General features: G+C 39.6%; 5 protein-coding genes across 6 annotated transcripts; 2 read left to right on the top strand and 3 right to left on the bottom strand.

The window, feature by feature from the left end:
* Nucleotides 1-8,803: 8,803 nt before the first annotated feature.
* On the bottom strand, nucleotides 8,804-13,687 carry elovl8a (ELOVL fatty acid elongase 8a). Its single transcript, XM_053329726.1, has 8 exons — nucleotides 13,676-13,687; nucleotides 13,420-13,477; nucleotides 13,124-13,311; nucleotides 12,755-12,835; nucleotides 12,401-12,457; nucleotides 12,109-12,223; nucleotides 11,789-11,916; nucleotides 8,804-8,974 (listed from the first exon to the last, which is right to left on the bottom strand). The coding sequence occupies exons 1-8, from the start codon at nucleotides 13,685-13,687 to the stop codon at nucleotides 8,804-8,806; spliced, it is 810 nt and encodes a 269-aa protein (XP_053185701.1).
* Nucleotides 13,688-16,026: 2,339 nt separating this feature from the next.
* Nucleotides 16,027-19,984, bottom strand: selenop2 (selenoprotein P2). Its single transcript, XM_053329425.1, has 5 exons — nucleotides 19,943-19,984; nucleotides 18,888-19,142; nucleotides 17,939-18,151; nucleotides 17,405-17,513; nucleotides 16,027-17,165 (listed from the first exon to the last, which is right to left on the bottom strand). The coding sequence occupies exons 2-5, from the start codon at nucleotides 19,112-19,114 to the stop codon at nucleotides 16,815-16,817; spliced, it is 900 nt and encodes a 299-aa protein (XP_053185400.1). The 5' UTR covers nucleotides 19,115-19,142; nucleotides 19,943-19,984; the 3' UTR covers nucleotides 16,027-16,814.
* Nucleotides 19,985-21,940: 1,956 nt separating this feature from the next.
* On the bottom strand, nucleotides 21,941-27,175 carry si:ch73-382f3.1 (uncharacterized protein LOC100151273 homolog). 2 transcript variants are annotated; one of them, XM_053329427.1, is made up of 4 exons: nucleotides 26,732-27,175; nucleotides 25,731-25,890; nucleotides 23,612-23,784; nucleotides 21,941-23,357 (listed from the first exon to the last, which is right to left on the bottom strand). In XM_053329427.1, exons 1-4 carry the CDS (start codon nucleotides 26,879-26,881, stop codon nucleotides 22,974-22,976), a joined length of 867 nt encoding a protein of 288 aa, XP_053185402.1. In that variant the 5' UTR covers nucleotides 26,882-27,175; the 3' UTR covers nucleotides 21,941-22,973. The 2 variants fall into 2 exon arrangements, with proteins under 2 accessions (XP_053185402.1, XP_053185401.1); XM_053329426.1 differs by having other exon boundaries at nucleotides 23,612-23,787; nucleotides 26,732-27,174.
* A 159-nt stretch (nucleotides 27,176-27,334) lies between these two features.
* Nucleotides 27,335-32,750, top strand: toe1 (target of EGR1, exonuclease). The gene is made up of 8 exons (XM_053329424.1): nucleotides 27,335-27,769; nucleotides 28,533-28,573; nucleotides 28,711-28,807; nucleotides 28,947-29,105; nucleotides 29,780-29,893; nucleotides 30,683-30,831; nucleotides 31,026-31,188; nucleotides 31,364-32,750. Exons 1-8 carry the CDS (start codon nucleotides 27,656-27,658, stop codon nucleotides 32,063-32,065), a joined length of 1,539 nt encoding a protein of 512 aa, XP_053185399.1. The 5' UTR covers nucleotides 27,335-27,655; the 3' UTR covers nucleotides 32,066-32,750.
* Nucleotides 32,751-39,713: 6,963 nt separating this feature from the next.
* On the top strand, nucleotides 39,714-43,003 carry tmem53 (transmembrane protein 53). Its single transcript, XM_053329428.1, has 3 exons — nucleotides 39,714-39,950; nucleotides 40,143-40,246; nucleotides 41,510-43,003. Exons 1-3 carry the CDS (start codon nucleotides 39,896-39,898, stop codon nucleotides 42,209-42,211), a joined length of 861 nt encoding a protein of 286 aa, XP_053185403.1. The 5' UTR covers nucleotides 39,714-39,895; the 3' UTR covers nucleotides 42,212-43,003.
* The last annotated feature ends 24,001 nt before the right edge of the window (nucleotides 43,004-67,004 follow it).

Here is a 67,004-nt window from a genome sequence, read left to right as displayed (position 1 = left end):
AGTGCTTTATGCCAAATTGGAGAAATAGTGAGAAATATGAGACATGCCAGGAATACCACTAGCATGCAAGACAGCCCACCAATCGTTTATGGTAATAATGCCAGTCTATCACAACTAATTTGACCATGACTATTGATGGCTGGAAATGCTGCACATAGCACCTTTAACTTTGAGATGCCTGACAGGCAGAGCTGCCTTAGTAATTCAGGCAATGAGCCAATATAACCATTAAACACGGAGACAGAAATAGGCCACAGTAGCCGCCATCGGTAAGCATTCTGTTGTCGTTATCTGTACTGTTTCTCAATCCATCCTGACAGCCTTACCATCCTTTGGGGAAGGAAGCGGCAGTCACTGGTGATTATAAAGCCCCCACCCACCCCCACCTCCACCCCTCATCCAGGGAGCCAAATTATGCCTGCATTAATATTTCATATTACACAGGACTTGCAGAGAAACCACATGTGTACTCAGCCCTTTGTCTTCATGTCAAATGAAATATGCTCGGCAATCATCAGAGGGTGAACCGAGGTGGTGAGAGGAGGGAAAGGGGCGGAGGGAGATTGAGAGGAAAGGATGGTTGGAAGGAGGCGAGGGCAGATGAAGAGGACAAGAAAAGTAAGTAAAACCAGTCAAGAAGCGGAGAGTTGGGGGGGAAAGAAAAGACAAAGTGAGGAGATAGAGGACATAGAGGATGTATGAGAAACAAGAGGAGGGATGAGTAGGAACTAAAGTACAGGTGAGAGGAAAGGAGAGGAGTGAAGAGGAAGCTGAGGATAGCAGGGACATAAAAGATGAGGAGAATAGATGAAAGGCAAGTAGAGAGAAAGAGATGGGAGGAGTAGAAATACCTTGGTGCTTTAAATGATGTAGAGAGCTAAAGGCGTACACTGGGCTGAGCAGAGGACAAAGAGCTTTGTTAATACATATGAATGTTCAACTGAGAGCGAGGCAGTGAATGGGATTGGTCAGTTTTTTTAGTTGGCCTTTGATTAACAGCTGGGGTGACATTATGTTTTCAAGAAACAATGGACAATTACAGCAAGACAGAAATATGGTAAAATGTGCAAAACATAATATATGTAGCTACTGTGTTAGCAATTGTACTCTCTCACAAAACTCTAATTCTAATTGTCTATAGTATTTTAGTGCATAGATTGGAAGTAGGATGATCCATGAATTACATGTGTTTTGTTCAGTGTTAAAAAAGTGTGCAAAATCCAGGAAACTTCAAAATGAGAAGACTTTTAGGATGCTAATGGTCACCAAAACAAACAGTCTGTGAGCTAACTGTACATTAGCTACAATCTTTCCTTTTCTATGTCTACAATTGTAGACAGATCTGTGCTAATATTAGCGCTCTGAAGATACTGCAGGGGACTTTTGAGGCTAGCAAGGCTAGCTGTTTCCTCCTGCTGCCAGTGTTTGTGCTTGGGCTACACATGTTTTGTTGTTTAGCTAAGCTAAATGTATTGTTACAGAACATGTTGACTTAATTATGATCTGACAATAAATCAGTAAATTTCCCACGATGTAGATGAAAATGAATATTTTCTTAAAAGGAAAACTCCACTGATTTTCTTACAGGTCTTGTGGCACACTTCTGCTTATGTGAAAAAAAGTTGTAGAAAGTCTTTTGTGGCTCCAGGGGGAGCTGATATCTTACAAACTGCCTCAGGTAATGTGATTGAGTCAGTGTCAGTTGGAGCTGAAGACTACAAGTTTGAACATGAAAAAAATATGGTAGAGTGGCGTTTGATGGTTAGGAGACCTCTGTAGCCTGCTCTTCATCTCTGCTTGAGGCAGCTGGTGGCTACAATGAGCAAATCATAGGAGCCAGGTTTGGACAAGGAGGAAGAGAGCATGCAATATGGCTCTGCTGCAAATATATTTCAGTCCTTTAAAAAAAACTGTCCTGTAAATTGTTGGAGTACTCTTTTTATTCAGGTTTCATTTCTCCATTACTCTCCCTGTGTGTCTGCTGAACATGGAGGTCTATTTCTGGCTGACATGCTCTTTGTCTCTCCTCTTCCTCTCTTGCCATTGTCCCTTGTCTGACTGTCCCTTCCAGTCTGTCCCAGAAATGGTGACCTCGAGGTCTCACTGAAGACTGAGAACAAGCCTTTCGGAGAACAAAGCTGATACTTCAGAGATGAGTGAAAAAAGGGTACAACAGTTGTCATACTGACCTTAAATTGGCCTTCACAAGCTCCTCAAAGCTCACGCTGCAAAATGTATTTCTTGCTGGAGGTGGGAAATTAGATTGTATTAAAGAATCCTTTGGAAATGTAGCTGCAGTGGCACACATAGTAAAACATTGTCTATTATCAATGCAATCTTTATGACAGAACTTTCTTTATCATATTAATCTGTAACTATAGAAAACCTTAAAACCTCATTAAAAATGCTAATTAAAATATGTGTATCTCAAAGGTTTATCTGTAGGCCTATCGCCTGTCTCATAGCTCTTCATAATACACACTAGATTCATTATTGATTATGTAATATTAAATATAAGTTTAGAGGCCTTAGAGGTAAGATAAACCACTTTTTGAAATTTAGTTATTTTTTGTTAAATTTATGGAACTGATTATGCATGACACCCACGATCCAATACAGAGAATTAAATAAGAGTATATCATGTACTTTCAGTTAAATATGAATAGATGTGATTAGAGAAAACAGTTTAGGCACAGTGATTGGTTGAAGGTTCTGTGTGTGAAATGTGTGCGTGTGAAGTGTTTTGTAATATTGGGTTTGTGGTGTAGTCATTTTAATTTAGAAGGCTGTTATTTCACCTGCTGTAATTGTAGGAGATGCATAAAAATACAGTATTTTCGTTGATGCAAAAAAACATCTTCAGTTTTATTTGCTGGCTAATTGTGTGAATGCAAAAAAATCTTGTAACAGTGGCAACCAAAATTGCCAGTGTTAAACATGTTCATAGCAAACCACTTACAACTCTTTTCAACTGGGAGTGAAGATTGAGAAAAGATGTGTGTGATGTCAAATGTGCCTTTTTCTTCAATTAACATATTTTGTCTTAAAACTAAAATAAGCACTTTCTCAGTGATCAACTTTGATTCATCACTGTCTTTGTGCATATAATATCATTTAGTAAACACCCAGGAATTTAGGTATGTCACATTTTCCAAAATCTGATTTGAACAAATGAGACTAACATGATTTGTTTGAACTGATTCAAACACAACCCACATGGCTGAAAACTAAACTGTGATGCTGCAACTACTGTAATAGCCAATGTTACTATGGTAGTTATATTTTATAGTCATCTGGTCACGTCCCTCAACTGCAACTTTGAGTGACTAGACAATATTACTGCAAAGTAGTTACATTTTATAGAGTCATTCAGTTACCTGTGCCAATGGGTGAAGGTGAAGATTGCGGTGTAAAGATAACTGATTTTACAGTCTGTCATATAAATCAGTTTACTTTTAATTTCTTGGTCACTTTTAAGTGAATTCAGCAACTATGGCCTTTTGTGATTCTGACAGGTGTCTGTTCCATAGCAACAGCAGCCACAGCTCTTGGGTATTGTTGTATTTTTAGCTGTCCACCATGCCTTTGAATTGGTATTGAATTCAAAATGCTTCTTTACATTACTTCTAAAATGTTGTGTTTATCTGTTCAGCATGGCTCACTAGTTTACCTCATTGTGCATTTATGAAGCAAGTTTACTGATAGGCCAGCAAGCACCTTCTCATCCCAGGTTGTCAAATATCGAAGCTTTGTCACACCACTCTAGAGTCTGATGCAAATGCACAAGGCACCCTTTGGCATCTGTATACTGATGCACTGGGCCTAATGGCCATGTGGAAACCAAATTGGAGGTATGTGGCTGTCCAAACAGAGCCTACATGTACACCCTCTGATGATGAGGTTTACATCATGTGGACCCTAGTAGACCCTTGCATACTTGCAAATGTGGAAAATATAATTTCAGTTTAAAGGGTCCCTTGTACATTGGTATCAAACACCAAGGGGCATGACAAAGTATTTGGCACCCTCGGAATGAGAATAGACTGGGTCAACAATAAATGATTACAGATGGATTTTATTTCCCATATTCGAATGAGGAAAAGCAGCGGTGAATTTCAAACACAAAACTGACAGCCCCACCAGAAACCTGGAGTAAATAGGGCAAATTTGCAGGATCAGGTATATGCAAAGATGAATCAAATCAAACAACACCCCACTGGCCAGAGCCCGTCTTGAACAAATCACTTTATGCCTGAGATTGTCTGTCCAACAACAAACAATAAAAGCCATAAATCAAGCTTATCTGCCTGTCAAGATAAATGGCACATCCCCCGTATAACTTTGATAACACAGATACAGGTGGTGTTGGGTTCATCCCATTGTCCATAAATAGGGACGGTGTCACCAACAGATGGGGTTTCTCTTGATGAAAACAAAGACGCACACACACACACACACACACACACACACACACACACACACACATACACACACACATCCTGACTGACTGATAGGTGATTTATTCTCGGGGTTCACAATGAAGAATAATGGAAAATAAGACATGCTTGTCTCCTCTCTCTTAGAGTCTGTATTGGCGACTACTTAGAGCCTCATACTTGTTAATTACACACAGATACACACACACACACACACACTTGACAGGGAGCTACTAGCTGGTTGGTTGGCTGATTAACACCAGCTCGTCTGTGGTCGAGTGTGCTCCCATCACGCTGAGATTGCTGCAGCCTCTTGTTAACCCTCATTGTATGAAACAACCCAGTGGCTCACCTTCAAGCACACTTATCAGCCTCTTATTCCAAAACCTCTCACAATCAACAATTATGTCTGCGTGCATGTGTGTGTGTGTCAGTGTGTGTCCTTGCGTAAGAGTGTGTATCTCTGTCCCTCTCACTAGCTAGGAAGTTAGCAACAGCAGCCTCGAGAGCGCTTCAATATCCTCTCCCTCTAACCTGATTATTAATTACAGTCTGCCTCCAGCTGACCGCAGCCCAAACACTGTCTAACACTGTTACCAAGGAGACCGACACAAACTCATTCACAAACAAGATTCAGGAAACACACGTTCACAGCACAGTGGTTGCTCTGTTTTCTCAGTCTACTCATCTGTAACATTTAAAATATTTTATATATCCTAATCAAATGTTATTGAATCATTTCACATATAAGGGAAAAGTTGACATTAAGGTGACACCAGTAACTTGCTTGGCATCATGTCAAAGACACCGTAACACACTGAGATGAAACCCATCATCTGGTTGCAAAACGTTAAGTTGATCAAAGCGACTGCGTGCCAGAAAGTCAGTCATGCCTGAGCTGTACGGCACTCAGCAGTAATCAGCCTGGAGCTGTGCCTGCAGCGAGGCTGAGGGACATCAGTCTTTAAATGGGCTTCTGGCAATTAGTGTGTGTGTGTGTGCTTGTAACACACTTGTGTTGAGATGAAGAGCAGATTAAGTACTTGCCAGCAGCAAAATATGGCTTATAATGCTACACAAGTGTGTCCTGTGTTGTTTTAGTACTGGCCATACGGTGCTGTTTTACAGTCTGTAAAAATGCTTACTGTTTCTCCTGGACATCATACGAGAAACACCTGTACTCCTTTGTTTCAAGGCTCAAGAAGAAAATAAGCAAGAGCACAGAAAAGCTTCTTATCTACCAATGAAGCAAATACACAAACTCTGCAGTATAAATTCAATCAAACATATATTTAAGTGGAGTTTCCTTTAAACAATTTTCATTCAGTGTTTCTCACCAAAATGCATTTTGTGTCTCCTTGAGGCCTAATGAATGTGTAGAAACCCTTTTATTCCCCATAAAACATTATCAAAGGCAATTTAAAAAAAATATTTTAAAACTTGCATTGTTTTAATCCACGTTCTTTCTTGCTTTCACTCACTTTCCTTATCAGTGAAATAGTGTAAAACAGTCTGCAGGAATGAATGTCAGGCACATGCCTCCTCATGTACACATCTGCCATTATTTGCCATGTTCAGATCGACCATAGCAATACACACTGATGTTATGATCATTTTCCATAGCACTGTATTGGGATCATTGCATGGTATTTAAACCACTCATTATAGTGTTTTTTTTGTCACACTTAAAATAGACCAAAAACCTATTTAAAAAAATGTAATGGTTTGTGAGAGGACTGGGATGTGTTGTTTCAGGTAAGATGGTGAAATCCTGAAAACATAGTCAGTATTTGACAAATCTGGAAAGGGCATGATGGTCATTGCAAAATAGTGAGGTAAACTGTAGAAAGATGGCATTCATGTTACAAATGTCTGGTTGCATGTGTTTGAATTGCCAACACAGAACCTGGTCAGATACACTGCATTGTCTTTGTCTTTGCAAAGGTTGATTGCACCATGCCCTGCAGAAAGACCCATAGGAGTGTTTTCTAGTATGCTGCCTCTCCGTGCTTTCCAAAGCCATTACAAAGCAACTACAAAATGTAAAATAACACTTTTAAAAAATAATTATGAAGTGACAACACTGTGGTTAAAGTCTGGTTAGGTTTAGGCACAACAACACTTGTCATGGTTAGGGAAAGACCATGATTTGGGTTAAAATAATCACTTGAAAAGTAATGTGGGTGAACATTACTACCTCTGTTCAAGTTAGGCAACCCAACCCTAACCCTTCATCATCATGGCAACAGTAAACACCATGACAATTGTAGTAGTGCACTTTTTGCCATCTATCTGTCTGGCCATCCACCCAACCTGCCTCATCTGCAAGTGGAAATCTGGCACTTTATATTGACGCTGCCTGAACTGCATCATTTCTCCTACTGATACTGATTACTACACACTGCCTCTGTCACTCAGATTTAGCTATAGGTAATTTTTGCCTGTAAGAACACAAAAGACCACCTATAGTCTTGATCCTTCTGATCTTGCTGTCTTGAAATGAGTGTACATCTGCGAGTGTGTTTTTTCAAGCAGCAAAGCCTCTCGTTCTTTGAGACATGAATGGGTTGAATACAGTTTCTAGTGTACTCCCCGTAAAGCTTCAGTGACGTTTCCATCTGCTGACTGGAGAATGGAAGGAGTTCGACCCCATGCTGTTGCTCTAATGTTGAATCTGCTCAGCAGGGGCATTAGCAGCTTTGAAACTTGTCTCGTAATCCTTTGACATTATGCAACTAAGTAACCACCACCAATGGAACACACAAGATGGCTTCTGAACGTGCTCCAGATCTACCACCATGTCGAACAGTTTGCATCACAGGTAAGACTTAACTGTCGGAAAAGGAGGGAAAACATCTCATTGGACTGGTATAAAGTTCAGTACCCATTATGCCAGATTTGTGTTTTATATTGATGCAACTAGGTTTTAATTGCAGTCCTGTTAAAGTGCAATTGCCTCAAAATAGTCATAACAGAAAAAGCACAAGGGTAACTAATGAATTTAATTGTGATTCAATTACACACATAATAGCAGGACCCAGAACTGGACCATCTTATAGGAATGTTGTAATCATTAATGTTATTAATTTAACCTGTGCTTTTCTATGTACCCGTTTTAATGGCTAAAACGCCAACATTTAGATGCACTTTTGTCATGGTGCATACAACAGCAAGTCCACCTTTGACTTCATCGTAGTTTTACCAAGTGATCACCGTGCCATATTAAAATGCACTTTTTTGCTTCTTTTTCCTTTGTAGGTTGTTTTATGTTGCTTTTAAAACTCAGATACAAAGCGGTGATTCTCTGAACTTGGTCAAGTTGCCACATTGTGCTGATTGGTATTAAAATGAGTCGCCTGCATAGCTGCCTTTGGAACTTTGATTCAGTCACTTCAAAGTGATTTTTTCATGTGGTGTTCTGTTATTTTGTCCACCCCCTGTTGAGTGTGGAACAGAGGAGAGTCAAAACCAATATGCTGCTGGAGATAAAAGTAGTGAAACAGATAGAGAGCAGGATGGGAATAAGTGATGATGGCAGGGGAAATATAATGTAAGGGGAAAAAAAGATGTGGTTCATTTAGTCACTCCTTCTAACAGGCCTTTCATTTGTGTCCACAAGGGGGAGCGGATGGGATCACTCGACTCAAGCAATTAAAGTTCTACATCATGACAGATGGGGCAGGGGGAGGACTGTAGGGTGGGCTGGGGGTCTCCCTATTGGTAAGAGGGATTAAATGTAAGAAACTGGGGAGCGGGGACCCTGATCTAAAATAAAAGAGCGGGGAGGGGGAATACATGGAGAGTGCGGGCTACAGAGCTAATGGCAGCTAACAGTTGATTGGCTGTGACTGCCAGCCAATGGGTGTTGGAGAAGAATAAAGCGTCTCTGATGGTGATTAGAAATTCTCCTCTAATGACAGTTGGGGGAGGGGAGTAATGAAAGGAGAGTTTGAGTGTGTTTGTACTGGATGAATGAAAAACAATGCATGAATATAATGAATCTCATAAGAATAGTGAACACCTCTCTGTGTATGTGTGTGTATAGCTTTAATAACAAAAAAGTGTAGTTTTATTACAATCATGAATATTCTCCAAGTTTTCAGATGTCTTTGTATAGGTTTTTATATATATATATATATGTAAATGTATTATGTACATATGAGAAATGCTCATTTACATAACATGATTAACATGAAGTAATTAACATAACAAACAAGTAGAAATAGCTTTTTATATCCCATCTGTTGTCCCTCTGTTGCCCTCTCTGTACCACCTTTCTGTTTCTAAATCCTTTCATCTCGCCTCTTTCTTTCTCTCCTTGTACCTGTAATTTCCAGCTGATTTCTCTTTGTTTCACTGCGCTCTCCCTATGTCTTCTTGGTCTTTTTCTTAGCGAGGTAGCTGTGGTAGTAGAAGTTGCTGAAGAGGGCGATGAGGCTGAGAGAGTAAGCCAACACAACCATGTTCATGGAGTCTGGGAAGTCACAATCAGCGTACAGGTTGTAGGTGGTGTGGATGGTCACAATGAAAAACTGGAGCTGATGAGAGACAGAGAAAGCAGATATAAAGACATGACTGTAATACAAATGGAATAACCACAACCTGGCCATTGAGACTAGTGTCTACTAGTTAGTGTTAATTAATTCTGCCAAAAGCATGAGGTAAAGATGTTAGAAGTGTTTCCTGCTACACTCCATTCTGTGTAAAGATAGGGGTAACACTTTATTTCCCCCTTAATTTTATACTAATTTCCTGGAAGTTTTTAGAATAATTTGCAGGTAATTTAACAGTTCATTTAACAGTTTATGACATATTATATAGAGGTGGTGGTAAAAATTGATACAAATGATAAGAAAAAACTAAAAGACACACACACACACACACACACATTTTCAGTCATTCTCTAAAAGAAGCTATTATGTAACTGTTGATTTCTTTAATATTTTACAATAACAATAGTAGACAATAGTACACTCTGAAAACCCACCAACTAAACCAACGTCACCCTTGTTCTTATATTGTTTACCAAACTGCACCCCTGCTCTGTAAAATGTACAACACTTAACTTTTATTATCAGACAGAGGATATGAGAGCTTTACAAAAACAAAACTGAAATATTTTATATTTGATTTGACTTTCTTCTGCAATTCTTACAGTACGTTTCAACTTATGATATGTCATATTTTATTTTTTCATATGTTTGTAACTTTTTTCTTAAATGATAAAAGGCTATATTATGTTATGTAGTACTATTTAGTTAAGTTATATACATTAGTTGTATAATGTGCTAATATTTTGCCTTTTCATGCTTTGGCAATGTTGCACTTAATTAAATTAATGGCAATAAATTTAGAGAAACCGCTACAACCTACAAAGGATGGTTAGCGTTCTTGCTAGTAGGGTACACATAGATGCTGGCTATAGTTCCGAAAACAACAGTTACGAATACATTTCACTGCTTACTTAAGTAACTTTATAATTTCAGTATTACTGTTCGACCGAAAAGGAATTTAGAAATGTTCTCTTAACTGATAAGAAGAAAGTATAACTGCAACACAATGTCATACACACTACAACTCTGAACATAAGATAACAAGTTAGCAGGTTAGCTTGCTAGCTCTTGTACTACCCACCACGTCGGCCTCATCTCCCATCACAGCTCTTCAAGAGTCTCCCCATGAGAGAAGCATTTAGGATATCAGCTCTGTGGTACTATAGAGTAAATGATTCAGAAATGTTCTTTTGACACTCTTCATTAACTAAGAGTGATTCACCATGTAGCTTACACAGCAACATCACATCAATGTTTATTTCTTTACTAAATAAAGGAAAAATAACTGGATAGTTAGCAAGAGAAGCCAGAGAGCTCACCTCAGCTGAACAGAACGTACAAAACTGTCAATCAAAGAAAGACAAGTCTCATAACAATTCTGCGTAATGCTTGTCAGCCATTGTTATAGTATATAACAATATAGTATATATATTATGGACCGATCAATATCCATATGTCTCACAGAGTCACTACAGTATTCAGTCTCCAAGCAGGAATTGTTTGTATGAATGAACATAATGAACATTAATTATCCATCCCACTCCAGTCCATACACACACACACACACACACACACACACACGCACACACACACACACACACACACCCTAATACCTCTCAAGATCTCGAATGTCCTCAATCAACTCAACTATCTTAGCTTCAGTTCACCAAATTGTGAAGCAGACTGTTAATGAAGGCTTGGGGGCCACATCTAAGGTCAGTTACATAATGGCAGTCAGCCATCATACTGACCTATATGATGCAGCCAGATAGAAGAAGAAAAACCCTATGGGACGCATTGTCTTCTTCATCAGCGTCATGAATAGAAAACAGATGGTCCAGTAACTACTTGAGGAGCATCGGTTCTGCTAATCTGTCTAGTTATACTAACAGACAAAACAGGATGATTACAAACCAATCAGGAGGTGACCATACAGGGCTTCTCACAAGTTAAAGGAATATGCCAAGTTTCTTGGACATACAGTCAATGGACAATAATACTGGTGACACCATCATTTTACATATATGCAGCTAAATGCGACCTACTTTATTCAGAGGTGTCTTTAGCAATGTCTTTATTCAAATTCAAAAAACATGATCACATTGATCCAGGGGAACCAAAGATATTGTCATGACCTCATGGTTTTTGGACTTTTTGTGTTTGTGTTGTACTTCTGTTCAGTCTTCGTGGTTGTTTGGCTTTGCTTATTTATATTTAGGTTGTGTAAGTGTGTTTGCTCTTTTCTCTCCACACCTGTCCTCTATCAGTCTCATCTGCCTTGCCCTGTCCCCAGTGTCCTTTCTCCCAGTCTGCCCTTGTCTAGTCACCTGTTCCCTATCAACATATTAGTTCTGTCTGTATTTAAGTCTTGGTTTGCGTTTCGTTTTCTTGGTTCCTTTGTTGAAGTTCATCAAGCCTGTGTTGTTCAGCTCTGCACTTTTGATACATTTTTGAATGCACTTTTGGTTGTTTTGTGTCCCTAGAGCCCTGCTTTTGCTTCAGTCCCTGCAATTGGGTCCTCCTGCGCCAGACCTTGACAGATATCATCTTTTTTTTATTCCACACATATTTGTCCTTCTGTAAAACTACGTACATTACCCCATATCCTAAAAGATCAGACTGGATTATGCTTAACATACTAAAATAAAATATAATAAATCAAAAAGTCTGATCACCAAAATTACCCAAAAATGTGGCCAGATGTGAATCTTGCAACTTCAATGAGACATAACGAATAAAACAGAAAGGTATGGAAAGATATTAAGTTACACATTCAAATACACACAGGCAGATACTGACCAGCTGCAGGGAGGTGAGGTAACGTTTCCACCAGAGGTATTTGGTCATGCTTGGCCCAAAAGCTGCCAGGCCATAGTACAGATACATCAGCACATGAACTAGGGTGTTGATCAGACCGATCAGGAAAGCTATGGACAGATACACATGATGATTATGTGTGTATGCCTTTGTACATATGTGTTAGTGTATACTCTTGTTAAAGTATAAATCATATGCAATAATGAAAGCACACTTATTCCCCAACACAAGCATTTTCACTTTTGGATTAATGTAACTATTGCATTTTGCGAGACCAGGTTGGAGTGTTGGCATGTACTCACACTGGCCCCCAGCCACATATTTTACCCCGGCCCACCAGTTGAAGATCATGGTGGCGTGATGGTAGATGTGGAGGAAGGTCAGCTGATTGTTCTTCTTCCTCAGGATGAAAAACATCTGAATCATGCAAACACACACAAAGGCAGGCATAAGAAGATGAAGCTGCATGATATCTGCAGATATAGAAATACTGTATATGTAAGGATGTTCTATTTGGGAGCTCTATAACAGATGGAATACTTGAAAATAAAAATAATTAATCTTAGAAATAGTCAGTCCTGTTGTCATACTCACAGTGTCACTGAGCTCTATAACTTTGGAGAAGTAGAACCACCAGCACACTCTGGCCATCTGTGCAACAGGGTGAAAAGCATGTTATAAGTCCACTCTCTCAATTAATTTATTTACACTTCAAAAACTGGTTTCCACTATGTAATTTAACATGGATAATTTATTTCACCTGGTTTCAAGAAGAAAAACATGTTAAAGTGAAAATAAAACATTTTGAGAAGCACTTAGAAGGTTAAAGCTAAATATTTTAGTCATCAAGGCCCAGTCCCTCAAAATCTAAGTGTCAGGACTCATAAAAAGAATTCCAGAGTGGAGCTTTATGAAAAAAGTGTTTCATAAAGTAGTGTAGTGATTTACCCTCATGGCCAGTGGGCTGTCGCTGTAGTCGACTGGCTGGCACAGCAGACTGTATCTGGCCAACCAGGAAGAGGCCGTGAACTGGAAAGACAAAAGCTGCTTTCATCTCTGCCTTGGTTTCTCACAATCAGCACAGGGACCTTTCATCCTATTTTCTATTTTCTAGACTACGAGTTGAGTGAAATCACTTCCTGTCTCACTGACTCCCACACTGGACAGGACACATAAGAAATGTGACACCCCAAGAGATTTACATCAGTCTGACCTAATAGATGTGGAGGAGTATTGTCCTATTGAGTAAAATGGCATGTGCTTCCATCAAAACAGGACTCTAACAACAATGTGGATAGCTCCCACATCTATAAGTACCTCATAGAACATGTAGGCAGACAGGCAGACCATGGCAAAGTTGTAAACTATCAAGACAGGTTTGAGGTTGACTGGCTCCCTCTTCGCCATCAGCTTTGGCCCCACCCATACAATGACCAGGTAGCAAAGAAATATGCAGCTAATTGGCACAGGAGAGTGGACCAGCAGCCAGTGATCTGTCCTCTTGTCTAGACAGAAAAAGCAAGAGAAAAGCATTAAGAAAAGGCTGTGCAGATGTCTAAAATATCTATCATAGAAAGACTTAAATACATAAATTAACTGAACAAAAAGCATACCTCCTTTTTCCAGAATTCCCTGGTAAAATAACTGGGCTTTCTGCCACATGGAGAGAGCCTGGAAACCCTAAGAAGTACATTAGCACCATTAAACAAATCTGAACCACAACACTGCTTAAAATGACATTTAAGAGATGTGCAACACCCTCTAACATGGATAACATGTTTAAAGATAAGACAAAACTATTAATGATCATATTATTTAATTGTGTAAAAAACTGCTTTGAGTACAAGGACAAAAGTATTCTTCTTGAACAAGTGACAGCATATTTCATGCAGTCATAAACGACATCCTCCTTTGTGTGAGAAGGTCTTTAAAGTAAAGAGAACATCCCGCTGCAAATTTGATGAAGCCACACAGAGATGATCTGGATTATAATTCAAGGATTATAGTCACTAATCCAAACGTATCTCTTGATAATGCGTAATAACTAATAATCCTCTTGATAAATGGCTGCCTAATGTGGACAAGAGGGTGATGAATTTCCAGCAATTTCCAATATATGATAGTGCTGCCCTCTAGTGTTTTTGATGTGTTCCCTCTCCTCCGTCTTTCAGTTAACCCCCCCCCCCCCCCCATGTGCTGATGACATATTCACCAGCTGAAGCTCTGTCTATAAATATAGAAACTCTAACACAGTCTTTGTTTAATCTTTTAGGCAGAATAGCTGCAGAGAATAGACCATATCTCACTCTGTAGATCATTTTTCATGCAAGATTCAATTTCCAGGACTGGGCAACAGTCACATTTAATTATATCTCGGTCCTTTCAGTTTGACTTGTCCTCTTTTTCATTACTGATAGTATAAAATGTTCTATTCCTGTTTTGATTTTTCTAGAACCTTTTTAATTTAGCAAGTGGGACCCTGCTATATGTCCTTCTTGAGGCAAGAAGTATTACAATTAAGGTGTGATGGTGGATAAATCCACCTAAATACAGTTTATCTACCTAAAATCTGTGCAAAAGTAAGTTTCAAATGTATAAAATGAGTCTCCAAAAAAGGTAAAGCATAAGGAATATTTTTCTACTGAAACTTTTCATTTAACAATGTAAGTGAAAGCACTCATTAGTGATAGAAGCAGCAGATTGTGTAGCCAGAGATAAGACGTTTAGTGCCTCCTCACTCGGATTTACAGAGGAAAATCCCTGGCAGAGTCAGCCTGCCACAACCTGCTCACGTTTAGCATTCAGAGAATTACCGAATGGAAATGTATTACAAAACACTGTTAAACAAATTGTTAAAAAATACAGCAACAAATAACGGTTATGGTTAAGACGGATATTCAATTACAATACGTAACATGTTTTAAGGATAATAGCCATTAACCTCAACAACCTGTGATGCTCAACAAGAATCTGCACAGCTGCTGTTTGATGAAGTGTTAATACAGTGACCCAAAGATCACAGGAAACTATGACAACAGCTCCATTAAGTTAGATTATAATCATCACCTATTAATCTTATTTATCTGTAATGTGTTGACTAAATCACATTTCAAAGTGATTGTGCAACTATTAAAAATCTTAAATCTTGGTTTTTAGCATTTTAAGCCCCAAAACTTATCAATGATATGTATGACAGGGTCAGGACAACTCTGATAAAGTGACTTTACCTTCATTCTGATGGTGAATGTTTGTGATCCTTCTCCTCAGCTCATCTGCCGTTCAAAAAGATGCTGCATCTCAGCCCAGTGTTAAGCAGCACTGAGCTAATCCACCTGTTCTCTCTGTCTATATGTGTATGTGTGTGCGTGTCCAGCATGACATATGGCAGTGTGTTTTAATACTAGTATAGCAGCTCAAATACCTGCCAGCTAAATCCCATCTGACAGAGTTCCAGTGTTATTCAGAGTTCATATAAGCAGCATACCTACAGGATTAACTATTTATACCATTGGTTCTTATGGTACTATGACACAGAAAATTACTTAATTATAATATTTAGTTCTATTAGGACTTTATTGACTATTTTTAGCCGTATTGGGGATGATATTTCACCCTGAGTCGTAGATCCAGGTAAACTAAACTCACCAGTAATGGACCCATGACTTGTTTTAGCCATGCTAGTGGCATTATCTGTCCACCACTTTGGTCCAGACTGAAATATCATAACTATCGGCTGGATTGCCATGAAATGCAGTATAGATATCCATGGTGCCCAGAGGATGAATAATAATGATTAATAATCTGCTGACGTGTCCTGTTGCTCCACCAGCTAGTCAAGAATTTTCATTTATTCACTGAAATATGTCAATATGGTTTGAGCTATACGTTGTGTATACAGGGCTAATTAACAAGTTTTAGCATACCATGCTAAACCACATGGCAAACATTTTACTTACACATTGTGAACATATTAGCAGACTAAGAGTACCATTTAGCTCAAAGCACCATCATGCCTGAGAACAGCCTCACAGAGCAGCTAGCATACTAACTACTAGACTACTTTTGGTATCCAGTGAAAAGTAAGACTGTTAAAAGGAATTATTCTGTTTTATGAGGAAAGAGCAACTCAAATAACCTGCATCTTAAATTACATGAATATGTAGTCACATATATTGAGAGTTACTTATTTTAATACATCAGAGACACCAAGAAACATGAAATCTCATTCAAAATGCTTCCTCTTTTTAATCCAGAATAACACAGCAACACACTTTAAAGTCTACAGCAAAAATGCAAAAATTGAGTAAACAGAGCAAAACTGCAGCATTTTATGTTAAGTCAGGATAAATGACTACACCTACACTTGATTTGTTATTCCATACTCAATGAAATAAATTGAATCTAATAGAAGTGGCACACTAAAAATACCACAACCTTGTTTGATTTATAATATCTAATGATTACACTGTGTTGATACTAATCAAATTTCTTATACCACTTCCCAAATGCCTTGTAAACATCCAAATGAGTAAAGCGTTGCTCTTGAAATCTCTTATGAACCTCTTGTGAATAGTAATGTAGTAGCACAGCATATCACCAACATATTCAACTGAGCAGAAAGAAACCAGTTTGGACAGTATCACAGATTGAGGTCTGCCTAGCAGCACTGTACACCATCCTCTGACTCTATGTGGGTGACAGTAACAGTCAGTCCACCTCATTTCTCCACACACATCCATCTGCAGCCTCCTGCAGGCAGGTTATACACTGCAGACTTCATTAATGGGAGAAAACAGGGCCGACCTAGCTGCTGTATCCACACAGAGGAGGGAGGTGGGGAAATGCTTCCAGAGAAACCACAGTCAGGTTACTGCTTAAAACAGATTCAACTGCTCAGTGAATTTCTGCATATTCTGACTACTAAACCACTAAAAGTAAAAAACTAAATAAACCTATTTAACTAAGGTGGAATACACATTAAAACACTAGTAATATCACTGGCATCAGGCTAATGATGATGCGGATGGTGGTGGTGGTTATGGTGGCGGTGACTTGGATGGGGAGAGTGATGACTTTGAGTTTTATTCTGATTTGTATCTTGCTGATGTTGGGATTGATCCTGATGAGTGGTATTATGATGATGGTGGTGTTGATGATGCTGATGCTGGTTGTGTTGACGAGGAGGATGATGATGATCGTGGCTGTGGTGGTGGTGAGTCGATCCAGGAGGCGGGTTCCCCACGTCTGGTTCCTCAGTGTCCACTTCAATAGTGGGTAATGCAGTTGGTTGGTTGATGTTATACTGCACTGTCTCGTTCGTCATGATGCTGTTCCTGTCGCTTGGTGAAGTGGAATTAGCCTGGGAAAGATAAAATACCTGTTATAACCATATTATAATGTTCTAAACACTTTATTTGATCTATTATTAATATTAAAATATATATTAGTGCAGCTTTAACTACATTTTTCCAAGTAATTCATATTAAACACTGAAAATCACATGAAAGAATGTACATTAATAACCATAAATACATATACAGATGCATGAGTCTAAGTAAGTGTGTGAATGTGTGTGTGTGTTGTTTTATTACTACTCACAGAGCAATTGCAGATATTTTTGAGATAGGTGGCTCTGATTGCAGCCTCTACATATGGGTAGTGCAGGAAGCTGTACGGTAGTACTATGTGGAAGGTGAGGAGACCACACCTGGATAGAAAGGAAGGAAGACAGAGAGAATCAAAATGTGCAGTGTCATCACTTCCTTACTTATTGCCCCAATCAGCATACATAGATGATCTAGTAGCCTCATTTATCTCAGTAACTCTCGATGTATTCAGATTTCTTTTTTTTTTTTTGGTTGCATTAAAATTCTCTAACACAAGCCAAAATTGGCAAAGAACATGTTATGTATTATGTGAAAGCAACTTAAAAAGCATGACATGAAATCCTAAAAATTGGCAGTCCAAGAATGCTGGGACTGGTGGTAACAATGATGCATTTTCAGCATATAGAGTAACATAGAGTAATATCTTCTGTGCAGTCTGCTGAGCATCACAGTCTCTAAATCTACAGATGTTTCAACATAAAATCTAATTTTAATATAGCTGTCTTGAAGAGGAGTCTGGCATTACCTATCATAGACCAGGAAGTCATCTTTGTCACCATCCAACTCCTCCCATACATCATTTTGAAAGGGGGTCTGTTGGTACACTGGAACACCAGCCGGGGCTCTTCTCTTTAGCTCCCAGAACATGGCTCTGGATTTCGCCTCTTTCTCATTTACTATCATGAAAGACACATCTGTCAGGTTGCTGCGGTGCAGCTTGGCACGCAGGCCTCCAATGCTACAGAGGGACAGATAAAGGAGGACAGCAAGTCACCTCATTGCTCATCCAGACTGTTTTTAAAGAGATTGTGGTCCTTCTACTGCAAAACATTACAACTCTCACATTGAAAAGTATACACATCATGTTCCTCCAGGTAACAACTGTTGCTGCAGGAGTCATCTTATGAATCTTTAGAATGGGGCAGAATTTAATGAACACTTTTTTAAGGAATACATTTTGCAAAACACCCTTATTCTTCTTCGAGACATGAAAAGGGAAGATCGATACAAAGAGTGGTTTCAGACTTCTTATCTAACTCTGGGAAAAAAGCATACAGATATTTCAGAAAATGTTCAACTATACCTTTAAATTATTATTAGAAGAAAAATGTCGAGAAATTGACAAGAGCGTGCGCAGCTGTCATAAAGGCAAACAGTGGCTACTTTAGGGAAATCTAAAATATGAATTTTGTTTTGTTATTTATTTCATATGTTCCATATGTATTATTTCATAGTTTTGATGACTTCAGTGTTGTTGCACAATGTAGAGAATAGTCAAAATGACCTGAATGGCCTATATGTTAATGTCAACTCTGACCAAAACGTTGTCATGTCCTCAACTTAAAGATATCTTAACCCCAAAATATGCTTTTAAATATGATTCTTACTAATTTAACTTTCTGTGGAACAATTTTGATCATATCACTGATATATATTATAACACTGTATTAGTTTCATGACGTCTGTTTTCTTACTTGGTGGCCTGAGTGAGACAGAACTGTCAGCTGGCCTTCAGCAGCGCCACCACTACCACATTTCCCAGCAGCTCCTGCATGGGTGCCTTTCCCTTTATGGACCAGTCGGGGGCGGGTTTGCAGATCCTGGTGGCAGTATTGTCCCCCTCTACCAACAGAGTGACGTGTGAGGCGTACAGCAGACCCGGCAGGGCCGCGCACAGCCACAGCGACAAGAGAGAGTACATTGCCCCCTCCTTTCTGTGACTGCCTATACTGGATCCAAACGTAAAGACATATATTTAATTAGACAAAAGTTACAACTCAAAAGTTAATGAGATCAGTGAAATTGACCAACCATGAACCTCAAATTCAAATGGTTTAAATGCATTCTGTGGACTACAGTGCAGGGTAGCACGTGCAGGCTGGTTGGTGTAAAAACAGATTCAATGTTTGGCAGGTTTCCCCAGCGCTGAAAACAACATGGTCAGTCTGTCTGATCCCATAATAATGAAAAAAGTAAACCCTCATTGTCTCTCTCATCACATGTGGACATAATCTGCTAAAAAATGAGCCTGTTAAGAGTAAACAACCAACAGACAGAAGAATGTCGGGGCAAATGGACGGACAAACTGGCAGGCATGCAGAAAGACAAAGAGAGCCAGCAGGGACTCAGACACCAACAGATCCAAAATGGTACCGCCTGTACAATCAGCATCGAGATCACATTTAGCCAATTGTTCATTTATAATAACTTAAAGTTGAGCGATTAGATTGGAAATTTGATCTAAATCAATACATTAGTGTGTGGAAAAAAGGCCTTTAGTTGTCCCACAAACATAAGCTAGTTATAAAATTCAAATGTATTCATTTCACAATTTAAATTAGTCATTATTTTGAGGCTAAGAACAAAAAAATCCAATTTATTTGAAAAGTATTTAAGTACAAAAAAGAAAAAAGGTACAACTGGGTGATACATTTTTGATTTGCTCATAATATAGGAGGAATTAATAATACAAATACTGACTTTTATTGATTTCAATAACATAAATAGGAGCCAGAACAGAAACTCTTACCTCTGTCCTCTCCCTCTCTGTCCTGTGACCCAAACAGGCAGCACACCCCTGTTGTTTTTAAAGCCTTTACAGTTGAATAGGCACTTCCCCCAAATCAAACAGAGAGAGGCAGACACACACACACACACACACACACACACACACACACACACACACACACACACACACACACACACACACACACACAGTAGACAACCAGTATAACAAGTACTTGGTGCGTAGTTGTAAACACAGCCAATTTATGATTATGATATACATGCTACAGACTAATAATGAAAGTAATGGGGGATTTCAGTTTGGCAGCATCTGCATCATCACTGCAAATACAGCTATAAATGTAGCTGATATAAAATACACCACATATTTTGAAATATTAGCAGGAAGAGGTACAGGTGAAAGTAATAACATTAATGAATGCCTCAATTTAGGTGTGTTGTAGCTTACTGGGACACCTGAATGTAACAAAGCTATTGTTAATGTTATTAATAATACCTGTGCTTTCCCCGTCCCATATATACAGTACATGGCTATCTGTTACACTGTCTGAAGCTGGTAGGCAGCAAAATGAGCATCTAAAATTAGTTTAAACAGTACAATAAATCCAATCCAAATCCTGAGATGTTGCTGCTGTTGTCTCCACCTGTAGTTTATTGGAAACTGTGAGCAGCTCCTCCCACTCCTTCAAAATTAGAGAGTATATTTGATCATTTAATGTCTGTATTACTGAGTCAACAGTAGAGAGTTGACAGGAAATAAGGGGAGAGAGACGGAGATTGACTATGGTCAGCACCCCCAGACCACCAGGGTGTACATTGCAACTCCTTCACTTCCACTTTTTCATTGCAAAATTTGTCCCTGAAAAGTCAAGCACTTAAGTATGTATACTAAGTTTCCATACTAACTTAGACACTGGAAAGTACTTAATAGATATCATAACTGGGACAGATGCAAAATGTCGGCTGTGAAAAAGGCTCATTAGCTGCCTCTTGTAAGTTCTTGTTGGTTAATCTAAATTTAATGATCACTCCTTTTGGCAGGTGTGTTTTCGACACCTTATTAAATTAGTTAATATTGAACATTAATTTATAATCTCACCTTCTTTAAATGAATCAGTGCAACTTGTTGTCAGTCTGATAGCTCCAACTACATAATCGATTGCCATTCATTTTTTTTTTTTTTTACAGCAATTCATGTACCCAAGAGGATAAAACCTGTTGATTTTGGTGTTCTCTAATAAACAATTGTATCATCCACATAGAAGGAAATATGTATTTGGTCTATCTATCAAATACCTACAAAACTAATGACATTTCTATCAGTCTAATCTGTACTTTGTTAGAGTCAATTATCAGATGCTACAATAGTCCTGTTTCCCATCAAAAGGGCCTCTCCTATGTGATATTGATCTCATTCCTGCGTAATATTTACTTTACTATGTGCGAGTCAGGCTTTGGACTGTGTAGCGATGAATGCCGCCATGTGACAAACAACTGCAAGATGCCAAAATCAATGACAATCAGCAGCAGAGGGTCAAAATGATTACAAACAGTTGACCATCAAAGGAACTGTAGAACAGTACTTGCATTCACTGACAATCATCATTTACCATAATCATCTTTCAATGTCAACCTAAATGTTGTCTTTACATTGCAGTTGAACTCAGGTGACGAGCCAGCAGCAGAACAAATATATTATCTTACATGAGTGATTTGCTCAAAGTCCACTGGACCAAAGGAAAGTATCGGTTTGTTTTGCGTGGGGTAAAGTTAACTTTGACAGGAAGTACACACATCATCCAGCAGGCAGGACACAGTATTTTGTTACTACAGTGCTATTTGAGGAAAGGTGTGGTGAGGGTTGTTTTCTTTTTAATCACTATTGGAGTCGTAAGCTTTCATTTCTAATGATGACAATGCTGTTAAACTGTAAGATGCATTCACAAACACAGACAATTACAGCTGATTCTTTATGATCACTTTATTTCATCACAGTGCCAGTGTTTTTAATATATATAGATCATGTGACTTCCTGTGGCTTGCCTGAGCTTTTTTTTGATACCCTTTTGTGGTAACTACAAGTGCACTGCAAATTTGAACACTTCAACACGGAGCAAACATCCAGCTAACTGAAATGTATAATGAATCTAGTGTAGAATTACACTAGTTATTTACCAGTGGAGGGTTTACTCACTTTACTTCCTTGTTGACTGAACACAGTGCTCCTCAATAATAAATTCTATAATGTGTTACTGAAAAACTGCAAAGGTTTGTGTTTTGAACATGTGACCAAAATGAGAATTAAAGACATCAAATTGAATTCTGCAGACAGCTTTTAAATGACATGCTCATTTTCATACCAGTTTTTGCTACAGCTTTACACACTTCACCAAATGACAAATATTTAGGCTGAATTTGACCAAAAAAATAAAGTTTACATAAAGCACAGGACAGTTTATTGCGTAATGTGTTTACATGCTACAGTAGTTCTCATAATATCAGAATACTCAACACATGGGATATAAGCACATCTGTATTATGAATACTACCAGAGATTTACTGTGCATGTAAATGCAGGGAAACACTTGTTTTAAGCTATCGACATATGAACTTAAAACAGAAGCAGCAAATTCAACACGCTGTGTATAAATCATATGCCTGCACTTCCTAAGCGATCCCGCCCTCTCAGTGGTCGGCTACTTTTTCTTCAGACTACATTTCATCACATGTTCAAGCACACCGGTCAGCTTCTCCAAAGAAGAAACCATATGCATAAACCATAGCCCCAGCATCTCACAGCAGCTCAGCGAAGCCGTGTCTTAGCGGTGCAGATTGCGAGCACAACCATGTGACATTTCTAATCAGTCATCTGATGACCTCTGTCAGGCAAAGCGTACATTTGCATCAATGCTTAAGCCCTTCGTAGATGAGATTCTAAACCTAACTTTGCCCGTCCTCTTCATCCCATCTGCAGTCGTTTCAAATTGCACATTCTCCCCTTGGTTAGAGTCAGTGAGTCATGCAAACTGCCAGGATCAGGACAAGACACCTATCAGGTCTTCCTCATCATTGTCCCCGACAACTTCTGTCGGACTGTCACAGGTGGCCATGAGCCCCAGACCCAGCTCTGCCAGCTCTTCGCAGCTCATGTCTGTCGTCACCATGATCTTAGTCTCCAGGCGGTTACACAAGGTCCTGTAGGAGGGTAACGGGTATCCCAGCTCTCTCAGATACTCGTAACCCTTGGTGCCGACAGCGCATCGGATCTTCCGGGCCTTCATGATGGTCTCTGGAGACCAGACTGCACGTCGGGAGCGCTTGGTGAGGGAAAGGGCACGAATCTGGTCCTCGAACAGAAAGTTCTGGAGGCCCTTCTCGATTCGGTCGAGCCGATACAGACGTTTCTTCATCTCCTCTGCCTGACACACACACAGAAGGAGAGGGCTCATTACAGCTTAAACTATTATTAGAGCTAGTTATCCAATAACCAGGTGAGCTGTATAGCAAACAGCAGATTTCTGACAGAATCAGTCAACATTCTGGGCTCTTTAAATCTGGTTATGATGCAAACAGCATACTATAAATTCAAAGTTACATAGTACGATATAAAAAAGTCAGACAGTAATCTGTAAACGAAAAGAAAGCCAAAGAAAAGAAGCCAGCTGCTATTCACCTCCTTTTGTAATCTGGCAGTGTGCTGCATCTCCTGCTCCAGCTGCTTCTTCAGGACCTGACACTGTGTACAGGGCTGCTGTTCTTCAGCCGTCCGGTCTGTGTCCTCCTCCTCCAGGCCGGGCAGAGGGGTGCGTCTGGCATAACCATGGTCCCCGAAATTCAGCTCCTTCTCTACTACAGACACAACACAATGTCTAATTACTACTGTATTATGTACCTGACCATACATGTGTTGGTAGTACATCATTTGTTACGTAGAAATACAAAACATTTATTGTATACAACATGTCTTACCTGTCTTTTATTGTGAATGCACTACATTTCTTACTTGTGAATCTGCCTTTATAGTTTTGTGCAACCTACTAATCCAGTTGAAATATCTGACTTGTGCTACAGATCAGACATAGTCACTTTAAACAGATGTGTAATATAAAAGTTACAAGCCTGTGGCGTGTTCACACCAAACATGAAGTGAATTTTTGCCTCATATTACTAGCACAAATGCAGCTACTCAAGTGATTTTTTAAGTATTTAATAACCAGCGAATATTTGCCCTTTTCTCTTTTGTGTTGTTGAATGTAGCTCTTGAATTCTCTCAGGAAGCAGTTTCAGCCCTAAATTTAACCCAGTCAGTGAATTGTAGGGTTGCTGTGTTCTTCCATATTCATAAAACAAGTCCTGCTGCAATAATGAAAGCCGTCAGTATTAATCCAAACTGTGCTTTGGAGACACCCTGTGGTACAAGTGTTTTATCACCAAAAACACACAACTGAAGGGAGTCTGTAAGGGCTGTTCTATCCACTCTCCAAGTTTAAAAAAAAGAATACAAAAAATAAATTAACAGATAAAAGTGCATGCTTGAGAAGAAATATCTCCACTGAGACAAAAAAAAAACCAACAACTAGTTTTCCATCTATATAAAAAAACTTTCCCAAGTTGTGTGTGTGTGTGTGTGTGTGTGTTTCTGCACTTTTTGTCAACCAATCTCCCGATCTCTATCTGCCCTGCTGCTGCCACCTACAGTATGAGTCAGTGCTCAACTGGTCCTGCCTGTGAGGTGTTGTTGGCCTGGTGTTGTCTTCATAGACCTCCCACACCCCACGTTACAGCTTAACCCTCTGGCACAACTTTGCATCTTTGCACTGACTTTTGATTTAATTGCCCTGCATGAAAAATTAGCTTTGCATTTGGTCTGAACATGCCACAAAAATTCAGAGATAATAACATAACTTTGATTCACTTTTTCTAGTTATTATTCAGTAGCTAAATCGAGCCAGTTGAAATCAGTTTTAAGCCACTAGAGGGCAGAAAAACATCAAAATAAGCAGACAAATACACAATCAGCACAATTAAAAAAAAACACCCCTTTTATCTTAATTTTGAGTCAGCTCCTCAGTCAACCACCTGTGTGTTTACTCATCAAACACTGGGCAGGTTTATCAGGTGGAAAAGGGCTCATAAGAGAAATGATCTGAACAAATATAAATACAGTTAATTTAGGTTTAGGGGTCAGTTGTTCTTACTCTCTTATAACTTTGTTCTTAAGACTAGTCAGGAAGTTGGTTGCACAAATATGGTTTTGCACATCTGAAACATTGAAAGAAATGTTAAATGTCTATTCCTTAAGTCGATACTAGTGACAGTAACTGCTTATTTGCAATGATATGAATACTGTATACAAGTTGTTACATTTGCAATGTGTGTCTCTGACTAGACAATGGATGCTTTTCATTTGTGTAATGTGGTTCAGTCCTTGCTCGGCACTGTTTCGAGAGAATGATGTGAAGAAGAGACGTGAGGACAGAGGAACATCCTCACTCACTCCAACGTCACTTTGAGGTCAATCAATTTTTGGGTCGTGGGTTGGAAGATGGGAGGAAGCATAATTAGAGGAATGGAAAGCATCCACTGACATTCAGTTCTGGCTCCTGGCCAACTAAATCTATAGCCAAGAAACTAAAACTGCACCGAGGTTCCTGTGGTCACGATGCAGGTTCAACTTCTGAGTCACTCAAAAACGTCACCGAAAATTGAATTTCATTAAAAAGGACTGTTCAGAGCCAAACCTGCTGGGATGTAATATGACACAAGGAAGAAATGACGCTGGACTCAGGTACCTGGTTCAGGTTTCAGTGGCAGCAGGATGTATGGAGTAGTGATCGCAGCGTACGGAGGATCTCCAACGTTAAACAGAGTGGGGATGGCGTTGGGCTTCAGCTTCTTTCCCCCGGCTGGGGACCTGGCTATCTCCTCAAACTGGCTCTGCTCAAAATGGTCCTTGGAGAAATAAGACAGGAGAGTTTCAATTGTAGGCTATGATTTAGGAGAGAATGCCTCAACAACGCCCTCAACTTCTTCATCAACCTCCACCAAACATGGGCTGAAGTACATTATGGTGACAGCTGAGCAGAGGGAGGCGCTATCAACAGTAGACCCCCTTACTTCTGATAGGCATACCAGGCTCCCTTTTGCCTACAGTCACAGACACATTGTTTCAATGACTGGCATGATAGTCAGGGACTATAAGTGACTGGAGGAAAGCCAGTGCAAGCCAGTGGAAACAGGACTGCGGGGAACATGTCTACTTTTCTTCATAATGTTCATTGTTTTTGTAGAATAAACTTCTTTTATTCATTTGTACAAAAACATGTGGTAGTTTACTACTCTAAAGACCCATAATAAGGCACAAATAGGTATCCATCTATGCATAAACTCACAAAAACAATGTTATCATCAGTTTTGATGCAGAGGTTTATCAGACATGTAAATAAACTCTGGCTCCAAGGTATTTTCCACTCATGAGATACAACTACAGGTCATACACTCACCTTCGTAAAGGTACCTAATACTTTCATACAATGTTAGTCCCTCTGTGACTTTTGTCCCTTTTTAGTTGTGAAAAATTAAAGAGTAACCTTCAAAATAAAATCAGGGTTGTAACAGTGATCAGGGGGTTGAAGAACAGTAAGCTTTTATTTTGGGTACATTGTTTTGGTGCTCATGCGTAAAAATGGGGGTAGCTAGCAACTTGAAGGGTTAAACTACAGATATCCATCATTCACACTTTGTTAATGTTTTAGGAAATACACAGAAGTGTTCAATCGGTGTGTAAACTTACCTGACAGAGTCTGGAGTGTGGAGTTGGTTCAAAGTCACGTCGACAGTTCAGCACCCATTTCTTCTTGCGGACAGGGTCTTTGGGGAACCTGAACAGCTGCTTTCCTATGCTGGTGGAGTTGGAGCAGTTCGGAGCGGAGCAGCCACCCATTTGCACTCAGTTCAAACCAACAGTAAAGCTAAATTTAGCAAACGTTAAATTAGCTAGGCTGGCAAATAAGCTCAGCAGTGGATTTGAATCATTTTTTCAAAACTACTTACGCGGTGCAAACGTAAGAACAATGACTTATGGACTCAATATTAGTACCTCGAAAACTACACTGCTGTCCTGTAGAGTTTTTTTGCATCGCATTTCAAACATTTAATTTAAAAACACTTTGAGCAGAGATGAAATGTTTCTGACTTTGTTTGAGCCAAAATGGCGCACTTCTCTTCGATAGTTGGGTAGAGTGACGTAGTTTTTAGATGTGCGTCCATCGTAAACGCCTGTGTGAAAATGATTTTGTAAAGCAAAACAAAGACGAATAGAGTGAGAAATTACGATATGAATTCCTTTATTTGTGGTGCATTTTCATATTTATTAGCTGATTGTATTTTTTGATAACGAGCTAATGATAAATACATTTACTTTTCGAGCAGTTGATAGTTTAGCTCCTACAGATTGTTTGTCTCAGGACCCGATGAAGCACGTTGAAATGTTTACGCTTTATGCGCGGCTAGCTGTCGACTCCAATAAGTGCTATTCTATCAATGACTTGTGTTTGAATACATGACAAGTAATATAACAAAGAGGCAACAAGCAACACCTCCGTACAGAGCAGCTACGAATGAAAACCAATTCTAGTTAGTTTAGCTGTAACTGTGCGGCAAACCTCTCAACTGTTAATAAGTGAGCTACTGCGTGTATTAGTTATTAGAAACAAACATGGCATCTTCACTGGTAGTTCCTGTCATTGATGTTCATAAAGATAATTTCAAAGAGCTATGGCCTGCTATGGTTATAGCTATTAAAACGTCCTCCTTCGTTGCACTTGACACGGTAAGTGCAAGTTTAATGTGTGTCTTAAAGTGTGTCTTAAAACCACAGTCAGGTGTCCAACAGTGAAAGAGGTTTTCCTCCACACAGTCATTTTGTGCCAAGCTGCATTTTAAAGTAGATGTGAAGCTTATATGAGCCTAGATGAGTTTGAGATGGTCATATCAAGTGGATATTTTTAAGCATCAAATTCCCGATATAACGGTCAGCCGATATTCCATCACATATGACATATTGGTATCGGTGTGTATGTTGTTCGATACGTGTCCATGTATTTTTAAGTTATATAGGCAGCATTTAATGTATATTTGATCCTTTTTCTTAATTCAAGTTTAATATATACATACATGGGTTTCTTTGTTATGTCTGTGTATTGTTTTTTAGTTAGTTATAGTTATTTATAATGATTAAATTCCCAGTGAAGTTCACTGTTTCAGTGCACTGATGTCATTTTATACCATAGAGTTGACTGTCAAATGGTAAAATATCGTATTTTATATATAAAATTATTGTGTGATATAGTGATATCAGAAGGTTTTTGCTCCTTAATATCGGTATTGGCATCGGCTCCAAATTGCAGTTTCTGTCGAGCCCTACTTCTACTAGTCAGTATGAACACGAAGAATGATTACAACAAGAAAAAAACTATTCCAGTGTTCATTTTGGACACCTGACTGACTTGAAAAATGGTGAACCTGCCCTTTATACATGTGCCAGTAGTCTCAGGAGATGACTCAAGTAATAAGTGGTCTCTGTGTTGTTTCAGGAGCTGAGTGGTCTTGGGAACAGGAAATCCTTGCTGGCCGAGTGAGTAAAAACATTAGTGTCCCTCTCTATGTCTGTACTTCTTCTTAACACACACACCTAACAACATCAAAAGGTTGTCGGCTTATCCGTGTTTGCATTTCTGTAAGTCTGTCCTGACCCTCGCTGTCATGTTTCAGGTCTATAGAGGACAGATTTAAAGCTATATGCCATGCAGCTCGCTCTCGCTCCATCCTCTCTCTGGGAATCGCCTGCTACAAGAAACTGGACAACAAGGTTCAACATTATGACACTGTTTTCCTGTGGCTTTAAACTAGTCGATACTCGTGTCTAGACTTCTATAGCTGCACATGTTTTATGCTTGTGAAGTTTATCCTCTGCCCTCATCTCCTTTCATCTCTTCCTTCTTCCCCAGCCGGCAGACACGTACATGGTCCAGGTGTACAACCTCACCCTGCTGTGTTCAGAGGAGTACATCATAGAGCCTCAGTCAGTCCAGTTTCTGGTACAGCACGGATTTGATTTCAATAAGCAGTACGCCCAAGGAATCCCTTACTGCAAGGGCAACAACAAGGTGAAAATGCCCACATGCTGTTCTGTGTCTTATGATACCGTCTGAGCCTTTTGGAGCCTGGTGTGTTCTCTAAAGAAACTGTGTGTACTCTTGTGTTTTACCTCCTGGTGTCTCAGGTAGAAGTTCACTGGTCTTACCATTAATCATGTCGCCCTACTTCCATAACTACGTAGAGCACTGTAGGTGATTATGCTAATTTTGTAGCCTATTTTCTACATAGTTAAATTTACACATTTGATTAGTCAGCGATGATTTTTTTTCACAGTATAGTGGGTCAGTCACTGGAATCATATATCAGCTGCACAAACTTAAAATGAGTTATGTTATGCCTAAAAAGACTCTGTGGGCTGTATTACATTTACAACCGCGTGAATAAATGAGTTCTAAATTATGTGCTTATCCATTTAGTTTTTGTTTATATTATTATTTTTTTTCTGTATTAATGTGGGACAAATAAGATTAATGAGCATTGATGTTTCTGTCCTACATGCACGCCAAGAAGCACACATCAAGATAGAATTATGACCATCTAATGTTACAGGGCAAACAGACACTATAGGGATGGTGTGTTATACGACCAATATAACAGAACACTGCAACAGATAAGTGACCTTCCTCAGATCTTACTATTTGATTCCTAACTGATCTTTTTCTCTCGCTGCTTTTTTCACAAGGGAGGGTCAGACAACCACGGTGTCCACATCCGGGCGTTGTTCACTGAACTGCTGCGGGCCAGGAAACCCCTGGTGCTCCACAACGGCCTCATCGACATCGCCTTCCTTTACCAGGTACGCTGTCTTAAATTCTTCATCAGTTTTTCATATTGAAAGTTTCATTTACAGATGAAAATCTCAAACCCATTGTCTTTCACCTTAGATGTTTAGATGATCTGATATTTTATTATTGCCATTCTATGTTTTTACACTTATGTTGAGTTTATTCATCTGTTTCTCTTTGTCTATTTTAACCTAGCTGTAATCTAGCTTTCATTATTTCATTTTACATCGGTTTTGTCTTTTTTAACCTAGTTATTTTTTATTATTTAGTTTTATAATACATTTTTTTTATTATAGATCTTTTTTAATTACATTTTTATCATTCGTATTTACTCTTGTGTGCATTGGTCTCTAAATCTTCTTTGTTCTTGTTCCTTTTCTTTATGTTGTTCTTGGTCTACACTTGTTCTGTCTTATTATCAGCTTGTCAGATGAAGTACTTTGAACTACATAAACCTGTATGAACAGTGCTATATAAATACAATTTTGATTGACTTGATTGAATTATAGATTAATAATAAACATTGATGAATGATTGAAAAGTGAAAATAAATGTAAAAATCTGAAATGTTCTATAATCCGTTGCTCTAAAACTATCTAGTAACTATATCTAGTTAGTTAGCAAGTTAATAAGTTACTAACATATTATGGAATTAAGCATCCGATTCTTGTCACAGTGATAAAAACACTGTGAAAAATCCCAAGAAAATGATTAATAACTTACTGAATATTGTTTTTTTCAGGGCACACAGTACTTATTTTATTACTTTTTAATTGAAGCGATTTTGTCTTTTCCTCCAGAGTTTTTACGCTCATTTGCCCGAGCGCTTGGCCACCTTCACAGCCGACCTGTCTGAGATGTTTCCTGCCGGCATCTACGATACCAAATACGTCACTGAATTTGAGCTCCGGCTTACTGCCTCCTATCTGGAGTATGCCTACAAGAAATGGTGTGTATTGGTTTACTATACAGTACATATGTCGATCACAATACACAAGATGTCTGGAGATGAGTGGCTTTTCCTCTGCTGAGTTCATTATGTTTTATATCAGGACACTTTGGAGTTGTGTTATTGTGCTTATATTATGGCCACTTAGGCTGTGCTGATGTAAAGCTACGATCATGCTCTCCCCATCTTTACAGTAAGCTGGATAACGGTCGCAGTGTGACCTCTGGAGGGGTCGGACCTCACGTTCATGTGGAGTTCTGTCAGTATGTCGGTCAGATGTCCAGCTATGTGGACTACAGGGTCTGTCCAGATGTGGCGTCTGCTGAGGGAAAGACTGACATCTGCCAGCGCTTCTCTGTGAGTCTCAACAGAAGAAACCTTTTGTTTTTGCCAAATTGTCGAACTAAAGTAAATTCAACGAATGTTAATAAAGTTCCATTGCTTTAATTGAGGAAGAGCACAGTAAACTAGATGGTATGTACTTGTGTGTGATTATTGTTATTGACTGTCCTGTCTTTTGTGTGTGTGGCAGGCATTTGGTTGGTGTCTTAATGGCACTCAGTGTCCTCTGTCCCACGACACTGACCTCATCATCCTCCAAGATGAGAAAGGCAAGCAGGACAAGAGGAAAAAGAGGAAGAGAAACAGAGAGAAGAGAGCTGCGGGAGAGGTAGCGGAGGACTCGTCCATCTTCGACAACGCCCCGGAAAACAAAATACCACACATGGAAGTGGATCCAGAAGAGACGGGAGACGGACAGAAAGAGACGACCGCTGAGCCGTGTGAGGAGGGGAAACAGAATGAAGGGGAAAACATGAAAACAGACAGCGAGGGGAACGGAGTGTGTGAGCACAACACGGACTCTAGAAACTCTGCAACAACCGCTGTTACAAATGACGACAACGGTGTAGAAAACACAGAAGGAGAGGTGACGATAGAAAAGTGTAACGATCCCACCGCTAAGACTGAGAAGAAGGCCGACTCAGGGACGCACAGGGCCGGGTTTGACGCTTTCATGACAGCATACATCTTCGCCTACTCGTTCAGCAAAATCAAGAAGGACGGGGCGGATGATAGTGCAGAGGAGAAGGAGCAGACGTGGCTCCCGACCGCTCTCAATAAGGTTTACCTCAGCGGCAAGGCGGCTCCTCTCAACGTGGTTAAAAGCACCTTCTCCAAGTCATCCAAGGCCCACCTGCAGAAGATGGAGATGGTGTGGGGGAAGGGAGTGTAGCGGTTACAGAAGGCAGGGAGATAAGTTTATACACATGCAGGGTCACATTTTATTTTCTAGATATGTCAGTGTGAGTTGGTACACCAGCTTTGTCCACACTGGAATAACTAGACAGATATCAGATGGATTGCTGCCATTCAAATGAATTTTTATTGAGATTTTTCTTAAAATTCAAGGTCCTGTGAAGATGAATCCTGCTGACTTTATTGAACTCCACCACGAGGTTGACATTTTTGTTTTTAGTGAAATGTCTTGACAACTGTAGGACAGGTTGCCATGGTATCCATATACTGATCTTCACAGCATACTGTTTTTTCATTTAGCATACAAGAAATCAACGTATGATGTTTTATATGAGCAGAAAATGGTGCTCAGCTTCAGTCTTGTTTCTGGTGCACAATGACTGTTCCACCCTCATAGAGGCACCACTGTGGTTTCTTTATTTTTATTTAAGAATATGGTGATTTTGGCAGTAATGCTCACTTATTTTTCATGCCAAAAAATACAATCTGACAATCTAGAGAGAATCATATTTTGGTCTGTTATTACTCCTCATCCCTGCCTTATTCACTAGTCTTCTGTGGATTTACTTACCGAACTGAAAATACTCTTAAAATAGAGAAAGTACTTGATAATGGCATTAGTGAGTTAGTGTTTCCCTGGAAACGGCTACAGTGAGATTATGATTGATCCCAATTTTTTTTTAATGATTTGTTTCTCAAGTAATGTGGAAAATAAACGTATGCTGTTTAACAATGCTTTTGTCTTTATTTCAACCTCTAGGTGTGTCTGGAAGGATGATGCACACCAAACTGTCCAGAACTATAATCACTTTATATAATGAGACAGTGCACACGGAGTGAATTACTGTAACTACTGCAGATAATACAGAAGAATGTATAAGTGTGTGTCTCCAGGCTGTGATGAAATATATAGTTTGTAACTAAGTAGTATAAGATCAGCCACACCACAATTATCCTCTGGAATGTACAGAGGAGAAAGAATATGTCCTGTATCTGCTGTGTGAAGTTAGTCTTAGTTAAAATATTACAATTGAGTTCCTGGGATACTGGGTAAACTGAGACTGAGCTAGACTGATGAAAGATGAGACAATTCTGACAAGAGCTGAGCCTAAGTGTTCCTGTAATTCCACTTTCAGAGAGAATGTGCTTGATGATTTTAGTAACATTGCCTTTCCTCTGGCGCCCCCCTCAGGACAAACTGTACACCTCCATTTAAAATGTTTTTTTTGCATCTACCCAAAACTTTTCCTTATGTGTACTGATGATCATATCCTGTCTTAAGAAGTGAACCCAACATAACTTAGAATTAAAAGATCTCAAAGAGCACAGAATCATTTTACATTTCAAGATGATTACTTATTTTATTGAATTAAATAACAAAAGAGTCAATTTAAGAATATCAGGGTGCTGAAGTTGTGTCAGTGTGTTCAGTAGACAGTAATGTGGTGCTGAAGTTTCCTCAGGTCAAATTGGTTGTGTGATGCTGGATTTGTGTAGTTTGGTTTATAGTCAAGGTCTGAGAACCCACGAAGAGTCTCGCCCTGTGATAACAAAAACATATCATGGACATAGATCCTTCACTTGGTCTGTTGTATGTATGTATGTATACAGTATATACACTCTTTAGATCATGTTCTCTCCCATCAGAAGCTCAGACTCATCTTTTCATCTAGTGCACAGCAGCAGCTCAGGTATCATAAGATAAATAAGAAATAAAATGGTTAGAAAAGATGGTTGAGTGAAATAAGAGCAGAGAACAATACATATTAGTACAACTGAAAAATAATCCCTTTGATTTCTAAATAAGTGGTATTATATGTATAAATAGACATAATATAATATGTTTCAACTTGACAAAAAATCATTCTCTGTCTATGTCACAGCCTGGTAAAAGTCACTTTTTAAAGTCAGAGGTATGTACTCACCTTTTTGTCCACAGTGAACAGCAGCAGCTCAAGTGTCAGAATAAGATGAGAGTAGAGAGGAATAAAAATTGTTAGTAAAGCAAACTATTATGACTATAACAGTTATATTAAATAGATAATTAGGTTTGTTTCTGAATCAGAAGGCGAGACTCACCTTACAGTCCACAGTGAACAGGAGCAGCTCAGGTTGGTCGAGTGAAATGAGAGCAGAGAACAAGAAATAAAAGTTAAACAGACAGACAGTCTTTTTGATTTCAAAATAAGTGGTGTATAATTCATAAGTTTCTACTCACCTTTTTGTCCACAGTGAACAGCAGCAGCTCAGGTGGTAGAAAAAGATGGGAGTAGAGAACAGTAAATACTGGTTAGAAAGACAACTGTTGAATAACTGACAATATATGAAACATATATGAACAAAAATGAACAAATATAAATCAGAGGCCCGGACTCATCTTTTTCATCCATAGTGAACAGCAGCAGCTCAGGTTGGTCAAGTGGAATAAGAATTGAGAACAATAAATAATGGTTAATGAGACTGACAATTCATCTTTGAGTTATTATATAAGATGTATTCTTTACAAGTCAGATTCTCGTACTTACCTTTTTTGTCCATATTACCCCCCACGCCCCACCCCACCCAAACCCCAACCCCAACCCTCCCACCCCACAAAAGCAAAGGCTTCAAGCACGGGGAGTCGACAGCCCTGCCAGATACAAAGACCTCCAGGGTGAAAGAAAAGTCGATCCAGCCACCATGCCAAAATATGGAGTGATCCCAAGAACGATCCCGGTGCAAGATGCTACCTGGGACGTTGACAGCCCCGCCAGACGCAAAGGCCGGTCCTCAGGAATCAACAGAACAAACTTAAACATTGCAAACATTAAAAAAGCCCCAGTGCAAGACGCTAAATGGGGTTTAACCAGCCCCGCCAGACGCAAAGGCTTTGTGCATGGGGAGTCGACAGCCCTGCCAGACACAAAGGCCTCCAGGGTCAAAGAAACGTCGATCCAGCCACCATGCCAAAATGTGGAGTGATCCTAAGAACGATCCCGGAGCAAGACGCTAACTGGGATGTTGACAGCCCCGCCAGACGCAGAGGCTGGTCCTCAAGAATCAAAAGATCAAATCTAAACATTGCAAACATTAAAAAAGCCCCAGTGTAAGACGCTACTTGGGGTGTCACCAGCCCCGCCAGACGCAAAGGCCACTAGTCAGGTATGGTAGTGAGGAAGCGTGAATGTTTCAAGGAAGATTGTTGTGCGTTGGGGAGTTAATCTTTGGACATCCTCAACCTCTTCGCAGCGACCTCCTCCTCGTCACTCTCTTCATCAATCTCCTCCCTGCTCCTTCTTCTGGAGGAGCCAAGGCCAGTAGTTGAGAGGGCTTCTTCCAAGCAGTCTTCACAGCTGCAGTTGTTGTTGTTATCCTCAGAAGACTCTTGTGACAAAAGTGGCCCAATGTCCTCCACCTCCAGTTCAGGGATCTCAATGACATCCTCTTCATCCAAACCCACGACATCGATTTCCTCGTCCTCTTCAGGGTCAGCAGGAGGAGCAGCAGGAGGAGGCGGGTGAGGGAAAGCGTGAGGAGCAGGGTGAGGAGCAGGATAAATAAAAGCAAAAGGGTCGAGGAAAGGGTGAGGGAAAAGGTCAGGGAAAGCATGAGGAGCGGGCTGAGGAGCGGGCTGGGGGAAAGGGTGAGGAGCAGGATGAATAAAAGCAAAAGGGTGATGGAAAAGGTCGGGGAAAGTGTGAGGAGCCAGGTGAGGAAAAGCATGAGCAGGGTAAGGAGCAGACTGAGGGAAAGGGTAGGGAGCAGGATGGATAAAAGGGTGAGGGAAAAGGTCAGGGAAAGCGTGAGAAGCAGGGTGAGGAAAAGCATGAGGAGCAGGATAAGGGAAAGCGTAAGAAGCGGGCTGAGGAGCAAGCTGATGAGCAAGGTAAGGAGCAGGCTGAGGGTAAGCGTAAGAAGCAGGCTGAGGAGTAGGCTGAGGAGCAGGGTGAAGAAAAGCATTAGGAGCAGGGTGAGGAGCAGGGTGAGGAGCAGCCTGAGCAACGTCCTCTTCATCCACACCAACAACGTTGATGACCGTGTCCTCTTCTGGAGGATTCTCCACAACCGCGTGTTCGACGCTATTTGAACGGCCAAACAAACCACCTGAGGAGAGAAAGTGTATAAAAAAGTCAGATTACATTCAATATTTCATTCAAACATGTCATATTTCACAGATTTTCTTTGTTGGGGCATATCTGACTGTCCATAAATACTATGAGCACAATAATAAGGCATTGTTGGTACACAAGAGAGGAGAAAACTATCTGTTATGGTCCAAAGAGTCTAACAATGGTTAAATTAGCGGAGCCCCCCAATCATTAATGAGGAAGACATACATTTAAATGCTATAAAATGTGTGTAACACTGATGGGCTTCCAAAAAGATGAGAATGTTATGGTTCATCTTTAATAACTGTTGACTAGGAGTTCATCACATTACCGTGGACCTGGAGCATCCAGAGCCATACCTAAAAACCTTATCTGTATTCTTGTGGTAGTGAACAAGTAATCAACTTTATTACATCAGTAAAATAAGAAATACTATAATTAAAAATACTTCCTTACAAGTTATTAATTCAGCATTTTCAAAGAACACAAGTATTCTCAGCAAAATGTACTTTAAGTATTAAAAGTAAAAGTACTTATTATGGAGCACAATGATATATTAAAACGTATTACATTAATAGATTATTTTACTGATGCACATACAACATGAAAACAGTCTTTAATGCTGTAAGTTGTTAAAATAGAGCTTAATTAACATACTTTATAAATATATGTAGTTAAATCTGTAGCATCATATTTTGTAAAACAATATGTTTTATGTAAAATCTTAATCTGCAAATTAACAATTTAACAATGTCAGATAAATGTAGTGAAGTAGAAGTATGAGGGCATAAAATGGAAAATGGAAACAAGTACAGTTGTCTTTACTTGAGTAAATGTATAGTTGCACTCCACCACTGCTAATTACCATTTAGTTCATGAAATCATGAGTCGTTCATTATCTGAATCAGTGAACAAATCTGAGATGTAAACAGTAATTCAGAAACACCTGGCCACATAGATAGTTTGGCACAGAGGTGTGCGTCATTACGCACAACTCACACTGTGTATTTCGATTATATCATCTTCAACTAACAATATGTCTTCTCCAAAATAACCACATTAATATAGCCTATGTGCTTCTGTGTCCACAAAACTAGGTGTTAAACATGAACATACTAAATTACATTTAATACATAATTAAAATGATGAAAATACAATCATGTCAGGTACAGTCACATACACAGTTCACTTTATCTCCTTTACTGAATCTCATAACAATATCTGAATATATATTAATAGGCCTATAATGAATATGTGAAAATGATAATTCATAAATGTTAAAAACTGAACGTAAAAGGACTTGACAGCAAACAGAACTGGCTCTGATTTGTTTAGACCTGTGCGTTCTGACGTCGTGGCGTCAGCTCCTAAAAGTTCTATCGTCTCCATGGTGCGCAAAAAATATAGATTTTTGGCATTATTCGAAAAATGGCCCAGTCGCCATCTTTTTTCCCAAATCGTCGACGACAATTTTCTATAATTTGATGTGCTCAAACCAAAATAACAATGTTTTCAAATCATTACCCCTTTATTAATACATTCCACACCCCTCCCGGGAAAATCCGCACATTCCTACCATCTAATATTCATTTTACACCGAGAAAACGTCGAGTGTGTGTCTGTCTCCATCAAATCTGTGTTTTTCATAATTGTCCAAGTTTAAATTAAACAATTTACATGAATAAAGTCCTAATTTTGTACTGAAATGCGTTTTTAAGGATGCCAGTGAGAGCAATTAACACATTAGGCATCATAATAAAGATGTCTTACCTGTATAGTAGTTGAGCCACCGTCTGACCCGGGTCAGCAGGTGCTCCTCCACAGGGGGGCCTCCAGGAGCCATTTCTCTAGCAGCAGGAGACTTTTACTTTACAATCAAGCTGTCCTGTTGGTTTCTTCTTCTTCCCAACCTATCCAAGAGCTCGTATTCCAACAGAAGTCTTGTGGGTGATCAGTTGTCCAATTGATCAGTTTTCCAGTTGATCAGTTGTCCAGGTGTTCAGCTTCCAGCAGGTTTTGCAGAGGGTCAACTCGGGTCAGGTCCAGGTGCAAAAGGGAAAATGAACTCATTTGCAGCCCTTATATAGCCTACACCTGGTTCACGTCATCGTTCTGTTTCCATGGCTAACTGACGCACGTACGTTCACCTGTGTGCATGATTTACAATGAACAGATAATATCAGTTACTGTGACTTCTGTGTGATTAGAAGCCTAATTTGTAGATCTTTAATTACCTCTATAGAGAGAAACTCGTACAGCATCTGAATACCTTCATATAGGTAATGATGAGCATACATTTGCTTATTAATTGATGAATTAATGATGAATGATTGGATGACACAAACAAACTGAAGATGCAAACACACCCTGTAGCTACTGTCAATATTTGCATTATATTTACAGTTTTTTTCAGAAGACCTATTTTATTTATTTTTGGCGGAGGCGCACACTCCAGACCTCTCACATTTGCGAACAATTTTTATTCTTTTGATTCGTATCAAGAGTCTACTATCATAATATAACTGCTTCTTAGACGATTAACTCTCCTTTCAGTAAATGTATACCGCCGTTAGCTGCAGGAACATGCGTTTTACATTTGCTGTCGCCACTGCGTAATTTTACGCACGGTTGGCACAGTCAGTATACTAAATTTATAAGAAATAATCCGACAGACCTATTAGAAAAATGGGTTCTCTGCGCATCTTCCAGCAATATGCAACTAAATCAGGTGCTTCTGAGGTCAGATGGAAAAAAACTGGAGCACACAGTTGCTAGTGAGGAAACATTGGTCTGTCTGTAGTATTGAAGGCTGCAGATCAGTCAATATGCTCCAGTATTTCCTCATCTGACACCTAAAAGTAAATTGACCTTCTGTATGTTTTATGAGGCGCGCAAATATCCAAACCCGGTTTCCTTTGGATGATAAATTCTGCCAGTCAGCAGGATCTCTTCTCAGTTAATGTCAGTACCCTGATTTAGGTTCTTACATAATATTAGTAAAGGCATTAATGGACACTGGTACCCTGATATCACTAATTGAATGCAATCTTTTTAATCAACTCACTGCTACTGGCAATGGTTTCACTCTCTTCTGAAAGACAAATTCCTCATCTACCCCTGAATGCAGAAAAATGACTCTTTCATACATTCCTGTGTTCTGGGCTGTCTTTTTAGAGACAGGGTTTCAACTTTTTATTTTTTTTGTTTTTCACCAGATAACATCATTTTACTGTAGGCCTATTTTGTCTATGGGAGAATTCCCCAGTCCTGCTCGTCTTATATTATGAAGTACAGCAGACCCTAACCCTTAAAATAATTTGATCAATGAGCTCAAATATGAAAACAGTCTTCTCGTGTCAAGCTTTGCACAGTAAAGCTCGAACATCAACTAAAGTAAGAAGACAAAAAAAAAATGTCAATGAAGGGGACTTTAACTATTTGAAAGGAACAATAGCTGCTACAAAACAGAGGGGGGCGCTAATGCTACCTGAGCTGGATGCTTCCCGCCTTTCAACCAGCAGAAGAAGAGCAGCCGCTCCGGTAGAACAGAAGGACCGAGCAGTGTCAGTCTCCAGACCTGTCTGTCGTCTCCTGTCTGTCTCCAGCTGGCGTTTCTTCTTCCAGCGCTATCTAGCTTCTCTTTCAACCTTTCCACAGCAGCCAAATGAGCCAAACATTAACCTTAGAGAACGACACCTAATATATTTTCTCTCACAGCAATGGCAGACGATGAAATAGACTACAACATCGTGTTTCCAGATGCAGGGACGTCTGGTGAGCATCATTTCATTGTACTGTACATGGCTCAGTTAGCCTAGCCTGCATGCTAACGTTATCTCATAATGCAAGCGTGCAAATTAAGTTCTGTTTAGCTTGGTGTAGCTTAGCTTAGTGTAGCTTAGCTGAACGTGACAGCTGTGTTAACCTGCTGTTGTTGTTGTGTTTTATCGTGTGTGTTGTTTTCAGAGAAGCACTGGCAGGGGACAAAGGAGCCAGTTGTGATTCTGTTGGGCTGGGCTGGCTGCAAAGACAAACACCTCTCCAAGTACAGCTCCATCTACAATGAACAGGTTTAAACTTAATGACAAATATCACAAGCTGATCTGTAGTGTTGCTTTTAAAGGTAGAATCAGTCATTCTGTAGAAAGAGTGGATCATGATTTTATTTTAAACTAATTTCACAGAATATCTCCTCATGCTCTGCTAGTGCTCTCTTCTGTGTGTGCACTGGAAAAAATAGTGTTTATGCATAGCTCTGACTCTGTAGAAGGGAAACAAACAAAATGAATTGGGCCAAGCCATAATATTATTCTTTTAGGCTTGTGCACAGGACAGGAGGATGACATGAGAGCAGCTGTCTCTGTGAGGACATGACAGGACGGTCTCTCATCTCCAGCACCTGTTGAATGGTGGGAGAAAGAGACTGTAGCCAATCACAGAGAAAACGTCTTGTCTTATAACATATACGCTGTTATAAGACAAAACCACACTGAAGCCATGACAGTCTCACACATATTGCAAGTCTGTTTCTATTGCATTTAAGTGAAGTGTAATCTGATCAGCAACTGTTTAAATCACACAAACATCTTTGCAACTTATTATGTGTATTAATTAATATAAATCCTGTTGATTTATCTATCAAACTATTTTGGTTCAGTAAATTTCTGCCTTCAGTCAGTCTGGTGAAGGTAGTTTGTACAGCACCTGCCCTTTCAGCTCTTCAGCAGCTGCATCTGACAGACTGATCCTAGGTTGTGGGGAGACCACAGAGGCCGCGTAGGTGGACTTTCCGTTCAAGATAATGCATGAGAACAACAGAAGTGACTGTACAGCTGACCTATCGCTTTTGATTCTGCCATATATCTCTTTTGGTCATTGCCTTGGCAATGTACATCCATGAATTTGGGTGGAGCTTCTAAAGGAGAACAAAGGAAGGGTTGTATTTGTTTGGGTTTTCATATCAAGTATTTCTCCAGAACAACCAACTCTACCTTAAAAGGCCTCATGAAATGACACTCCTTGATTTTATGTATTTCCTGTTGAAACAGGATGTTGGGTCAGGGAGTGTAAACCAATAATATATTTTATTTTAAGGGATAAGTGGATAAGGAAGGATGTTTTAAGATTTCTGAAGATTTAATTGGTTAAAATTTCAATGTACTGTAGTGCAGGATGATGTCACCATTTAATATATTCTGTTTTAGAGGAAGTAGAAGTCATGTGAGGTCATTTAATGGAGACTTTAACAGCAGTGTAACACAGTTGAAGCTGTGCAAACTACTCAGCTATTAAGTTTTCATTCTTGCTTTCTTTTATGTTTTCTTCTCTTACAGGGATGTGTCACCATCCGCTACACGGCTCCTTTGAAGACTGTCTTCATCTCCGAGTCGTTTGGCTACAAGGAGCTGAGCAGCACTGCCCTCAAGTTGCTAGAGATCCTCTACGATTATGAGGTGGAAAACAGTCCTATTTTCTTCCATGTATTCAGTAACGGTGGCTTCATGCTCTACCGGTACATTGCAGAGCTCTTGCACAATGACAAACAGTTCAGTTCCCTGTGTGTGATCGGGGCCCTTGTGGACAGCGCCCCCGGTAGCGGGAATGTCCGCGGGGCCCTGCGCGCACTGACAGCCACCCTGGGGCCAAAAATCAGTCCACTTTTAAGGTACGTCCTCCTAGCGCTTTTCGCAGTGACTGTTTTCTTGCTGCGAATCGTGCTGTATCCATTAACCAAGTACATCCACAAGAACCACTACGATGCCGTGCAGGAGAGTCCGCCCGCCTGGCCTCATTTCTACCTTTACTCCAGAGCCGACCAGGTGATCAGGCACCGGGACATCGAGCTCTTCGTGGAGACCCTGAAGCTGAAAGACGTCCCAGTGGACAGTTACGATTTTGTCTCCACCGCCCACGTCAGCCATTTCCGTGATTTCCCTGAGCAGTACACTCTGAAGTGCCGCGATTTCCTGGTCGCTTGCATGAAGGAATCAGAAGGGACAGAGATCAAGAAGAGACACCGGGTGCAGAACCAATGAAACTTTTAAAGAGTGGCGGTGAAATTCCGATGTAATTTAAACACTATCCTTGGAGGTCTTTAAAATGGGGCTGGAAGTTTCGGCAAGATTTTACGAGATCACGATCTTGACCATGTTTTTCCATCTCAGTGCACATATTGGTTCCAGAGATGTGGTCAAGGTGCACTGCTCTGGAAAACCAGCCACGTAACACTGTAACCCCCAGTGTGACGGTTGAAGGCCTAACTCTGTCTACTTTTTTGCATCGATCATGTACCACCTGTAAAAAAAAATAACAACACACACAGCAGCTATACACTGGAAAATTTGGACTTCAGTCTTTTAGGGTAATGTCAATGGTATTTAATATTGCTGTTAAATGTGATACATTGTAGATTAGTAGTAGTGATTCTAAAACTGATGAGGCTGGATATTAAAAAAACAAAACAAAATAAAAACTGGTGTCTAATATTTGAACATTTAAAATGTATTTATAATTTTAATCTCACAAATTAGTCTTTAAAATGTGACCACATGGGTGCTTATAATAAAGGCAACTATCATGAAGAACTTAAAATGATTAATCACATAACTAAAAATCTGTCTTTGGATGTAAAACTGATCTAAAATTGTTGCCTTAAACAGGAAATGCCTTTTTGATTTGCTATTTTGGTCCATAAATGGTAAAATATCCAGCACTAATATGTCAGAGATTGATTTAGTTAAAGGAAAAAAAGGTGATTGACGATGAATGTTAATGTCCAGCACAACTATTGTGTTATCTCTCAACTGATGTGCCTTCAATAAATCCGAATGCTCATAGAATGTGTCAGCCTAATTATTTTTTCAATGGTATTTGCTCATGTTTTCACACACAAGTGATTTCATACTAATCTTGATATCTAATCTAACATAATAGAATAGAAACACTTTCATAGGAAAAGGAGCTATTTGCTGTGACAATAAATGAATGGAGCCTTGCTGCAGAATCAAGCAAGAGTGATCTAACATCCATGAAGACTTTGGAGTCTGGTGAATCTAAAACTGTTTTTTCCCCTTACTGACACCAGTAGATAATCAGCAAACCATTCAGACATTCCTGACATAAATGTGTCTGACCTTTGTCTGTCTGTTGTGTTGTGAACTCTCACTCGATGGCACAACCTAATGTGGCCCGCCTTCACATTAGTGACAGGACTGCTTAGTGAAATATGTGATCTGGTACTGTTTAGTAGAGCTTACAGTTTGATAAATAAATATGATACAGATATTTGTAATAAGTGTGAGTCCTGTATGACAGATTGATGTCAGGTGATCTACTCTTGACTGACTGAAGGGTTCTTAAGTATTTTTATTAACTGGCTTCTCGGCAAAGTGAAATTAAGTGCCAGTTGTTTCCAAAGAAAGGACAATTAACATGTTACATGGTGCCACAGTGCCCCCTATTGGACCATCATTAGATTGTTGTGCAGCCATTTACATCATTTACTCTCATTCAGTGTTTGATGCAGCAACTCTTTTTTAGTTGCTCTGGGTAATTACATATATGTGCATATATATGCATCTTCTAAAAATGATTAATCTGAGAATTATGTTATCGTAGTTATTTTTATTTTCAGTTTGTTGAATATTTCAAATTATAATGCTTAATAATGACTGTTTTCACTGCTCTGCATCAATATAACAGTTTTTATAGGGTAAGTATTCAAAATCCATCATTTATATTAGTAACATGGCTTATGTTAAGTTTAAGTATATTTAATTTTCATTGTAAACATACCCATAATTACACACGTGGAAAAATGTGATATTGTTCCTCACAGGACTAGGTGATAATCATGATTAAGTAAATAGAAGATACAAAACAAGTGTGTAGTGCTTAAATAAGTATTTGTACAATAAAAGTCACCTGAGCAAGTTAACAAATGTGCAAATTACTGATTAAAATGCATTACACATGTATACTCATGCACAGATATACACATATACGCGCGTGTGTGTATTTTTGTGTATATTTATATATATATACACACAAAAATACTTGCCATGGTATCCAGCTTTACTACTTTGCTGTATGTTATGAGCCTTGAGCTCTGATTACATCACATGGTTGTTAACTGCTGACTCTGGAAAGGTGTGCAGTCTAAAAACATATGTTGATGTTTTAATATTAAAATGGTAAAGTCTGTGAATCTTCTGCTTTCACTGTTCATCTACAGTGCTGCACTGTGGATCAAAACAAAGACCTAAAGCATTTTTATTATTTTCATTTGAGAAACTTTATGGCAGCCGTTCCTTTTATTGGTCACGCGGGCCAATTTCAATTCACCTTCAGTTGATTCTTTAACCTTGTTTCTTTGCTGAGGACCAGAGGGCCTCAGTTCATGCAAGCAATAAACATCACTAGAGGGCTCACTAAAGGGAAGACATCAAGACAAGGTGCCTCTGTGATCTCATACCCAGAGGCAGAAAAAGAATCCAGACATTTCCCCTCCACTCTCATCCTCTCAGCCGTCAGGGACTGTTTGAAGAGCGTGGCTCTGAATTGGTCCAGCAGGGATGGTTGTTGAAAGTCTACGACATGTCAGATTTGACATTTGGAAGAGCGAGTGGTTGGCATTTGTCTCTGAACCAGGCCTGGTCCTGGCACTTCATGTATCATGTAGAGCTGCTTTGAGGAAAGGGAGAAAGAGGAAAGTTTACATATCGGCACAGACAGATGAACATCGCTTACTGGAGTGCACATGAGATGGGCTGCTCTGATCCACCTGCTGGTGGTCTCCTTTACTGCTTCAGTAACCTGAGAGGTTTGCAATGGTGACACAGGTACTCTGAGTCAAAGTGAGTCAACGTGCTACGCATATCTTCATTTGTTTTGTCATGGAAACAACAAATTGAGAAATGAAGTTCTGAGATTGAGAAAGCAGAATCACATGATTTTTATCCATTCTTTAAGTAAAAATACTTTGATAAAAATATTCTATTATAAGTAAAAGTTGCATGAATCATACAGCAAGCTTCTTATCATTCAGAATTGCCCCTTTATTATATACATATGTTGGATTATTATGTAAACAGGATTTTAAAGGTTCGGGTAGACATAATTTGGTTTATTAGCATAACCACAGGACAGTGTGCCAAAGCATTTTGTACAAGGTCTACAGTGTGTGTAATTCAGAATGTAATACAGTAAATAGTTAGCATACAACTACACTATACAACACTGTATACTCTGTAATACACCACATATGCTGCAACTACACTACTATTGTAATGAAAGAAAACAAATATATGAGCTAATATTCTATTATTCTGTTGTGTAACTTCAAATATTAAATATATATTACAAGCTGATCATGTGTTCCATATTTAAAATCAGTATCTGCAAAGTAAATGCAGTAGTAGTCGTAAGTAGCTGTGAAATATAGTGTATGTTGGACAGTATTTCCCTTGGAAATGTAATGGAGTCATTATCAAGTAGGATCAAATGGAAAATAGTCGAGAAACGTCCACACTGTGTGGTACTTGAGTAAATGTTATTACTTTGCACTCCTGCATTTACACTAGGTTACTCTATCATTGTCTTTCTACTGGCAGACATTTTGACTTGAAACTAATCACATTAATGAAGTTCCATTTAGGTAGAGATGCACCAGTAAGTTATACTGAGTCATATTACACAACAGCAGCACCCTGGAACTAGCACACCTGAATGAAGTAATTACATACACCTGTACGACCAAAATATAGAAACCAAAAATCTTCCTGTTTTCACACTATTTTAGCATGAAATCCATGTTACAGATTTAGTACTGAAGACTGGACAGTGGATAATTTGGCAAGGAGTTTAAAAGGATTCTAACTCTACATGTAAATAATATGATTCATTATAAAATACCATAATATTGCATGTGCATTACTTAAAAGAAATATCACACCATTCATAAGGCACATACAAATATTGTATTTGAATGACGTTCAAATCTTACAGTAACACTAATATTCCTGAAGAGGGCAGCATTGACTCAAAGTTCCCATCAAGCAACATCTCACTGCGGCCTCAACTGAGCATCAAGCCGACTCTGTTATCAGGCAGTGGATATTTTATTCAGCGCTCTTAAGGGACAAAGACTGTGCAACACTACCTTCGGAAGCTATTTCTGTACATGTTTTCACTGTTTTTTATTGGGCAAAAGTGGAAAATAACAAAAAAAAAAAATGAAATGAGTGGCGTTATACAAGTGAAAAGTATATAAATGCTTTGGTATTGTGCATTTTAAAAGGGTCACAAATTCAGGTTTGTTTGTTTTTTACTACACAATTCTACTTTAGGAACCTTTCAGTTAAGGCTGTCAGATAAAGGCGAGAAAAGAGAGGAGCAGGGAGCGGATGGATGGATGGGAAGAAAACGTCATAACTCCCCCTGTTCAGAAACGCAGTGAAAGACGAAATTACCCCATGGAAGTTAATGAAGTCTCACAAGTTGATGAGGGGAAAATTGCGGCGAAGAGGGGTCAGCGCTTTCTCTTTAGCCTTTCCCTCTTCCGCGGAAAATGGCTCCGGTCAAGATCCATACTTTTAGAGGACGCTGAGCACTCCAACGCAGAGATGGAGTGAGAGAGATGGAGGGGGAGAGCACCAAGATTAATGGTATTAAGTGGTAGCACTTGGCAATGCGGTAACATATCGTCCATGTTCTCTATTGCACGCTGATAGTTTCATAGACCTTGGCTTTACACATTGACTTTTAGCTGTGATTTACAGGATTCAAATAATCCAGGTGGCTTTTCATCATTGCAGGACCTGCGAGCATCTTCAGAGATGTAATGCCAGCACCGGTCGTATCGGAAAATGCAATCAACACTTTAATACAGGCCGACACTTCCCTTCTGCACTTTGGATCGCTGGTTGCCATGCAAAGCCTTACATTACAAACAGCAATATCTGAACTTTCTTTCAGAGATCCACAAAGATTTCTCCTGCATGCCTTAGTTTAATGTCACTCCAAATCCGAAAGAAATGTTTATATTTATGTACATGTTGACATTTGGGATGCTACCTTGTGAACCCTCTTTCTAGATCATTGGATGGCGATGCGCAGGATTTTATCTGACAGGCACACACACATAGATACAAACAGTATCAGATAGGATCTAATAGCAAATCTCTGTCCCTTCCTCTCTAGTTATTTTTAGTGATTTTTTTATAAAGTTTGACATTTTGATTTTTAAGTCTGACATACTGTGATGCTCTGGCCAATGATAATGATTTTTTTCTGAACTTCCTCTACACACTGGTCTCCAATAATGTAATAAAAAAAGTATGGTATATGTAGTAATGGGAGTAAGATAGATGGTAAGTCACTACCGCATCCTTCTTCTTAATCTTTAGTCCTCACATCTCTTCTTACACACACATACACACACACACACGCTCGAGCCCAGGTGTGTCATGCTGTCTTTTCCAGGCGACACACACAGTGTTGAAACCTCGCCTTTCTCTCTCGCTCCACGGGACTGGCCTTGTGATCAAGTTGAGCGGGGAGCCGACGAGAAGTCACTCAAGTCACCCTCTCTTCCCCTAATGAGCAAAGTGTCCCGTGGAAGCCGAGTATAAGACAGCATGGGAGCTCTCCCCTACAAACACATACAAAAAAAGGGATACTGTAAATGCGTCATGAGCGCACACAAGCACACACACACTCACTCCCTTCAGTAGTTTGAAATCCAGAGGATCAGGACCAAAGTCCCATCCGCCTTTGAGTAACTTTAAAAGGTCTCCTGGTGTTTTGGATTGAAGAATGAAGAGGAAAATTGACGTGCGTGTGTGTGTTGTTTGAGAAGGGAATCGGCTTGTTGGACCAGACAGGGAGCCGTCATCAAAATCTCCCCTGGTCTATCTCAGCCCCTCAGCCCTCTACTTAAGACCAAAAGAGGTATAAAAAAAAAAAAGACGACGGAATGTTAGATAAAGAGAGAAAAAACGACAGAGAGACATAGAGAGAGAGAGAGAGGAAGATGGAGAGTGAGAGGAACAGCAGTATAGAAACCCCTCAGCGTGTGAGCAGCCTCTTTCCCATCGTGCGGTGCAGCAGGCTGCCTCGCTCAGCCTATTCAAAGCGAGTGTGTGTTAGTGGCGGAGTGTGTGTGTATTTCTTCACAGATGTCCTTGAACAGAACCCCCTCGGCTCTGCGGATCCCTGCTGCCACTGGAGAACATTTGACAAGCAGCAGGCTCTTGTTAGAGCGTTGTCAAATTAAAGGTGTGTGTGTATGTGTGTGTGTGTGTAAGTCTGGGAAAGTGTGTGTGTGTTTCAGAGACTCTATTCAGAGCCCTGTCAAATTAAAACTACCAAACAAACTGTGCGTGTCACACAGACAGGCCAAGTCCCATGTATGATGGCAGTGGTAGGCCTAGGGCTGCTTTGTCTGTGTTTGTTTGTGGGTGAATATCTGTGTGTGAGTGTGAGACTTGGATTTTGTGGCATGCTTCTTTTTTTTTTTTTTTTACATGCATCTTTCACTTGTTTGCAATAAACAAATACACACATTGTGACGGAGGAATCTAATGAGGTGTGTCCAAAAGTAAAACATATAGCGAGTTCTCTCTCTCTCTCCCTCCCTCTCTCTCAGACACACACACAGACACACACACACACGCACACACACACACACACATTCAACCTCAGCATACTGATGATTTTACATAATTCTAGTTGTCAAGTCTGAAATCCAGCAATTTGAGAACAGATGCTATCAAAATATGAGTTAATCTCCCGTGCTAAATGAACACCTTATGTTCCAGTGATCATTGTCTCTTCGTTTTTGTGAATCAACGGGGATAAATTTGATCATATAATGAGCATGAGACGATAAATAATTACTAAAAACAAAGGAAGGTCTCCTCTTTTGCAGGTGGTGTGGACAGACACAGGTGTAAATACAGGAAACCTTTTATGTCAGGACTCTGCATCATTTACAGGACATTCAACTGTGTGTCTGTGTGGGTATGACTTGAGCCACTTTCAGGGACACACACACCACACTTACAACCAGCTGATTGGGGATGTTCTTGTGCAATTGGAGACAAAAGCTGTATCCCAATTTGGAATCGGATATGGAATTAGAATATACGAACTCTGATGGATAACTTTGGAGGTCAAAACACCTTTTTTTCTGGAAAGGACTTGATCCTGAACAACTGAGGATCCACAGACTAGGTTTTCCCATCCCAAACAGCCCACTTAGGAAGCTGACAGCTGCAAATCAACAAATGTCTCGTGACTTTGAGAATCCAGCTCATGAAGAACCAAAACATCGTCACAATCAATGCCTATGCTCCCATTGTGAATGCTGAAGATGGAGTAAAGAACTTCTATGCCCAAGTTGAAGACACCCTTTTCTCTGTTCCCAACAAGGACAAAATCATTATTTTAGGAGACTTAAATGCCAGAGTTGGAAAAGATCATAGGCTCTGGACTGGAATGATCATCAAGGAAGGAGCTGGCAAGGTCAATGCCAATGAAATATTCCTCAACAAATGTGCTGAACATAACCTGGTAATTATAAACACCCTATTTCACCAGAAAAAGGGCACAAAGTCTCCTGGCAGCATCCATGCTCCAAACACTGGCACCTCATTGACTACAGCATCATACAATCTTGAGGCCAATAAGATGTGTTGGATAAAAGAGCTGTTACTGGTGCCAGTCAGTGTTGGACAGGGCATCGTCCCATCTTATCCACGTGAAAATGAAGATATGACCCAAAAGGGAACATTAAAGTTTGAAGACTATCAAAAAATTCAATGATAACACCCTTCAAGACATCTACCATGTACAGACAACTGCTTCAACAAATCTCACCATCTGAACTGAAGAACATTCCAGTTGGTGGAGAAAGCTCAAGAAATCCAACAACTTGCAGATGCTAATGACACCCGAGGCTTTTTCATTGTAACTAAAGCCATCTTTGTTCCATCCACTGATGATTCAACCACTCTGAAGAGCAATGCTGACATCAAGTCTAGACGGAGGGAGCACTTTATCTTTTCAATCAAACTGTCTCATTTGACTGGAATGTGACCAAAAATATCCCAAAACAGCCTGTCAACAACTCCCTAAGCATAATACCAACAATTTAAGAAGTCAAGAAAGCAACTTTTTTTAAGAATCTGGAATACCAGCCAACATGGTACATGGCAGGCATCAACCTTACCAAAAGCCTTTAACTCTATCAAAGAAACCCCTATGTGATGTCCTATCTACCTATGAATACCCTGTAATATAAATTTGAATTCTTAGACTCCTCTACAACGACATGCTTGTCACAGTCATGGCCAGCAACAGCAACTGTGAGCCAAGTAAAACAGGGATGCGTGATTGCCTCATATTGTTCATAATTGTCTCCAGAAGGGATAGCACATTTTCCAATCATGCCCATCTTAAGTCCAAAACAAAGACATCTACGAGTTGTCTCATCAATTTCCAAAATTACACTGTTTCAGCTCTCTCACAAAACATGGTTTAACTATTAACTCCAAGAACATTCAGTTCATCTACCAACCATCACCAGGCTTTTGGATATTTCCAAACAAGAGTCTTTCATGATTGTGACATCTGAACAGACACCAAAACGTTAGCGACAGTGGTCAGCCTCACAGTCCTCTGACCACTCAAAACCTGGACAACATACAGACCACATCTGAGGGCACTTCCATCAACGCTATCTCTGAAACATGTTAAATATCAGCTGTGACAGCATTCTGAAAAAAAAACCAAGCATTGAAGCCTTCATTAAGACCCAACTAAAACGGGGTGGCCATCTTGTTAAAAGTCAAAAGCTTGCCAAAACAATTCTTCTTCTCCCATTGTAAAGAAGGCAAATGTCAAAGAGGCAGACACCAGAAGTGATTCAAAGACATCTTGAAAGCCAACATGTAACGACATGTAATGTTGACATCAAAAACTGGGAAACTAATGCCAGGGACAGGAAACTGTGGCAAACCATCCGCGAAGGAACAGCAACTTTCGAAGCCAACAGATATCCAGAATTAGAAGAAAGAAGAGGGAAAGGGAAAGACAGGCAGGAACAACCCAGGACCCAGCCTGTCATCTGGAACTTCCTGTCCTGTATGTAAGAACTTTCAAAGCCAAGATTGGACTCATAAGCCACCTGAGAAACCATAAATAGCTCAGTGGAATGAAGACTATCATCCTCAACCTCAAAGGATAGCCACATAGCCACCACTGTATACTTACAGGGACTAAATATTCTCACAAGACAAGAAAATATGAAGGTTATAGGTTGTCACATCTTTGAGAATCAGGACTTAAAGTTAAGGTTTTAATTAGGTTAAGGTTTAGGGAGGCAGTGTAGAGCTGTGGTTCCTAAGCAAAGAAAAATGTTAGGGGTGAAGAGGTAAAATCAGAAAAATATATACACTAGATTTTTTTTTTTTTTTACTTTTTCTGTGATCTTTCCCTTTTTCTCATGAATTATTGTTTAATTTGAACATCTTGGGTCTTCAAATAAAACAAAAAAAAATCTTTATTTGGACTGGTTGCAAGAGACATAGGCAGGGCCAAAGTTAACTTTTAAACATCAGATAAACATTTCAAATACATTTCAAGTACATATTAACACAGATGTGTTTGAGGGACTGCACAGGTCACATCTTTAAAAAAGCAATTTGCCTAGCCTAACTTAAATATGGGAAACATGGGAGATAACCCAGACAGATAACCTACACTGGCCAAGTAAATGTTCCAGGATGTAATTTCCCAGTAATACAACAACTTGTTATTTTTACACTTTATTTTTCAAATTAAACCAATAACATGTTAATAAATAAAAGACAGTGCCGGCTAGCTGTTTCCTCCTGCTGCAATTAGTTTACAGCTGGAGTAAGGGTTAAAGCTAGCTGTATAACGGTGAGAGTTAAATTTAAGAAAAATAATACCAATTTAAAATGTATTACCGGTAGCCTATACTGTGGGTGTGTGTTTGTTTTCGAAGAGTGTGCATATTGTCGTGTATGTGCACTACAGTGGCTGTGTTAGTGCTTTAACTTTGCCTCCATTAGCAAAATGTTATGATTTATGCAGTTGCTGGCAGACTAATATCTTTAGAACTTTTTTTTTCCTTTATCTTGTAGCCAGGAAGCCGATTCATCTTAAAGAGTGATGAGGGGAGGTTGCTCTCTATGCAAAACGCATTAAAGCTAAATGAGGAGTCTATTACTCAAATCTGGCTGATAATCCGTTAGCTAAAGACCCCTGGCCGCTAACTAAGCAGATTAAGATATGTCACTGCCACCGCGACCAGGATGACAATAGTACACTTCTTATGTACTCAGACACTCTCTCTCTCTCTATCTCTCTCCCCCTCACCCACACACATACACACACACACACACACACACACACACACACACACACACACAAAGAGAGGCGCCTTGCTGAGTATATTGTGTAGTACCCCACTTCTGCCTGCCACACACACATTGTCACACATATGCACACACACTTGGTGTTGGTTAGTTAATCCTATACTTTCTCACACACTCAAACACACAAACATACATGTACACATACATCTTCCACACCCCCGCCACTTATCTACATACAGTGTCTCCTTGCCAACTTAACTTCATAGAATTAATTATCTCCTCTCCGCCCTCTCTGTTGTGCTGTTTGTGTGTGCGTGTGTGTAAGAGAGGAATGCACAGGGGACTCATGAAGATGCCGTGTTTGTATGAACATGGACAATTCATCATTGCTTGATTAACATACAAGATTTTATCTTCCTTTCTCCCTCTCTCTACCTCTCTGTGCTTTGGTCCTGTGGTGATAATTACAAATAATTTATTCCTACCGGTTAATTAACCAATATTCTTTGCGCAGAGTACTGAAAATAGTGGGAACATTTTGTGTAGCTGGGAGTAATTTCAGTTGATCACACTGTCATTATCTAAAACATTTGCTCACACAAAAGATATAAGGTTTTATGTTAGTAAACAGTGGATAGTCAAATTATTTCCAGACAAAAGTATCAAATGAAACATTGTCCATTTATTAGTTTAAAATGGTAAATGTTTAGATCTTGTTATGTGTGAAGTTTTATTCAACTATTGGCAACTGATGGGCATGCAAATCATATTCTCATATTCTTATGTCATAGTCATATATTCATACTTTGTAGTGTTAGTGTAGTGTAGTTTTCCATTGCCCTGTGCTACTGTATACAATATGTGTGACAATCAATCAGTCATGTGACATGTTAAGTAATATTAATATTGGAATTTTGCACCTACTAATATTCTGACTCAATACAAATGCTAACAGTTAAAATACAGTGTACACCAGCTGGGGCTTCAGTAGGGAACTAATGCTGACAAGAAAAACAAAACAAACAGAGAAAACCTTGAGGTCAAAAAACATCAGGCACACTAGCTGCCCTTTTACAATATTTTAAAAACCATCCATGTATGCATGCACAGGCAGCCACCAATATTGGCACACCAAATAAGTAATTCAGGGCAGAATGCAGGCAGTGTTGTTCCCATTTTGAATCAGTTAAGATGTGGTGTGGAGCCCAGCTGCACACAGTAGATGGCCCAGGGCAGACATCAGTGTCCACATCACTCCAGACCTTGGAGCTGGTTGACCTGTGCCGGGCCTGTCTTGTTTCCAATGACCGTTTGTTACTAATTAATGGACTGGAGCCCATTCTCTAGCGCTGAGTGCAACACAAACCACATGCATTAAACATGACCATGCCTCTCACTGCTGCCAGAGCCAGGAAGACAGAAAGATGGAGAGAGAGAGAGAGAGAGAGAGAGAGAGAGAGAGAGGGGGAGAGAGAGAGGCGACATCAGATAACATATACTCATGAAATGTCAGATGATTAAGAAAAAAAAAATCACAAATAAGTACAAAGTTATCAACAATTCAGAATCTTCTATTCTGTGATATAGAGCTGCCAAGTGGTAAAAGTCCTGTTTGTTCTCTTCATAGATAATGCTTGGTGACTGAGAGTTGGATAATTAAAAGTGGTGGCTGCAGTATAAGTATTGATAAGTAACAGGTACAAGTATGTGTTTCTATAAAACTTTGAAATTAGATTTTACAGTACAGTGGGGAACATTACTACAAAAACCAGCAGCTCTTTCCACTTTGCAACTCTATGTAAGGACACATTACATTGAGGTTTTTAGAAGATGATTGTTGTTTTCAGGAAGCTCAGAGGGAAATTTCTTCATGTAATGATTGTGAGTTTAACCAAAGGAAACTGCAATTTTTTATGCGGTTGGTTATTTTCCCGATGCTTATCAACAACTGTAGACCATTCTCTGTCTTGACATTTCACTGTTACATTTACAACTGCTCTATTCAGAGTAGCTGGTATGGAAACAGTTAGGGTGCCTTTGAAAGGCCTCTCAAATAGATTGGACTTGCCCTTTAAGACTGAAAGCGTCCTTGGTGGCCATCACCAGGCACTTACACACACACGCACAAACTGAAACACACACTGTAACACACGTTAATGCATAAATTGCCATTATCTGAGCTGCCGCCGGTGGCAGAAGCGCCCCCACCAAGATCACCTCAGCTGACAAAAGTTAATTTGCACTAATGATGTTTTACTCCTCTCATTACCTTAAATCATCTCCTTCCCTTCCCTCCCTCCCTTCACCGCAGAGAAAGAGAGAGAGACAGAGAGAAAGAGAGAGAGAGAGATGCAAATAGAAAGGTGCAGAAAGAGACGTGTAGAAAGAGAACCACGGAGAAAGAGAGAGAGAGAGAGAGCCAAAGTAGAATAAGTGAGACAGTGAAATACACAGAGGCCGAGGGAGCAGTCAGCAGTTTGTAATTGTTATTGTTCTGGATGAAGTTGATGTTCATTCCAGCTACCCTAAACAGCTCTCTCTCCTCCTGCTGTTAAATATTTTACACCATCGTATAATTATCAAAGCTACTCAAGTTAATTTTTGATGGAAGGCATGTGCACTCTCAAGTGTTTTTACTGTACAACCCGCCGCAGCGTTGTATTTATGTTGTAGGCTTAAGTGGTGGACTTTGTAATGATAACAGAGTCTGAGCTTAACAAGTGTAGAGTGTTTAATGTGTGAATGAGTTTTTTTTATAATGGAAGTTTGAGTATTATAGCTTTATGAGTGGAATAATCTAATGAGTATTTTGTTGTGCTTTCCAAACTTCTTCCACCTCACCAGCTGCTGATCCTGCTCCAGTTTATGTTGTTTATGTGTACTGTTTTTTTTGTTTAACTGTGAATTTTACAGTAATGCTGTGATTGTATCTGTACAATCTACAGTATGTCAAAGCGTTTAAAGACCCTACACTCATGCCACTTAAGATTAGTGTTTTAACTTACCTGGTGTGATTAGACCTCTTCTCAGGACTGTTTCAGTGTTCACACAATGAATGACTGAAAACTCCTACACTCTGTGTAGTTGTACCTGTTAAACTGCTCAAATTTTAAAGGTGACATCAATTTATTTGAATAAACTTTGGTAAATTCAAACTTTTAAGTCAAACCTTGGTGGACTTTGACACACCATCAACCAGTAGTGCATGTTCTGGACAGTGCTGATCTTGCAGGAAGGGAGAGCTACAGAGTCCAAAATGGACAAAGCCATTTACACTCTGCAAATAAATGGTTTGCAACCAGTTATGGAACAAGAGTTGATGATACAAATCAATTTCTTCGATGAACTTCGATGTGAACTTATTGTCTTGTTACTGAGAAATAGTAAGCTTGCGAACGTGGGCAGCTTATCTCCTCTTTGATGACTATTTATTGAATTAAATAATTTTCAATCCTGACAACAAAATGCCAGGAAGGAGTAGACCACCCAGTCCAGAGAAAACAGAAAAACACTTGGAGAGCTATAACTACAGTTGAGTAGTACTTGCATGTTCCTGGGTTGGATACCAGATCTCCAGCCACAGTATTACACCAATTAACCGTGCATGTAGTCCCTTTGTCACCAAGCCTCTAGTACCACTTAATTTGCAAGGGCACACAGATGAACTTCATTTAGGTTGTAGCGTATGATGACCTCACATAATTCCCAGCATAGCTCCACCCAACATAAACCTGAGGGGTCTAATTATATGATAAGTAGAAACATTTGGGTACTTCAGATGTGTGCAGGGCCTTGAAAATCCTTCCTTCTATGCAATAATCCTTATTTATTATTCCTGTGATTAAGACCAAATGAAGAACATAATCCACCCAGTGTGAAATTTATCTCCCTCATTGTCAATAATGGGATTTTTTTTTATTTTGTTAGACCAGAGTTTCATTTAAATATCACTGAATTGGAGATGTTGGGGGTACGGAAATAATCCTATGGAACCTTTTCACAACACATTTCGATTTTTCAACACAGGTGTAACTAATAACCTTAATGATATCTGCATTCCATTCAGATGTCCTAGGTGTTGTTGTTGATGCTGTCGGCATTTTGACGCACTACCATGGCTCACTGAGACACCTCATTGGAATGGCGCTATCGTTAATGTTATTAGTTACACCTGTGTTCAACTGTCCGCAATGAAGAAGGTCTATTGGTTCAGTCAAAGCTCAGTGTGCAATTTATATATAGAATACTCACACTGTACAAAAATGAGAAAAAGAAGTATAATATATGCTGCAAATGATTTAGTTATGATTAATATGCTCCATTTATTCATGTAGATTGTGATACCCCACAATACCAGATAACAATACTTATAACAGATATAGAGAGGCTACACATGTATGAAAGGACATTGAGTGTAATTATGGAAAATGTATGTAGAAAACAAGACAGACTTTTAGCTAGCTAGCTAACTGGCAAACAGTGAAAAAAGAAGTAAATAAGTGAAAGGATGAAATCAGTCACATCCTTTTAGTTTATTAATAATGTTGGAAGATAAACAGACTTTTCTTGATCGTCACTCTCACAATCTGACAGAGATAATCCAACCATGATTGGTTGGCCAACCTTGGTGGCTAACTAGCTCATGAAGAAAGCTAAGCTCACTGAATGCAAATTGTATTAATCTAGTCAGATATATTGCTGATATCTAAGTGTTTATTACAGTGGTTCACATTTGGTTTACTGTATGGCCTATGATTAAACAGTGCATGTTAATGAACTTAGCATATGTGTACAAGAACAACACATCACAAGGACATAAACAAATTAAATGGAGGCTATTTAAACTTATGTATAATGACGCTCGACCACCATTACAATGATGGCAGATGTGTTGGAGGGAAGAAGGGGCAGTCATTCTGGCATTGCCACAAATCAGATGTGCTCTTTAGTATAGTTGTTGGAATTGAAAATTTCACATTTGTTGCAAAAGTGTCACAATGTCCGTAAAAACTCTCATGATATCACATAGCCTACCGTCTGAGGGGAAAATCTGATTTGGACAGATATTACCTGCTTTCTGAACATAGACATTGTGTGACTAGTTCAGCATTTTGCCAGTTTGAAGCACCTTCATAAAATGAGCTACATTACGTGTTCTGCTTTTCACATAAAAGTTGCAAAAAGAGCCTCAGTTCACAAAGTCCACCGCAATTTACTATAACTATTTCCATCTGACAAAGTGCTCCTCGATAACATCACAAATTAAAATCTTGGCTCTCTGTTCTCAAGCTCAGATGGAAAGTTAGTTGATATTGATTAAAGTGTCCTGGATCATAGGAATCACATATGTACACTCTGTATTTCACCTTTACTGTAAAGCATCACTCCCCTGAGTTTGCAGACAATGTTCTCCAGACAAAGTTATGTGCCACCGACCCTTCCCTCACATCAACTCTGAAACCTCACAGTCATTAGCAGCCAATTGATGAGGGAAATGGTATTAGTCTGAAAACATTTGCGGCTCATCCAGAGAAGGGGCCATTTTTACAATTGGTTTAGGGGGTTATGAATGTGCGCATGTTCAGTTTGAAATAGGCAATGTTCATTTTTTATCTGTAATTGTTTCTGGAGAAGGCTTTTAGTGAGAGATGAGTGAAGATTCTATTAGAATCCATGGCTCTCCCCCTTTCATTCTTTCTTTGTCTTTCTTTCTCTCTCTCTCTCTCTCTCTTTCTTTGTCTTTCTTTCTTTCTTTTTTAAAAGAGTACAGACCCCTTTGGTTTTTTTACTCATGCTGACGTTGAAAGTGGATAAGGTTTGGAGATTACCCTTCTTTTGCGGTTTCTCTCATAAACCAGAGAACCAAAGATACATTTAAAAAGTAAGTATTGCCATAGTGCACACATTCAGCCACAATTAAATAAGTGATTGAACACGTTGGTAAAGATTGTCCAGAAAACAGCTGTCGTCTTTGGTAACGCTCATCGACATCTGCCATCTTTGATGTTACTCACGTGGTGTAAAAGGCCTCCATGAGGTCTCCTCTTTGTTGTCTACACATATCAGTTTCATCTCGATCATCATTCGGTTAGTAGCCAGGAGCACGACGGATGTCAACATAGATCCTGCAGCTTTTCCGTCCGTTAGTGACACAGACAAGCATTCAGTACCATGCGTGTTATGTCCAGTGTGATGTGGGGAGCATGTCATGTTAGTGATAATCAGTAGGTATGAAGGGGTGAGGGATCAGGAACTGGCTTGCGTGATGGATCAAAGGGTTATGTGACAACCAGGCGAGGACTCCCTGGTTGACAGAAACATTCCTCAAATGGACAGCACGGCTTATCAAAGATGATGTGTGTTTCTGTGTGTGTGTGAGTGAAGGAGATCAGCCCCCCCAAAATAGACAGTGTCCAGTATCCAGGATGATGTGTTTTCTTCGTCTGAGGACATCCTGTCTGTCTGTGTCTTTGTCTTCATCCCTTCTGTGATCTGTCCCTGTTGCTCATATGCAGTATAAGTCACAGAGTATATGTATTAATAGCTAAAAGTTTTGACAATACACAAATTGTACTTTTTATATCGGTCAATCGATATTATCGGCTGATATTGGCCTATCACAGATATATTGGTATCGGTCTGTATACCATTTGATATGTGCTAATTAAAAAAAAGATGTATAGGCTGCATTTTATGTATACTTAATCCTTTGTCCTAATTTAAGTTTAATATAGACATTCCCAGGGAAGGTTACTGTTTTAGTGCACTGATGTCATTTTATTAAACTATTCTAAAACTGTAAAATATCATGCCTCCATTCCATATTATTGTCACAATTGTTTGATAACCATATTTGAAGAAAAAAGTGTTTATGTATACATAAGCTCATCGGCCCATATATATCGATATTGGAATTTTTTGTACTGGAATCCCTGATATCGGTATCGGACAAAAAATGTCACTATCTGTTGGGCCCTAGTAATGAGACACTGTAGATTATTATCCTGTAAGTAAGGGGTTTTTCACAACCACAATTCATCAAGTCTTGTGCTGTCTGATTAATCAAAAAACTGAAAAACCCCCAGCTCGAATTAAGTTCATATATTACAACCTTGCAAACCAAAGTTACATCTGACATATGGTTAATTATTGATGTCTTTTTTTATTTATAAGCATCACCTTTATAGTATAAATTAGAGGGGAGACCATTGTTGATATAACCCCAGCTGTTGCAACCCTCATGTAACTTTTCATTAAATTTCACACTGATAGAATTGGCATGTAATCATGTTTGGGACTAAATGAAGAAGGTTGTGCCCACTTCACTGCAAAGCAATGATGACGTTTTTGGGTGAAAACTTCATAATTCATTACACACTTTCTTCAACCTCTCGTGTAAATAAATGTCCCAATGTCCTGTCAGGTTTTACTTTAATCAAATCTTTATTTGTAAAAAAAAAAAGTGACAGCATGATTGATCTGTTACATTCTACACCGAGGCAAGTGAGGGAATGACAGGACACGCAACACAAAGCAAGAGTTGAAAGAAAGGTTGCAAGTGAGCAGTATTTGTGTAACATCATGCAACACTCCAATTCGAAATCATCAATTTCTTTTTCTTTGTGCGTCTGAGGAGAATCACCGCCTTGTAGCCCATCGCAATGTATCACCACGCCCAGAGCCCCGCGGCCTCTGGGAGGGTATAGAATCACACGGACCAAACATAATAAAGGTAATTTACTGCCAAGGCAAATTCCATAGCTCTGGGCCTCCACCCCATGTTAAACAGCCTGCTGACCTTTAGCGTCTGATTTCATAAAGAGGGACACAATCCGATTAGGCCTGGACAGGAAAGGTCAAATGCACTGGCAGTTGTGGCGGGAACGTCGCCGCTAGCTGGCTGGAGATGTACAGAATGACCGCCGTGGTGTAGACTGCAACCCTGTGCATGCCTGAGTGTGTGAGAGTGTGCAAGTGGGAGAGGAGAAGGTGTGTGTAGGTGCGTGTGTGTGTGTGTGTGCTGCGTCGGCAGTTAGCCTCTGTGGCCTCTGGAGCCGTTAGCAGAAAGGGCAGCATATCTGACATGGGCGGCGTGCTCCCTTTTTATGTCCCAGTGACCACACACACTTGCACACACACAAACATACACACACCCGCTGGCATGGCACCAGCTTTACCTGATAGCATCTTCAACTCCACTGAGCCTTGAAGTGCATCACTGTTTTGAGGTGTGTGTGTGTGTGTGTGTGTGTGTGTGTGTGTGTGTGTTGATTTTCTGTCCTTTTTTTGTTGGTTAGTGGGTGATGTGAATGTCACAGCACATTGTGAAGGTGCAGTCTTCACTGATTGCTTGAGTCTTTGTTTGACAAGCTTTGTTGTGTGTCTCTGAAGGTAATCTGGCCTTTGTTGCTGTCCATTAGAACAAAAACTGTCCCTTTTGATTTGGGTTGTCTTCATTTTAAATCAAGCTTAAAGTGGCTCCCATTGACTTACAACACTGGTTTATTAATTTGAGTGTTATTTTTTGCAGCGTTGGCCACAAGTTCTATTAGTTATGAAAACACTGCAAGGTAATCAGCAAGCAACATGACTACAATAAAGTCAGATGGGGCAAGAAATCCTATGTCAAACAATCCAACAGTTTAGCCTGATTATCTTAACCAGTTTAATCAGAGATAAAACTGAAAGTGAAATGTCTGTAATGAAATAGTAACATCTACTATGAGCATATCTACTACAAGTACAACTGTCAAAAGATCTGATCACTCAGACCACATTTGGAGGTGGTCTAGGCAATATATGACAGTGTCGGAGGTGGAGACCCCTCTAAAAGTTGCTTGGTGGCGTACAAAAAAGCCACTTCCTGAAAACATACAGCACACATTCAATGGAGCACGCTCACTAGAGACTTCTACTGACCTGACCCTTAACTTCTGGTTTAGCCCGCCAGCTAACTTGAATAGAAATAAAACAATTCAATTGTGCGGCTCTTCCAGACTTGAAATGTGATCAGACCGAATGGATCAAATTCTGATAGTGAAACAAGTCATTTCGTGTTGGTTGTGACTCTCAAAGAATTGTATCTGCTGTCATGAATTGTCACATTAGGTTTCTCTCATCTGCTCTGTGTTTCACTGATGGTGGGCTCAGCCATTCTAATGCCAGGTGTTCAGGACATACTAAGAGTTGTCCACTTGTGATTGTATGTAGTGGAAAGACTAGTCCATGGTGTGTTAGTGTAGTACAGGGGCTGGAGGTGAAGCTCATTTCAGCTCCAAAGTTTGATGTGCACATATTGTGTCTTCCTTTGATATGCTAAACTTAGCCAATGGTAAGCCGACATTCAAGCCAGAAACTACATTAGGGTTGGAACTGTAGACTTATTGCTCACTAGATCACAGTTTCTCCTTCTGTAAATATAAGAGATGTGACATGTGGGTTTAGTGGCTTTGCAGTTGTTGTAAGACACCTTTGATGGAGCTGGGCTGAGTAATGTCAAGTCATGTGACAGGGAATGTAACTATAATTAGCAATTAGTCAAGTAATTACCTTTTCAATGAGTAATACTGATTGGTAGCTAATTGATCACATCTTTCAAGTAACACTGGTTATTACAGATTGGCTCGATGGCCAAGACAAAAAAATGATTAAAACAGAGTTATCCTTTAAACTACGACAATCTAGACACAACTCTATTATCAGTCAATTACATGAAACCTAATGTCAGCTTTGTCTAATAATTTAAGGAAATACACTATATAGCACAGAGATGTTTTTTTAATTTCACCACATGCAGGAAACTACTGAAGTAAACTATAAATTCCATACTTGTTCTTATATACATGCACAGTGTGGCATCTTTAATGTGTGTGTTTGTATGAGTGTCAGTGCAGGTAATTTGTCTCCTCTATGGATGTTCTTGGTAGCTGAGCTGTTGTCTGTTTTAGGAGGTGCCCATTAAGGAGCTCACATGGATAATGCTGATTGCAAGGGGCGCTGGCAAGATATGCTGTACTGTGTGTGTGTGTGTGTGTGTGTGTGTGTGTGTGTAGCAGCAAGATGTTGAATATGTGTGCCTGTACATAAAAATACAGTGTCTATATCTGTGTATAAATCTAAATGTGTGCGTGTGCATATTTGTTTGCAAATATTCTGGTGTGTGTGTGTGTGCTGTATGTGTTAAGTTTAGGATGAATGTACGTGGTCTGTGTGTGTGTGTGTGTGTGTGTGTGTGTGTGTGTGTGTGTGTCATAGTTAATGTTGATTGTGCCAGGGCACAGCAAGGTGCTGACAATGCCGCGTCTGCTGGATGACGGAGATGATGTTAACAAGCACAGGGAGGCGGTCACCACCCCCCTGTTCACAATATGGGGGTACTAAAGCTGTCGAGACCATAACTACCACACACTGCTCTGTGTGTGTGTGTGTGTGTGAGTGTGTGTGTGTGTGCTAATACCTCCTTGTCCTCCACCTCTTTGTTGTCACACACTTCATCTCTGGTTCGCTGTAGAGCGGCTTGCTTGGCACTCCAGCAGAGAGGGAGAGAGAGAGAGAGAGAGAGAGAGAAAGAGAGAGAGAGAGAGGGGGCGAGAGAGAGAGACCTAGCCTCTGTTAGAGGTACAGACACAAACACATGTACACAGTGGCAATGATAATTAGGGTGAAGAACATTTGTGTGTGTTGTCTGTGTCACAGAGCTTCTCCCCTATACAATTTCCCCTATGATTTTCAATTCATGTACCACTACTTTTTTATTTTATGCTTATTAAGTTTTCAATGATTTAATTGTTGACAAAAATTGAATCTGCGATTATTTTGATAATCAATTAATCATTAAGGCTTTAAGAGTTTTAGACAAACAGTACTTAATTCCAGCCTCCAACCCTCTCCAATATGAGGGTCTTCTGCTTTTTTTTTGTTTTATATGCTAATGATTGAAATATCTTTGACTTTTGGACTGTTGAACGAACAACACGAGATCAGAAGATGTTTTGCTCTCTTGTGCTCTGGAAAATTATGATTAGCAAAAATTGTAAATTCTATTAATATTTGTGGTCTTTTTTTACCAATCTTAATTTGTTCTATAAAGTAATTAAGAAAATTATTGGCAAGATGAATCAATCTTTAAATTTGTTAGTTACAAGCCTATTTCAATATCTAATTTTATAAAAAGGGGAAAAAAGATACAAATGCTCACATCCAAGAAGCTGAGTAGTTTAGAGATTACTTACATAATAAATCACCTACATAGCAAAATACTCTAAGCTTAAATGTCTACTTTCTAGCTTTTCTGTGCTGTCAACCTCATCTCTCTGTCTCCTGATTTAAGAAAAAGCATAACATTAGTTAATGTTCTTTCACTTAATTAATCAATTCATGGTTTTGGCACTATTTAGAGATAAATGAATGTTGGCCACTAGACAATTTAAAGCATAATAAAACACCTGATTAAGATTGGAAACAGTAACAAATCTACAGGGAGAGACCTTTCCTGACAGTCTTGAACGCATTAAAAATAACAGACAGAAGCCGTGATCCAACATATATTTATTATGTTTAGTAGTATTATTATTATCATACTAATGGAGGGGTTTCATTGTTTTAATTTAATTTCAGCATCATCAAGTGAAATAATCACTCGATAAAAGAATAGAAAAGTATAAGTTGTTTGTTTCTTAGTCTCATATTTGTTTGCATTCAGGCTGTTTCCGACACAGAAAGGAGCACTTTCTCATGAAAATCTATAGCTTATACAACTCCCCCATTTCCATTTATCAAAATATTAGCATAATGGCCTGTATCTCCACTCACTTGCTCTTCTGGCTCGTCTTTCTGTTTTTTGGAACTCCATAGTTGTTACTTGGAATGAAACGATGAGATACAAGGCCCTTAATGGGTCCAAGTTAAAAGCTTGGCTCATGTAGAGCACCAGAAGTTAAAAGCTTACACAGAGTTATCATAATAGGCCACGCTCAACGTCAGCCAAGTCGTCTTTTTGAAGCGGGCCTAATTTCCCATGATGATGATGATGATCGGCCGGACAACATGCTCAGAAACAATTAGCGCTGGTCGCTGAAGTGGACACTTTCCCCCAGTCAGGCATCGAGGGCCAGGGCATAAATATGTCCCCTTGTCAGCTATTGCCAAGCAACAGCTAATGACTCTCATTAATATGCAAAATAGCAGCCATTTTTCTCTCCTTCTTTGTGTGTGTGTATGTGTGTGTGTGTGTATCACTCCTCATTTCCCACACTCGGCCCGTCCAGTGCAAAGTGACCAGCTCAAGAAAATTTCTAATTGCGAGTCAATTATGTCATTGAGCCCGTTTAGATGTTCATTTGTATGCAAATGTGGAGGCTGCCGGGAGTGGAGAGGGGAGCTGGCATCAGACAGCACGGAGGGCAGAAATACTCACTGGACAGTGACCCACACAACACCGAAACCCTCATGACGTGATTCATCATCATCTCAAGTGTGCAAATACCAAAACACTGTTGCTTGTTTACTGAACTGAGTCTTGGAAACTTCTCAGGTTGGACACTGTGGTTGCAAAGAGGGTCAAATCTAATTCCAATCCAGAGTAAACTGTGGGCTCTTTGGTGTAAATACCATTGAAGAACAAAAGAGTAGCTAAGAATATGAGCATCAGTCCACACTATGGTACACCATGGCATTGTTTTTGACGGTATGCCTTCCAATCATGAGTAACTAGTACCTTTTGGAGGTCATGTCCTTATACAAATAAATGTTGTGTACACAGTTCAGGGTTCTTTGAACTATCAAAGTTCATTTGGCATTGTTCTCATCTCAATGGCTTGCTTTCAGTATTCTTGCAGATCATCTGCTCACATAGGACAACATGGGCAGGGCACATGTTTGCTTTAAATTACTGTATGATTAATAAATCATGGACTAGTTGGAGGATAACATGAGAAATAGGTAATGTTGAACCGGTTTTGAGCAGATGACCAATATCAGCCTGTAATTGTGATCGTATCATTTGTCAGGTGAGTAATGAATGATCATTTGAGTACTGAATCCCCAAAAGACAGGTTACATTCCCATCTTTTATAAGTTCTTTTGGCTCTTATTCAGTGCAAGATGTGGTCTCACACTGTGGAACGGGGGAGCTCATCATTTCATCAAGATACGTACCCGTGGTATAGCAGAGTAGGCCAGTCCCAGTAAATGATTCCCAGATCCATCATCCTGCTGTGATCTGATCTGATCTCCTCTGCTGTTGATTAGACGCTTATTGGACCGAGGAGCTAAGACATCAATATGAATACGGGGGAAGGAAAAGAGGAGAAATGCAACAAGTCCTCCATCCTAGAGGCAGGTCTGTCAGTCAGTCTAGAACTCTCGTTCTATAAAAAACGTGTGTGTGTGTGTGTGTGTGTGTGTGTGTAGGTGCCCACCATCTCCGCTTCATCAATACCGGTAGAATATCCTGGTGACATTGAGCAGTCATTACAGCAGCCATCAGCAGTTAATGAACGGATGGAGTCCACAGCATTCCCACTAAATTCATTATCACTGTATTGGACTTGACGGTGCAGATTAATAATTGGTTTGTCACACAGATATTTTGGATGATTAATATGGGTATTGATTAAGAAGAGGAGGTGGTGGGGTGTGGGTATGTTGATAGTGGTGACATGAGGAAAAGTGCGCACACCAGCAGTGGGCTACAGGAAACCAATGGTTGGTCGGCGAAGAGACTAATCAGAGCAGTGGTGAGAAAATCACTGCAGCCCAACTTAATCAAAGCTGTGGTTTGTGTCCTAGTACAGCTCTCTCTGTCTCTCTCTCTCTCTCTCTCTCTCTCTCTCTCTCTCTCTCTCTCTCTCTCTCTCTCTCTCTCTCTCTCTCTCTTTCTCTCCCTCTCTGTTTCTCTTCCTCTTTTTGTGTGTTTGTATAGAATCTCAAGCTAAAACTGACATTTTGAAAAAACCCTTATATGCCACTGTCCTGTTTCCTACAGTCAACTTTCCACAGGCAGCAGTTTCATCACATCATCACATTGCAGATATCTTAACTACTCGTTCTGTTTTTACAGCACTTCCAATTTGTGCATATGGGCATGTGTGGGTGTCAAATTATGTGTTCAGGCTGACAACACTGCACTTATAATATGCAAAACCTAAACCTAAATCATTTCAATGACACCACTATATGCGCACAGTGGGAATAAACTTTGCAGAGGGTTTCAGCACACAATCACAGTGTCATCTGCGAAAAAGCGGATCCAGGCTCAACCTTTGCTGCAATGCAGTCCAACATCATCCAGCAACATACTGTATTGGCCAACAAATGTGTGCAAATAAAAGCAGTTGTGCAAAACCTTATAGCATGTGAGATTGCACTATTTACCTCTCAAATGTAGAGATTCTCAAGACATGCTCAAGTTGTAAAATCCTTCCTC

This window comes from Scomber japonicus, chromosome 12 (genome assembly GCF_027409825.1).
Source record: "Scomber japonicus isolate fScoJap1 chromosome 12, fScoJap1.pri, whole genome shotgun sequence".
Taxonomy (NCBI): Eukaryota; Metazoa; Chordata; class Actinopteri; order Scombriformes; family Scombridae; genus Scomber; species Scomber japonicus.
The sequence above is the reverse complement of the archived record's forward strand: the minus strand, read 5'-3'. Positions and strand labels throughout refer to the sequence as shown.

Coding starts and splice junctions, on each gene's coding strand:
- elovl8a (XM_053329726.1), bottom strand. Junction 12,224..12,400: donor TTATAGAGCTCAGTGACACT/GTGAGTATGACA, acceptor TGCATGATTCAG/ATGTTTTTCATCCTGAGGAA. Junction 8,975..11,788: donor ACCTCACCTCCCTGCAGCTG/GTCAGTATCTGC, acceptor GTCTCTCATCAG/CTCCAGTTTTTCATTGTGAC.
- si:ch73-382f3.1 (XM_053329426.1), bottom strand. CDS start 26,881: ATGGGTGGCTGCTCCGCTCCGAACTGCTCCAACTCCACCAGCATAGGA. Junction 25,891..26,731: donor CACACTCCAGACTCTGTCAG/GTAAGTTTACAC, acceptor TATTTCTCCAAG/GACCATTTTGAGCAGAGCCA. Junction 23,788..25,730: donor GCCACTGAAACCTGAACCAG/GTACCTGAGTCC, acceptor TTGTGTCTGTAG/TAGAGAAGGAGCTGAATTTC.
- toe1 (XM_053329424.1), top strand. CDS start 27,656: ATGGCATCTTCACTGGTAGTTCCTGTCATTGATGTTCATAAAGATAAT. Junction 29,106..29,779: donor ACTGCAAGGGCAACAACAAG/GTGAAAATGCCC, acceptor TTTTTTCACAAG/GGAGGGTCAGACAACCACGG. Junction 29,894..30,682: donor ACATCGCCTTCCTTTACCAG/GTACGCTGTCTT, acceptor CTTTTCCTCCAG/AGTTTTTACGCTCATTTGCC.
- tmem53 (XM_053329428.1), top strand. CDS start 39,896: ATGGCAGACGATGAAATAGACTACAACATCGTGTTTCCAGATGCAGGG. Junction 39,951..40,142: donor TCCAGATGCAGGGACGTCTG/GTGAGCATCATT, acceptor TGTTGTTTTCAG/AGAAGCACTGGCAGGGGACA. Junction 40,247..41,509: donor GCTCCATCTACAATGAACAG/GTTTAAACTTAA, acceptor CTTCTCTTACAG/GGATGTGTCACCATCCGCTA.